The sequence below is a fragment of the Ornithodoros turicata genome, unplaced genomic scaffold (assembly GCF_037126465.1).
Source record: "Ornithodoros turicata isolate Travis unplaced genomic scaffold, ASM3712646v1 ctg00001042.1, whole genome shotgun sequence".
Classification (NCBI taxonomy): Eukaryota; Metazoa; Arthropoda; class Arachnida; order Ixodida; family Argasidae; genus Ornithodoros; species Ornithodoros turicata.
In genome coordinates this window covers 145,301-217,389 of record NW_026999443.1, presented here as the reverse complement: position 1 = coordinate 217,389, position 72,089 = coordinate 145,301, and the positions used below count along the sequence as shown (strand labels likewise).

Below are 72,089 nucleotides of genomic sequence, written 5' to 3'. Positions count from 1 at the left end.
GAAGGGAACAGATGTTCTCATTGGGACAACTTCGTAGCTTTTATATTTAAAAAGTTAATTAACGCTTTTGAGGTAATCAGTCATTTGACGGTCGAGCAACATATGGCCAAGAACGCCCGCCGGCCCAGAGATGATAGAAGTGAAAACAGCATGTCTATATAGTTCTTATATTTTTTTTATGAAAAATCTGTATCGCTTAAAAAAAGGCACCCTGTATACATTAGGTATGTTCCCATTGTGTGAAGTTTCATTTGAGCAAGAGACAGTCACAACGTAATGATGAATCTTTGTTGAGTGAACAGAACAATCAATTTAGTGCTTAATGATTTGTAAAATAATCTTATATCCTGAAATGCAGAAATAAAATAGGTCAGAGTTAAGCACAGCGCCGCACTGACAGGGGTCACGACACCGGCAACTTCCACGCTCACAAGCAGGGACGCCCTGGGTAACATGACGAAAACAGCGCACACATATACACACACAGGACGATGACGTAAACAATGCAGCACCTTGAGTACGTTTTCCGTATGAGTCGCGCTCCAAAGAAACACAACCAGAGATGCTCTAACGCGTTGCAGATTTGTGGCACGTTAAAAGCAGGACTCGAAACCGTTATTTTTTGGGGTTCGGTTCAAGTTACGGTTGAAGGTTATCGGTCCGGTTCGGCGCAACCAAAATAACGGTTTGAACCGATATTAATCTGTTCGAACCGGCTTACGTGTGCTATGCTAATCAGTGTACCACATGTGAGAGTTAACATCACGTTCCGGCGATCGCTTGCTCCTCCTTCCTTCCTCTTACTCCTTCGCCTTTACACTTCATAGGTACAAAGAACCATGCATTTCACAGCAGATCATCCTTTACTGTACCGAAAAGTATTGGGAAATGGCGCACAACATGCCATTGAACTCCAAAAAGCTATCGCCAATTTCTAAAGAGAAAAAGAGAAGTCGCGTTTCTTGATTCGACGGTCGGCGTTTAGCTGGTGCCAGAGCTCGACGCTTTGCACCATGCGCCAACCTCGTGACACGTTTGCCGTGGTCGCTGGTTGTCCGCGTTGCTTGTGGATGTCACTGTGAACTATTAAAATATAAAGAGTGATATTAAACGGTAGGTTAGAGGTAGGTAAGGTAAAATTTACGTCGCCTTCGCACTGCGACGCTGAATGAAAGGAAGTAGCCGAGGCAACAATGCAAAGTGTAGCTGTCGTGTAGCACATCTTTTTTTACACCTCGAGTCAGAAAAACGTACAGGGATGTCGTGAACCTTTTGGAGGTGAGGCTGTAGGAGGTGCATGGACTCACCACTTCTTGGTTTATCAATTTGTTATATCCGCTCTATGTATTCGGTAAGATTCCGAGCGATGCAGGGAGCTTGTGGGCGACAGTCGAGTGGGAAGGCATTTTTAACGTCTGCCGAACCGGTTACTGCATCATATTTTTTCGGTTCAGTTCCGGTTCGTTGAAGGGGAGAGAAAAAATGTTTACGGTTCGGTTCGGGTTCGGTTCGACAAAAAATTACGTTTTTTTTGCGGTTTTCGGTTACGGTTCAGTTCCGGTTTCGACCCCTGGTTAAAAGTACCATGTCGATTTCTTGAAGCTATAACACCGTAAAAGTTATGCGTGTGGGAGTCCCATGCAGGATAAGGCCACCCTTGCATCAGTGTTCCTTCTGTTTACATAGCCTACAGTGAACAAGCACTTGCACAGACGCTCCGAACATGACATCAGGCTCGAAAGTGTATAAAAGACGCTGCTGAGTGCCCCATCAATCGAGAAGCTATCTTGATGGTTGCAGTTCATCACACAGGTCGCACAACAGACGATAAAAAAGCGATGGACGATGCGGATGAAGTTATTATACGCAACCACAATCGACGACCGAATACCGACAAAAGCACAACGATCACGTACAGAGGATACGTACTGCTGCCATTCAAATAACATGGCAAACGCTCTCTATGCACACTTTTTTAGCGACCATATCAACCATATCTCGCAGACCTTGTCATCAACAAATACAGAGGTAGGCCTAACCGCCGATTACCGACACCCTGATCCGCAACCACTTGCAGCAGCGCCAGCGCCGCCTGAACTTTTCTTCCGTTAACAACCTCATAATCAAAAAGCAAATGGGAGCCTTCCTCTTCGCAGTCCTGTCGTCTGCTACTTTCTCCCTCCCCTCAACCATCTCGTGACAATGTGAATAATGCGCATGCCTTGTGGTCCACCCTTTGGACAGCTCTTCATAGCCGGAGAGATCATGTGATCGATTTAAACCAGACGTCACTAAAGCAATGGTTGAAGTCGGCTGGTGAATGCAGGTATTGAAGAACGGTTATTTTTCTGTGTGTACTATGGTTTCCACATGATACTATATTGTCGGCACCGCTATTGTTTTATTGGATAATTAGAAATTTATAATTCAAGCAACTCGAAAAGGAAGATACTTCAAAAAAATAATTGATATGCGAAAATATTGCTTTCTGTAGTCGAAAGTTTATAAAACGGAGCATAATGAAAGCTAAAATAGACAGTACAAATGAGGAAGACGTTGTGAGCGCGCGATATCGTTCTCCTGTCGTCGCTTGGCAGCTTGCGGCAGCTGCTCCGTAGGGTGTCCGGGAAGACCAGCACAGCAGGCAGGCCATGAAAGCAGCGACCTTCCCACTTCTGTTTCTGGCCTGTTGCTTCCTGCTGGGTGGTACCGACGGTGGACGCTCTCAACGACGGCGCCATAGGAGCAAATCCGCGATACAAGGACGTCGAAGAAGGTCCGTCGTCTGGGAAAACCTTGCGGGGGACACGGCTTTGGTACAGGACAAAATGCTCAGTCCCAGTCAGCTTGACGGATACCGTATTGCTGAAGACTGGTTCTTGGATAAAGTGCTCCCGAGGGTTCAAAGAGCGAATCGTCGCCTCTTTGAAAACCGCCTACCAAGCCATTCCGCCGTAAAGCGACAGAGGGAAGAATACTGGGAAGTGGCGCCTAGGCAACCCGCAGGGTGCGTGAAAATTACTACGACTCGGAGGACCACAACCACTACTACCACAACGTGCAAACCAACGACGACAACGTGTAAACCGCCAACTACGACAACGTGCAAACCGCCAACGACCACAACGTGTAAGCCTATACGGACAACGACCTGCAAACCTCCAACCACAACGTGCAAGCCAAAACCGACGACGACGACCTGCAAGGTTCCGACAACGACAACATGCCCTCCTCATATGGTTCCTCGTGAAAGAGCTGAAAACGTGGACTATCCAATATACGTGCGGCATGGTCAACGGTATCTATAAATAGTTGGCTTAGGTTATTCGGTATGGTTAATAAATTGGAGTGGTGTTATGATATGAAAAAGTGTGCAGTGGAATGAACGCTACCGTTGCAAATGGCTCGGTTTTTATCTGTCACAACATCTTTCCTCTTATGCTTCCACCTGGCCACCTGTAAGGTCTGCAGGTCGACGTCAGAAGTAGTTGCAGTAAGACGAATGTGACCATATTCCTTCGTCCCTAAGGCGGGCCACAAGCGAGGTTGGTGGTGGGGTGTTGCAGATCAAATATTTCGCCGGTCCCCAATGCGGTTACGTTTGTTTGATTTACTGGTGAAGCGTGTTCAGCTGAGCACTAAGGGGACAATGTATTTGGTGTGCGGGAGTACCGAGCACAAGTATTGTCCAGAGTGTATTCTGTCATTTGTTTCGTTTCAGTCCGCGCAAGTCAACCCTCAGCAGTTTCCAAATTTCGTGCTGCCGAGAGCTTGCATTAAATACTTTGACCAGAATATTTTGTTTTCTGTGCCCTCATACTTGAACGGAAAATCTCTCCCCGAACGCGCTGAATCTCTGAACTTGCACCTCCATTTCGTCATTATCGTCAGCGTCGTGATGATTGATCAAGACCGTCCTCCTTCCACCGACGCAGTTTGATGAGCAAAGCTTGCGCGGGCTATCTTTCCTTTCCAGGAAGTACTGTCAAAGGGATGGCTTGTTAGCAAACACGTCATAACATTCCATTGGCTAGATTGTGGAAAAATGTGAGCCGGAAGACGGCAGTGAGAGTAGGAAACCCTTCTTTAATTGTCGTTGGGGGTCGTTCCAGCCAAAACCGGGACAAAACACTGTCCCCATGCAGGTTCATGGGACAGCGGAAGCACGATCGCAAAACCGACTTCGAGGTACACTTCAAGGCATGGTATCGGTGGTGGTGGTGGTGGTGATGGAACTGCAGATATCTGGGAGCTCTTAGTGAACGCATTATATTACGTAATGAGTCAGACCGACCGAAGCTCCAGGTGACCAACACCAACAAGCTTTAATCCACAAGTGTCCCGAATCCCAACCCGAGCCAGGAGCCGCGCGCTAATCGCAATCGCATGCACCTAGTCGCCCATCGTCCTCCTTTAAGTTATGCAACATCATCCCGCGCCGGGACTTGGGGCGCGTCAACTTCGAGGCGACAAAGCCTTTGGACGGGTCGGACGATTGATGACCCGTTGGCCAGGCGCAGCGAGCACGTCCGTACGACGCCGTCTCGCCCTCGTATGACGCTTGACACGCGAGCCAACTTCCAAAACGATGGACGGAGATGGTCTTCTTGCACTTGCACGACGTCGCCTTCCCTCAGCTGCGTCTCGGACACTGCTGGTGAGGAGGTTGCGTGCGCTGACCGCAGCTGAAGGAGGTATTCGAGCGTCCAGCGCTTCCAGAACTGCTTCCTTGCCTGATGACACGAAAACTGAGCCGCAGGTCGTTCTGGCGTGATGCATTGGCAGCGAATTCATCAGGCAAAGCCACTGCTCGTTTCTCCAACAGAAAGTGGGATGGGGTAAGTGACTCAAGCTCCCCGGGATCAGCTCCAATATGCGTGAGTGGGCGGGAGTTGACGATGGCTTCTACTTCACAGAGTGTCGTAGTTAACTGCTCAAAGGTGAGGCGCTTTCTCCCAAGGCAGCGTCTTAGGGCTTCCTTTACAGTTCGTATGAGCCGTTCCCACCAGCCTCCCCACCAAGGAGCTCGCTCAACAATGAATAGCCAGGCGATGCGATGCTGGGTGGCAAAGTATAGTACATCTCTTGCGCTAACCAGGGAGAGGAGGGACGAGCATTTGCGAAAGGTGCGAGCGCTGTCGGAAAAGATGAGGGAGGGTACCCCACGCCTAGAGATGAACCGTCGGAAGGCAAGCAGGAAATCAGGCACGCTCATAGAGGAAACAAGTTCGAGGTGGACGGCCCTTGTGACACCGCACGTGAAAAGGGCTACGTACGTCTTGGGAGAAGCCGACCTTGAGATATAGAGCGGTCCCGCGAAATATACGCCGACAACTGTGAACGGATTTGCCGGCGTTATACGCTCCCGAGGTAGAGGTGACACTGGGGCTGTCTCAAGGTGCGCCCTTAGTCTGCGGCAGGTCAAGCATGAGCGAAGGACACGCCTTGTGGTTTGCCGTCCGCGGACAACCCAAAATGTGCTTCGGACCTCGGCGATGGTGTCTTGCACGCCGGCGTGTAGCAAGCGCTGGTGGGCGTCGAGTATGATGAGCTCCGTGAATCGATGCTTAGGCGGTAGGAGGATGGGATGCTTGATCTGGTACGAATCTTGAAGTTGGTGAAGACGACCGCCGACGCGCAGTATTCCGGAGGCGTCGAGAAATGGCTGGAAAACACGTACCGACGAAGATGTCGCAGCAACGCTGCCGTGTCTGATCGCCAAGATGTCGTCCCGAAAGGCTTCGGTTTGGACATGTGAGACCCATATGGTTTCGGCGTGTCGAAGCTCTTCGGACGTAAGTGGACCCGTTGTACACGGTTGGCGGGGCCTACTGTTGCGGACGAACCTAGCGCACCAAGCCGTAACTCGGAGAAGTCGAGAGAGGGTGCTGTAAGCTGAGAGCTCCATCCAGTTCTGCGTGGCCGACAGTGGATGAACGACCACTTCGGTATCGGGAGCTTCCGGTGCAGCGCTCACCGTCGTGCAGGTGTCGTTGACATTTGGGTCTAGAATTGTAGGAGGGCCGATATCGCCTGCGGACAGCCAGGGAGGATCACTAAACCACAGCGGGCTGTTCCGTAGGCACCTGGCGGAGATGCCGCGGGTCACTAGGTCTGCGGGGTTGTCGCGTCCGTTGCAGTGCCGCCATTGTTCCGGTCGTGAAGACGATAAGATTTTTGCCACCATCGACTTGACAAAGGAGGGGCGAGTGTTCGTGTCGCACTGAATCCATTGGAGCGCGATGCTTGAATCCGTCCAGAAGTGAATGGGGGCAACCTTTAAGGCTTCTACCGTCGAGATATGGCGATAAAGACGCGTGGACAGCAGGCATGCCAGCAGTTCGAGACGCGGCAACGAGAGTTCTTTCAATGGAGCTAGGCGGGCTCTTGCTAAAAGCAACCGCGTAGAAGTCGTGCCGTTATTGGGGCGGCTGCGAACGTATACTGTTGTGCCGTAGGCCTTGGGACTAGCGTCAGCGAAGCAATGCACATCAAGCAGGGCCTTGCTCTGCGGAAAGACGCTACGCGACAGGTGCAACGCATCGATGCCTGACAGTTCAGCCTTCCATTTCTCCCAGACCACAAGATCTTCCGTTGCAAACTCAGCGTCCCATGGCAACGACTTGCGCCATAAATTTTGAAACAGGAGCTTGACGGTTACGATGAAGGGTGCGAGATAGCCGAGCGGGTCATAGATGAGCGAGAATGTCTTGAGCACCGTACGTTTCGTAGGAGGATGGGACGCAGATAACGTGAGTGCTCGTTTGACCGAAAAGGTGGGACTATCTGTGTCCCGGTCCCACAACAAGCCCAGCACCTTGATCGTTGCGTTGCCATCGGATGCGTTGTCGTAGGAAACCTCGTCCGACAGAAACCGCTCGCGAAGTGCGGATGAATTTGAAGTCCATTTCCGTATATCCATACCGGCTTCCTGGAGTATGTCAATGGTGTCGCCATACACTTAAAGGGCGTCGGGTTCTGACGTGCATCCCACAACCAAATCGTCGACGTAGAACCCTGTACAAAGCCGTGGAACAGTCATCGGGTATCGAGAGGCCACGGAAGCGAGATGATGCTGTAACGTTGCCGCCAGCAAGAAAGGGCTGGATGTGGCGCCGAAGGGGACCCTGGTCATGCGCCACTCCTCAATCTGCGGGCTCTCATGGGCGGCGACGTCCTGCACCCATAGGAAGCGGAGGAGATCTCTATCATCTGTTCGAATACTGATTTGTAGATACGCCTTTCTTATATCTGCCGTGAGGACGACGGTGCTGCAGCGAAACACTAGTAATAGATGTATGAGGTCGGCGTTCAGCCTTTCATGAGGAGACTGTTTAGAGACGGTTGGCCGGGGCAGTGAGACGAGGCATCGAAGACGACGCGGAGCTTTGTCGTTACGGCGTCTTTCCGGATCACGGCGTGATGGGGCATGTAGTACACGTTGTCGGTTTGGTTCGAAACATCAGCAACCCGTTCGGCATGACCCTCGTCAAAGTATTCCCGAATGACGGAATCGTAATTGAGAAGTAGCTGCGGGGAAGTACGAAAACGCCGCAACTGCGCGACCAGCCGCTGCGCCGCCGTTACCCGGTTGTTTGCTTCGGCTGGAAGTCCAGAGCCCTTAACCATAAGTGGAACCACATAGCGGCCATTACGCTTTTCTACTTGACTTGAGAAGCAAAGTGAGGCGACGGAGTCGTCGTCACCGGCAACGTGGTCGGCAATACCGAGGGCGTCCAGACGGCACATCTCTGACGGGTCAATACTCTCGAAGTGATCCTGATCTTCGTGTGCGAGGAAGAAGACTGACACCAACGATGATATCGTTCCACGGACGGGACCCCCGACGTTCTGTACAATCCATCCGAAGATGGTTTCAACGGCTATGAGGTCGGTAGCGAGGCGTTCGACATTACCGGTGACTACCTTCCAATAGTAGTCTGCTCCCACCAACACTCCAATCTCTACGGTGTGACATGTGTCGGCAAATGGCAAGCCGCGCTATTGCATCACCCTGATTGTCTTGATGCCCAATGGAGGAACAACGACGTGGCAAAGGTCGTCGACGCCAAGAGCCGTTAAGTCGACAACGAAGTCGCTTTCGAAGAGGGATTCGAGGCGCACCGTGACCTGCTCGCAGCGGTAATGCTTGGGATGCGTCGCCGCAAATGAGAATACAGACAAACTCTCTTCACCCTCGACCTCGCACCTCAGCTGCTGCAAAAGGTCACGTCGAATGAACGCCTGCTGGCTTCCGGTGTCGAGGAGGATGCGAATTTGCCTTCTGCCCGCCGGGCCAGACGCCCACACTGTAGCAGTTTGCAGCCGAGCAATTCCCCCAGTATTCTGCAGACTTGAGGCTAGTGATGTCGTAGTTCGGCTGAGGGATTGCGGAGTCGAATTCTGCCTCCCCGATTGAGAAACGGGTGTCTCGCTGGTGCGCTGCGGGGCATCACGCCTCTGGATGTCGCACAGTACAGAAAGGTGCCGGCCGTGGCAATTGGCGCAGGACAACAGCGCTGCCGTTGTGCACAGTCTTGAGGGATGACCAGGTTTCCCGCATCGAAAACATCTGCCTGTTCGAGATATACGCAGCTTCTTGTCGGCGGGGGACAAATAGACTGTACAGGACTGAAGCGGGTGATCGGTGGACCCACACAATGGGCACGAGTCAGACGGTGGGCGAGAACTCGGACGTAGCTGATGATCCATTAGCCCCGAAGAACGCCCGCTCGTCGCTGCTAGGGCTGAGGCAGTCGCCGGGCTAGGGAGAATGCTTGGACTTCGGCTCGGACGCTGGGAGGCCTGACCGGTTGCACGAGTTAAGGCAACTTCTTCCCGCGTCTCGACTTGGACTTTGAGAAAGGAGATAAGAGCCTCGACGTTTTCCGTCGGCGTATCTACTGCGCCACCTCCTCCGCGGTCTCGACGTGAGGCATCGGTAACATCGTCGCCGCCGCGTTCTCGACGTGAGGCATCGGTCGCATCTACCCTTCGTTGACGAAAGAGCACACAAAGATCCTCGGGAAGGCACCGCGTGATGACGCGTTCAAGGATAACGGCGTAGTGCTCCCTGGGAACGTCCAACGCCGCCAACGCAGACGTGCGAAAGGAGACCTCGTCAAGTAGATACCTTAACTGGGACACCTGTCCAGAACAAGTCACCGGACGAAGAGCTAGTAGCGCGTCGATGTGCTCGGACGTCAATAAACCTGGCCGGCCGTACCTGTGCTTGAGGGCCGCGATGGCGGTGGGGTAATTGTCCCCATTGATGCGTATGCCTTCGATAGTGCGCCTCGCGTCGTCGACGAGGTAGGACGCTAGATACTTGAACTTCTCGACAGCGGCTAGCGCCTGGTTGGAATGAATTGACACGTCGAAATGCTCCCAAAATTGTTGCCATTCCTGAAGTTTGCCGGAGAACTTTGGGATCTGGAGTTTCGGAAGTGCGACAGACTTCGAGGCATCAGAGCGCTGCTGGACAACGGGCGCCGAAGTCGGGATGTGTCGCAGCGACCGACGTGCTCGTGCGATGGCCTCTTCGAGGTTCTGTTCGTATTCCAATGCGCCGCTGAGTTCTGCGTCCAATTCGTCTTCTGGGGTTGCCTCCAAGATGGAGCGATCAAGGTCGTAGAGAGCTTGTCGTTTCGTGATGAGATATTCGAGGACAGCTTCGACGTCTTCGCCCGATGGATTGGGCTGAGCCAACAGGTCGGTCAGGCGAACCATGGTCCTTGTTAAGAAACCACGGGTTCCACCTCGGGTTCGTTTAAGGCGTTCCATGGCTGGCTGCTGGAGCTTTCGGAGTAACCTGGCTTCGATGTGGAGGGCGGGGGTTCCCGGGTTTCGGCACCAAATTGTATTACGTAATGAGTCAGACCGACCGAAGCTCCAGGTGACCAACACCAACAAGCTTTAATCCACAAGTCCCCGAATCCCAACCCGAGCCAGGAGCCGCGCGCTAATCGCAATCGCATGCACCTAGTCGCCCATCGTCCTCCTTTAAGTTACGCAACACATTAGGGACAAGTAAGTAAGCTTGGCTCTGGTACGTAACATTCGCTTCCCTAAATTAACTTCGTCATGCTCGACATATCCATCAGTTCGACTTCTGAAGAATCAACCACATGTTAGAAAGTGATCAATATAATATTTGTTCTATACTTCGGTGAACATTACTTTATCTTCTGAAAGAGCCAGTTTTTTCAGCATTTATACGTATTTCGCTAATGTCTTTTCAGCAACGCACGACACCCAAATCCACCAGTATCTTAATTACGTTTTGAAGTGTTTCATACTGTACCCTAATTACTTTCATTTCCAAGTATGTGTACTGTATTTTAATTACGTTCTGCCTTGAGTATTTAGTATCGTATTTTAAAATTTTTATTTTTATTTTTATTATTAAAATTTTTATTTTTGTACATTTTTACTGTAACTTGTACTCCTCTGAATTTGGTCATTGGTGACTTGGCTATTTTCTGACTACTTTGCGGGTACTTCACCGCGCTACATTCCTGAGATTCCTGCATACCTATATCGAGATAGTTTACTTCATCGTGGCACTACATCAAAGTAATTTGAGTACATTTACGCGTAAGGTGTTTCAGCCTGTGGAAAACAGGACAACACAGAGCATGGAGTGATGATGTTTATTGCCACTAAGAAACAGGAATGAATGAACCTGACGTGGGTCACGTGATGGGGAAGATAGGGGAATGTGACGTATATCGCGTGGGATGAGATCTTATCTTCTTCGTTGAAAGCATTGGCTCTATCTGGCAGTCAAGTTGTTGAATACGCATTCTCCAGTTTCGTAGACGGTCCGTCCTTTCTTTGAAGTATTTAAAGTCATGACGTTCTTCTGCAGTTCTTCGTCGTTCTAGATCTTTCATTAACGCCGTACGCTCGTACAAGGCTGCTTTGATTGATCAGTTGAATGCCGTCGATTTCATTCGTTCAGACTGCTGTCAGCGCCCGCTGCAGTCCTCTCAGTTAGGCCTGCACAGTCCCCCAGGGACGTTCAAAGGAAGGTTTGGTATATCCCGGGTTTCGGCACCACCTTGTAGAGGAGAGTACAACGGAGGAACAGAGGTGACAATGTTTAATGGAAGGTCCAGAGAACAATAGTGAGTTTTAGTGTACCGTTGATAATGTTATCGTGCCTATCGGAACCAATCGCAGTGGTGCGTGACTCAGAACCTTATCCATTGATTGGTTCAGGTTGATACGGTCCGACGCCAGCCACGTTATCAACGGTCTGCTAAACGTCTCTAATGTGTGAAGGACGAGGTGGCGTCGTTGTCCTCATCAGGAAAGGTTTAACACAGCCTATTTGTGTGGCGACAGGCTGCACGTAATGGCAAAAGGGCAAGGGTGCAGGCCAGCTGGTACATGGTGAAAAAATTTTGGAACCCGAGAAAGGGACAGAGGAGGGACGACACGACACGTTCTCGAGGGAACGTGCCGCAGGGAAGGTCTACTGATAATTTCGATCACGTGTGGTTCTTTGTCACGTGTGCCAATCACGTGTGTTCTTCCATAAATGTCCTTTAGACGTCCAGAGTATGCATAGGCATGGATATTTGATATGTCTAGTAGATATCCATATATCGAAACTGCGCTGAAAGGACGTATTATAGATCAACATCGAATGCTTGACCAAATCATGTTGCTGGTATGTTGTATGGATGTCTAGGCTGGATTTTGTACCATCTAAAGGATGTACCTCTGAACCAAAGGAATCTCCACTGGATGTCCTGGCATATAACCTGGCAGTGTATACCTGGTAGCTCATGCAACCCCATATAAAGTACGCCTCTTCAATGGGTCAGGACTCCACTAGTGCGACAAGTACCGCGAACTTGGATTACGTTGTACTTTTATAAAATTCCAAGATAGAGGATGAGGAGGTTTTAGAGAGAGCCTATTAACTGAAATGGTTGAGGTATCTTGTCTTAAATAGTAATCTCTAGTCTGCATCGTAGTACAGCATCTTCATTATCACATACCGACGTAACCTCAAGGAATTGTTGGCCGCGTTTCAGATTCAAATTATTATCATGTGATACCTGCGAAAAGCTTAAAAGATGAAACAGAGCCGGTCCCAGGCACATTTCAAAATGAGTCAAAGGGAAAGTATCAGAAGGATCAGCATCGAAAAGAGGCGGGAGATTATCGGACTCTCCCAGGCTGGAGTGTCCCAGCGCGCCATTGCTCAGCGAATCGGCTGTTGTCTATCTTCGGTCAACCACATCATTCAAGCATAGAGAGACGAAAATCGAATTGGAGATGCTCCCCGAAGCGGTAGGCCATCGTCGAAGATGACAGGGCCATTATAGGAGCCACTTGCGCGGATCCTTTTTTCACGGCGGTGGATATAAAGCGGGAACTCGACCTAAGCGTGTCTGCAAATACTCTAAGGCGACGACTCAAGTTTCTGGGTCTGGAGTCTGGCGTTGCCGTGCAGAAGCCGCTGCTCACTGCGGATCACACGGTAGCTAGATTACAGTTCACCATTCGACACCAGCACTGGGACGTTGCAGAATGGGGAAACGTCGTGTTTAGTGACGAAGCGGCGTTCAGCACTCTATGGTCACAAACAAGACGGGTGTGGCGGCCCCCGAAGTCCAGGTATATAATCTCTCATTGCTCTCACAGAGAACTTAGCCCCTTTTTGTAACACTGTCTATTTTGTCACAAAGGTACATGCCCCAGTACCTGTACCGGGTACTATCAAGTGGCCGCCAGACCGTTACCGTATGGGGCTGCCTGTCCTACCAGGGGCTCGGGCCACTTATACGCCTTGATGGGCGCTTCAACACTGCGCTCTACAGTGAAGTCATCGAGAGCTCCCTGCTGCCGTACGTGCTTGGCGGACCGTTCCCCGACGGCTGTTTTCTTTATCAGCACGACGGCAGCTCTATTCACATGCCCAAGAAAACCCAAGTCCCCCTGCAGAACTTGTGCATTCAGCAGCTCCCCTGGCCTGCGAAAAGCCCGGATTTAAACCTAATAGAAAATATCTGGGGCATCCTCAAGTACCGCATGATGAGTCAGCGCAGACGCATCAGAAGCAAGGAGACACTGTGGGAAACCGTATTAGCGGAATGGACAGCTCTCCGGAGTGATATCGGCCTCATTCGCCGCCTCTACGAGTCTCTGCCACGACGGACGGCTGCAGTCATTGCGGCAGAAGGCGCCGTAACAAAATATTAGGCCGTTGTAAACTGGGTAGCCCTCGCTTTGCCGTTTTTCTGTTCCCTTTTTTCTTTTTCTTTTTTTCTGTTCGGAAATTAAGTGCACTCAATTTGCTTTTCATTTTATATATCATTCTCATTCTTTTCATTTTGCAATAAAAGCTGATTGTGAACTGAAAGTCACTCTGGATTATCAATCCTTCTTATCATATCTACAGCATAGAGCTCCCTAGCATCTGCAACATGTTTCCTTGCGAGACAGATGAATAGCACTAAATTTTCCCAACACACTCAATACCAAAACTGCCGCAGTACGTCGTTTCCAGCACGGCGGCCTACCGCCGACCGCTACCCCGGCTACCCCTACCGCTACCGGCTACCCCGGCTACCCCTCCGAACGAGTGAGCTCTCCCGCTTCCGACCGCCGCTAGTGTGTCGTCCCGAGGAAAAAATACGCCGCTCGCGTGTTCCGTAAACTTTTGCTCTAACCTGTACATTAGATATCGGTAACTTTAGTATACTGCACGTTCTATGGACCTCCACCTGTTCCAACGTACTCAGTGTACGGATGATGGATATCGACCGGACATTACTTTTGGACTGAGCTATTTGGATTTTCCTGGTACGTCGAAAAGATGTTTGTGGTTTATTGGGCGACCACTGGGAAGTAAGAAGACCAGTTTCGCCCGACGCCTCTCGGAGAAACCATGCTCCCTACCCTAATTCCTCGAACCTTTCGTGGCCGCGCTGAGGCGCACGCGTGCCATGGTAGGTAGAGTAGTACAGTGACTCTAAAGGCGCAGATATAGTCCGACATTTTTGGCGTCGCAGCCAGCGACAGCCGAAGTCGGACACGTCACGTCAAGCCAGCCAGGAAATATGCGTTTATAGTCAGACGCGCGTCAGCAACGGCCGGCGGCCGTGGCGCATGCGCAAGGTCGCAGAAGCTGTCTGCTACCTTTCCCGCGGTTTTCGACAGTTGCGGCCTTTCGCGCGTATTGCGTGTTTTCGTAATAATTTGCTCTTGAAATGGCGTGGACGTACCCAGCGCGGCAAAAAATCACTACAGCATTGTTGCTGCGTCGTCTACGACGGAGACGGAAGCGGACTATGTACATCCGAGAGATATTCGACAAGCGGCCTTACATTGGGCAGTACCACAACCTCGTACAGGAGCTGCGGCAAGTGGATCCAGAATACCATTTCAAGTATTTCAGGTAATAATTGAAAGCATGCTTTCATAATAATAACAACAATAACAATAATACTACTAATAATAATAATTATAACAATAATAAGAATTTATTTTTGATCAGGCGCTCATAAACAACCCTAATATGTTGTTATGCATATTAATATGAATAAGTCCCTGCCTGTGGTTACCCTTATTTACTGCTTTAAAGGATTTGCTAGCTGCTCCTGTTTGAACGCATGTAAAGACCCTCCCTTCCCTGCTGGGGAGTCGTTTTCCTGTGCATTAGTGGTAATTGCCGATTCCTGGGCACATGGTAGGTGCCAAGAACAATCTTCTTTAACGCAGCCAGTGTGTGTTCTTTATGCAGGGCATGCAGGGCAGGGATGACCAAGGCATCATTCGACCGTTTGTTGGGCCTGGTGTACTACAGGCTGTTGCATCCTCCGAATCATAGAAGACCCATATCTCCTGCGGAGAGACTAGCAGTCACATTGAGGTAAGCCCTTAACGATATTCACCCGAGAAGCCGTTTTGAGTTAAATGGCTTGGATTAAGGCGACTTCTGGAAACTCATATCGTATTTCATTCATGTTCTCGTCATCCTTGCGATTAAATCTTTTCGGATTCATATTACACCAGGAGCTATGGCCCGTCTTCTCTAATTCAACACTCGAAATACGCACAAGAACACATAACTGTGAAATAACCCAACAATGATGAACTTACATGAAATAAGGAGAAAATTCAGACTGGTTCTGTGCTTGTTCATTAATTTGCGTTTCGTTCTTTCTCGTGCCAGCCCTGGTGTTGTATGGACAACGTTTTTAGCGGTTTTCATACTCATTAACTTTTACAGATTCCTGGCAACCGGCAGTTCCATGCAGGACACCGCCATCAATTACTGTATGCACGTTTCAACCGTGTCCAACATATTGAGCGAGACCCTTGCGGCAATATGGGACTGCCTCTCACCACTCGTGTTAAAACCACCAACAACAGCCAAGTGGGAGAAAATCCGGCAAGTGTACAGCTCTAGGTGGAACTTTCCGAATGTCATTGGAAGTATAGATGGCAAACATTTTGCTATTCGGTGTCCGGACAGAAGCGTCTCTGACTTCTTTAATTACAAAGGGTTCTATTCTATTGTACTGCTTGCAGTGGCTGATGCAGAATACCGCTTTATCCTAGTTGATGTTGGGGCTCAAGGGCGAGTATCAGATGGTGCGTGTTTCAATGAAAGTGTATCAAGGAACACTTTGAACGTGGAACGCTTGGACTACCTTCATCAGCCTGTCGGTGGCCTGTTTGTATGGTAGGTGACGCAGCATTCCCCTTGCGACCGTACTTAATGCGGCCATACCCTGGGAGGAACCTAAGCGAAACAAAAAAAGTATTCAACTACCGGTTGTCGAGAGCAAGACGGTGCATTGAGAACGCATTTGGGATCTTGGTGTCAAGGTGGCGCTCATTTCTGTCTGCTGTCACCGGAACGCCGGACTTCCTTACTGACATGGTGAAGGCAGGCGTCTGCCTACACAATTTCTTGATGTTGGACGCTGCATACTGTCCAGAAGGCTATGCTGATACTGTGTGTGGGGAGAATGTGCAAGAAGGCCTTTGGAGGCAAACAGTAACACAAGTAGGATGTGAGGGTTCGTCTGGAGCAAACCGCCCAACTTCAGTGGCCATGGCAATCAGAGATGAAATTGCTGGTTATTTCATGTCTCCTGAAGGTTCCCTACCATGGCAGCTAAGGGTTGTTAGGAGAAGTTGAAAAGTGGTCTGTGCTTCCTTGGTACTCTGCACAAAACATGTGATACAGAACTGTGATAGATAAAACGACTTTTTGTCAGAACTATTTTATTACCTTACACACTGAACCTCAAACAATGCTGTGTTGTATGCTCAAAGTTTGTGTTAGTACAGGCATCTGTACACCTTCTTTGTTTTTCAGTTTTCTGAAATAAACTACTAGGCACTTATATTTTTTCCGATAATCTACAGCGTTTTGTTTTACGGCTTGCGTGTCAGCAAGAAGGCAACAAGTTGTCTAACTGTGGGATGCATTATTATGAAGCAGACAAAAACTGCATATCACATTTAGTTTGCTGGTACTTTCGTTATTGCTTGTCACTTGCGTAGACACTGAATGTTTTTTTCTTGCATATCAGAAGGGCTTTACAAAAATTAAATGCTGTACGCTAGACTAGAAACGAGACTAGATATACTGACTAGGTATATAATTCTACACAAGAAAATAACACAAATAGTACATTTGTAGTCATTTGTACAAATAGTAGTAGTCAAAAATAATTCAGGTATATCAAGTATATCAAGTTCAGGTACATCAAGACAAAACACTTTGTTCAGGAAGTGCATATCACATTTGGTTCATTGGCTCTTCTGTTATTGCTTGGTGCTTGTGTAGACACTGACTGCTTTGTTCTTGCATATCAGAAGGGCTTTACAAAAATAAAATGTTGGCTGAATTAGAAAAGAGACTAGATATGCCGTTTTTTTTAAATATTCATTACAAAATTTTATTTCAAGAAAAACTAGTTGCGCAAAATAGATGGCGTTTCAGCAGGTGGTTTATAAGGCCAGACAGACATCCTGTAGGACAGCGCATGCATGTGCTGGATGACTAATTAGCTAAAATTCATTAATTAACTGATATTAGTAAGATTTTTTCTGGGAAATGTGGGATAGCAGAATTGCAGCCAGTCATTATTGAAACCCATTGTCCTTATTAAACAGCCTGAGAAGCAACCATACTTCGAGATATAAATTGCCAAATTTCTCTATGCAAATTAGCCGAAACCAGAACTGAGCAGTATTCAAGCACAGAAACAGCTACAGGCAATCACGGGGAGAGGGCACATGCCTTGGAGCAATGGAGCTGGTTGGAGTAGATGCAAATCTGAGATCCCTCTCCTACCCAGATAAGGTGAAGGGTGCGTGGTTGTTGCGCTCGAAAAGCGAATAGTTGTAGTTTCGGCTCATTTGCATAGCGAAATATAACATTTTACGTTGCTTCCTGAGTTGTTTAAAGGACGGTGGCTCTGAATAATGATTGGATCCAATCCTGCCATCTCGGATTTCCCCCTCCCCCCAAAAAGAAACATCTAATTATGAAGTTAATGAATTTTAGTTAATTAGTAGTACAGTAGATGCAAACACTGTCCTACAGGATATTTCCATGGCCGTATAACCCACCTGCTAAAACGGCATCTATTTTGCTCTGCCACCTTTTAAGAAAAATTCTGTAACGAATAAAAAACACCTGTATAATCCTACACAAGAAAATAATAAACACAAGACTAACTGCTTCAGGGTTATAAAAAAACTACAAGCCTTGTTGTCATTTCTACAAAAACAGGTAGTCAAAAATAATTCATTTAACAAGAACACTATAGGTCATACTCCGAAAGTAGCAATATCATTTTTGCTTTGCATTCTGCCGCGGTTGGCTTCGACAGCCTGTCCAAAGTCATCCCTACACATAGGGCGAATGCCTCATTCTCCGACATCCTTTTTTCTAGGTGTTTCAGCAGGTCTTGTTCAAAAGTGTCTGATTTTTTTCGCTTGTTCACTCTGTTTTCTGGCAGCTGACCTGACTGGACCGGTGTCTGTTCTCCTCTGTCCGTTGCCATCGTGACGGTTGGTATAAGGGAATCCCCCTGGGTAGACGTTGTGCAGGATGATGTTGATGATCTCGACACCATAGACTCGAAAATGCTTTCTGCAGTGCCGCTGGAATCGTCGTTTCCAGGATTCTCTTCGAGTGTAGATGAGCCATCCAGGTTGCATGTTGTCCTCCAGAAAAACAAACAATTTGTCATGTAGCTGCAATGTCAATGAATCACGACGATACTCTTGTCTGTGTCCTGTGTAGCAAGCATTGTTTATACGTAATGACTGGTGTGCATTCAAGGAAACAAAAATATCACTTGGAAGTAGTGGTCTGGTCATGTTTGCAAAACGATTTGTACCAAGAAAGTGGCAGCAGCAAAATGCAAACTAGACGCGTGAACGTAGTCGACAGAAGCGTCATTGGAAACTCGTCACGGAACGCTATACGGAACATACCTGCACTCAGCACCTCAACAGACGAAACTACTTACTTTCTCGGACGTCCACAGTCTTTATAAAAGGCCATAGCCTCGAAAAATTCCCAGGCACGCCTGGCAACAAACGCATTTCCACTTCGTTTCATCACCTCCATTGCCTTGATCTCTCTGGAGTACCGATATCTTAGGCGCTTCCACAGCTTATGACATTCTTCAACTAAACAGAGGGAAAGCCAAAAGACAGGACAAGATGTGATTAATAGTGCCGCGAGAGACAAACGCCACTCGAAAGAACGCACAAGGTGGTCCGAACAACTTACCTGTGGCGGGTCCACATTGTTGTCTTATTATTTCCCAGGCGTTTCTCTTTCTTTGTGAATCCCTATAGTCCATCCTCTTCGTGTCAAACACACATGAATGTTGTCGTACACCCTCCAGTAGACGCTCTACCACAATATCTGATGGCCCAAGCCGCTCAACTCTCACTTCCGTGCCCGAACTGTAGTCCGCCATTTTGATAAAGCGCGGTGCATTCTGGCCTGACTGCTCGAGCGCGGCCGGTGAAAAATAGGAGATGCTGTATTCTGAGCGGGCGACGTTCTAGCGCGTTGAATTCCGCCGGCCGCGCTAGTGGCTGAACTATAAAAGGTGTGATTTTCCCTGGCGTAACGCAACTGTGCTGCGCGCGGACGCACAGCACAGTTACGTCGGACTATATCTGCGCCTTAATGGTAGGCTACATTCCGCAGCCTCTCGCCTTGACAACGTGCTTGTCAAATTCTATTCCAGCGGTATCTACACACGCAGGAAATTTAATAAATGGACGCGATATTTGCATGTCCAGCAAAGTTTACTTTTACAGCGACAGCTGTTATGGGCTGTATCTCGTGAAGATCCTGTTCTGTACGTGGCATAGGCCTGATGCGCTCAAGTTTGCGAGGCTACGCGAGCGCCCTGTCTCCCCTGGCGCGAGATGAAGTGAAACAATAATGGCACCGTCCCCGCGGTGTTCAGCTCAAGAGCCAACGCGTAACCGACTGAGCTATCCAGGCCAAGACCGAGGCCGCTATAAAGAAGAAACGAGAAAAGGCAGCGAGCTACAGATTGCTGGTTTCCGAGAGTCATGTTGGCTGTGATGTCGTCAGCGGTAGGAGAGCGGTGTTGTGCACTTTGGTGGCTGCAGTTTCTTTGCATTGCGTCTCTAGCGCAAACAGCTAGGTACCAAACAACGCCAATTTTGGTATACTTGTGAGCAATGTGACTGGTAGAAACTCATACGGAGGAAAATTTTGTGCTTTTCGGTGGAAAACTGATCAACAAAGCGAATAGCAGCAAGAAGACAAGGATAGGGTAGAAGTAGGCAGGACGACTGCAGAGAAGTAGACAGGACGACTGCAGTACTTCTACCCTGTCCTTGTCTTCTTGCTGCTATTCGTCATCATGAACCTATACCAACTACCCCGGATTGTTCCTATTGTGCAACAAAGCGAGTCGCTACGCGGGCCGAAGTTGTTCTGTATACGTGGCGCGGTTATATCATTGTTCACTCCATTTATGTGTGAATACTGATTAGCCAACCAGGCTGTTTCATAGCTGTCGGTGACTACAAAAAATTCATTCGTAAAACGAATTGTGACGAACACGGGCACCCTGCCTAAGCCATGTACCGTATTTTCACGCGTATTAGCCGCGGTTTATGCGCGATTTTTTTTCGCGGACGCTCTGCGGCTTATCCGCGGGTGCGGCTTATCTGATGGCTATTTTTCCCTGGTATTTTCCCCATACCCCGGGTCGAACGAAAGGGCCGACAGTGCCTCATGTTTTTCGGAGCAGGACCGCCCTGCTAGTGCACGAACAATACCGAACAGGGGCGGGTCCACATTCGAGTGGACTGACCTTCCGAATACATTCCCCCACGCAGCTTTAACAAAAGAGGTGACAGTGATTAATGTCTCCTGGAACACCACTAACTCGTCCATCCACGAAAAACACGCAACAAGGGCACAATCCGATCTTAGTAGAACACTAGAACTGACCTCCTTTGTTATACGTTATGCCGACACCCGAATGTGGACCACAGGGTTTATGGCCTTCCCTACGGTCTCCTTTGTCGGCAGACCCACAGGTAGGGTTCAATACACCTGACATCGGGATAAAACGTGGTCAGCTAAGCGTCAGTTGTCATTTGACCAGAGCATCAGCATTCGTGGACACGGGCACGGCAGTTAGAGGTGAGGCATGGCTCCAACGCGGAGGCACAACTACGACAGCGGCTTCAAACTAAATGTCGTCGACGTCGCGGACCAGTACGGGAATAGGGCAGCTGGCAGGGAGTACGGCGTCGACGAGCGTTCTCTATTGATTTTGTTTGTGCATCACTGGTTTAGCGCACAAAGCAGTCGCGTCGTATTACCCGCGGCTTATCTGCGAGTGCGGCTTATCTGCAAAAACATTTTGAAAATGTGTCTAAAAACGAGTCGTGCGGCTTATCTGCGGTGCGGCTAATACGCGTGAAAATACGGTACTCTTCCCCAACAATATCACACTGACGACAGTATCAGCAACAGTTTCGAGACGTGCCTCATCCGTAATTTTTGCATTTTCATTGTTGTTCTTTCTCTTTTTTTCTTCCGTAATAAAACATCGTTTATTCTACGTTTGAGTTGCATTTGCTCTTGTCTTGGGATACGGGCACATTCTTTCTCCCTATCGTCTGCTGGGGACACGAGATAGTGTAAAACCTAAAAAAAGAAAGAAGTTACTGTTGGACACCGATCTGGCGACCTCGATCTAAACCTCATCTCCCCTCACAGAGGCAGTCATGGTAAGAGCATCTTTAATAATCGAAAATAGACTTCTAGTACGTTGATATCCCCAGATAACATCATGGCTGCAAAATAGTTATTGTGGGTAGGCATCGAGGCTGACAAAAGATTACAAATGTAGGCAGGAACTTATATTGTCAATATACAGGGTGTCCCAGCTAAATGCGAACATATTTTTAAAAATATATATATGTATATATCACTCTTTCCGATATGAAACGAATTGCAATATAGCATACGCTGAAGGGCACTCCTTAGGAAAGCATTAGTAAACTCCTAAGGGAATGTCTAAATGAACTTTCAATAATTAATCATAAAAGCTACGAAGTTGTCCCAATGAGAACGTCTGGTCCCTTCGGTCACCTGATACCGGAGCCGTTTCCGGAAAAAAAAATCCGTTCAATTGATCATCCGCAAAAAATTCGTGAACGAACGCCATTTTTTCTTTGTTTTGTTCATTGCACATCTTCGGAGATGCGTCTTTCCTTCACGGGCAATGTGACAGGATAACAATGATATGCACGGGGCAAGAAGCGACAATTCAATGTAATTAAACTGATAAGTCAACTATAAGTGGCTATATGCTTGTTCCTCAGAGATTTCTTTTCTTTTTCTTTTTTTTTTGCATATTGCCAAGGATTTTCCAGCAAATTTTCCTGTTTCCTAGCGCATTTCCACCAAAGCAGAAGCGCACGCAAAAGCGAGGGAGCAGCGACACGTCAGACTGGCGGTGCCTTGTTTGCAAAGGACGGTGGAGCAAAATAGCACCAGGTTCAGTGTGGTTTTATTGCACGTCACGTGAGCTGTGGGCCCAAGGGGGTTCTGTAGGGGCCCACGGCTTAACTTTGTATGCTTGGATTGGAAAACCTAATTTGTATAGTTCATTACCACGGCGTGTCTCAACTTGCCACACACGGTGTCTGGTCTTGCACCGAGGGTTGGGGCAAGATGAGACAATCTGCATTTTTGAATTTCTTGACCTGTGTTTATTTTAGACTGAATATGTCCGTCCTGCATTTGCGGGTCACAAGCTCTACACCCCTGAGAATGTGTCTATGGCTAGTTCATTCAAAAACACTCGAAAAATAAAAATTTGACTTTCAATTGCAAATTTTTGTCTCATCTTGCCCCACTTTACCCTACATCTCCGCGAGCAGAAGATGTAGTCCGTACATTGATTTTGGGCCTTCCGAGAACGCGGCGCATAATCGGATACGTGGAAGATAAGTCACTTGTTTTCGTGCCGCGAATATTTACTGCGGTTTCTTCATAACACGCACTCATTCTCCGTTGTTACATCGTCAGCGACACTCAATTTCCGAGAGTGTAATGGACGATCGCGTAATATATTAGGGAGTTTTAGTTCCCACTACGATAACACGCCGATCGATACGATTTCCGAGAAACAGATACGACTCAACAGTCGGTGGGAATGATTCGCAAAGCGCTTGTCTGCAGTTTTAGTTTGCAGACGAAAAGTCACCGAGAACGACCCACCCATACGGAAAATCAAGCGGGACGCCATCTGTTCGCACAAATCTTGACTTCGTTCACTAGTATCAGTAGTAGGAGGTGGTGCCGAGGCTACATGGGTGAGAAACTACAGGGTCCCTGCCCTGAGCCCTGCGCGTATTTTTCCACGCGCGGAGCGTGTGCGGAGGGTTGTCCACGTGATTATCGGCTGGGGAGGGCTGCGTGCGCGCTTACCCTCTGACATTTTTCAGCCTGGGCAGACTTCTTGGGCCGACTTCACATATTTTTCCGATACAGCAGGTGAGCGGTTTACATGCAGAGACGTGCAAAGAAGGGTCATACACAAAAAAAGGACAAGTGAAAATATATTTATTAATGCCATTCAAGTTGAGATATATTTATTAAAGCCAATAGTGCTGGGAATTATGATACCAATCAGGTGAAGGAGAAAAACCCAGCCGAAAAACCTTCACCACCTGTAACAGGGCGGTGCTCGGGTGGAGGGTTGCTGTGGTGGGCGGAGCGTGACCGGAGGGTTGCGTGCGCGCTTACCATTCACCCTGGGCTGACTTCTTCCACCATTTTCCTACTTGGGTCGAATTCCTTCCCGCGACAGGTGGGCGGTGCTCGGGTGGAGGGCTGCTGTGGTGGGCGGAGCGTGACCGGAGGGCTGTGTACGCGCTTACCATTCACCCTAGGCGGACTTCTTTCACAATTTTCCTACTTGGGCCGAATTCCTTTCCGCGACAGGTGGGCGGTGCTCGGGTGGAGGGCTGCTGTGGTGGGCGGAGCGTGACCGGAGGGCTGTGTGCGCGCTTACCCTTCACCCTGGGCTGAGTTCTTCCACAATTTTCCTACTTGGGCCGACTTCCTACCCGCGACAGGTGGGCGGCGCTCGAGTGGAGGGCTGCTGTTGTGGGCGTCGCGTGGCCGGAGGGCTGCGTGCGCGTTTATCATTCAGCCTGGGCCGCCGACTTTCGTCATTTTTCAGCCTGGGTCGACTTGAATCGTAATTTTTCCAGCTACAACAGGTGTGCAGTAGGCTGTTTACATGCAAAGGATAGCCATACGCAAAAGTACAAGTGAAAATATATTTATTAAAGTCATTAGGAATTATGTTATGACTCTGCGTGAATGGGAAAAACTTATTACAGGTATGATACATTAGCATTGAATAGGTATCACAAATCAATCACAATATTTTTATTAACAGTAATCACAAGTTTTCAATGAATCAGAAGTGATAACACACCTAATCAAAGAAGATATTCTTAATCAATATGATTATAAACAAAATTACAAATTGTATTATAAAAAGTCTAATATTCCTATACGTGAGAACCATCTTTGCAATAGCGGGAAGTTCTGATAGTTGTATGTAATTAACTGTGAACAGCAGAGACACTGGAAGACTATGGGACATGAACACAAGACGAAATAAAATCTATACCACTACAAAGAAGATATTCCACTTCACCACATAGCACGATCCTAGCCAACAAACAGAACAAGGAACGACACGAACACAAGAGGAAATAAAATCTATACCACTACAGAGAAGACATTCCACTTCACCACATAGCACCCTCCCAGCCAACAAACGGAACAAAGAACGACACGAACACAAGAGGAAATAAAATCTATACCAGTACGAAGAAGATACTCCTAATCAAAACAACACAGTAATCTATCATTCAGAAAATCAAACCCATCAGAAAATTAATATTCCTATACGTGAGAACCATCAACGCAATAGTGGGAATATCTGGCATAACATTTCGAGCACAATAGAGAATCTCAATTTCATATTCCAACATTACTCAACTTTTAATTTCTTATTAAGTGAACAGCATAGACGTAAGGAAAAACGAGAAACAACACAATCGACAGCTACAATTAATAGACAGCCAAAACCTGCACACATCCAACACATAGAGAAATAATAGCTAATCAATCTATCAAAGGCGAAATAGCACAGACTTAACGATGAAGAACAGAGGAACACGCGGCGACACGTAAACAACAACAAAGGAAAATAATATATCATTGAACCATCATAAAATCAACCAATATACAATTTTCATTCTAACAAACACTACGAACCTTAATGGAGGTATCCAAGACGTAGGAAATATGCATTGTTTTCACTCTTTTCCTCAAAGCCGGGAGACTTTATGTCTCTATCTATATGGCCAAAGCACTGCGCATGCTTTATCACTCAAAGGGTTGGGGGCTATATTCCTTCGTACAGCAAACAGAACGCTCTAGAGGTCAGATAAGAGAGAGTTCAAAGGCGATATATTTTATTGTGCAGCGCAAATAGATGTCGATATCACTCGCGGGGGTCACTATCTTTTCGCATCCTTTCCCTGAAATGGAAATCTTTCGTCAAAGTGGTTGTCAAGTCAGCTAAGTTTGTAGAGATGCGGTATTGTTATTGAAGATGTAGAGAAAGTCCAAATTATTAATTGGTAGCAACGATACTCAATCAAAAACGAGAAACAAATTTAATTACGTCAATTTTTGTAATATCTTGCAACAGAAATTTCTAATGAACCACACAGAAATATCAAATGTGAAATGCAACTCAGAGTTATGAGGCATTCCCATCTTAGAGGTACTTACTTATGTCAATCGAGTGAACAATTGAAACAAATACAAGACAATAATTATTTCAGGCAGTAAGTTCACACCTCTTAGAATATCAGTCGAGTGAATACTTGAAACAAAATCAAAACAATAATTCTCATGACAGGTGGAGATTATGGCATTCTAAACCAGATAATAAAATTTTAATCAATAAAATATACATAGATATGCTTTTAATTAAGTGTAGACGAGCACTTGATAACAGAAGAGACATTTGCTCTACATTGAAAGATGGACATATTTTGTACTCGCTGCCATAAATCATGGGAAGATGTGATAAAAAACTGCTTCGAAAAGGAAGAGCAGCGAAACGATTCCATTATCGCTGCCTTTCAATACGTCCTAGACATGGTCGTATTCGGAGATATGGTACAAATTACAGAACTGAAGGTGCAAGAATTTATATGCCAAATCTACAATACTCATAAAAATATCTGCTCGTCAACGTCGCAAGGGCCATTGGGATTGATGGCGGAGTTTTTGAGGTTTGCTAACGAAGAATTGAAATACACTCGACCAGATGTAATTGTAATCATTGCAATGGGCATTGCATTCATCAAGAAAGCACTCAGATCAAATTATCATATACAAGCGGTCTATATCGCACGATACACTTTGACGAGCACTCTTTCACGATGTCAGAGAAGTTATTCGAATGGATTGATATTTTCTGTATACACTATAACATAATGCGAATTCTTTATGTCGTGGATATTAAAAGTTACGAATATTTTTCGAACGAAAATTTACTTAAGACTCGCAGAAAGGGTCACCCGCGTCGACGAACCCGTTTCAAAAGCAACACGCTCGCGTGCGGTACCGCGTTAACGCGTCGGGCACAGAATCGCGTTCGGTTTCCAGTACGGCATTAGGGAAACGCGACACGGCGTGTTGCCGAAACGTCTTCGACGACGCGGGTGACCCTTTCTTCGACCCTTTCTTAAGTAAATTTTCGTTCGAAAAATATTCGTAACTTTTAATATCCACGACATAAAGAATTCGCATTATGTTATAGTGTATACAGAAAATATCAATCCATTCGAATAACTTCTCTGACATCGTGAAAGAGTGCTCGTCAAAGTGAGCGACCTAAAGCTTGCGTATTGAAATTGAAATTACACATTCTACAGCACTGATCATAAATCGCAATACCTATTCAAATTGTAATTAAACTCTTACTGATGTTTGGTAGTCACCACTTCTTCTGAATGTGAACCGATAAATTTTAGCAATTAATCCACAATCAAATATTTTGTATAGTATGTGTGAGTATATGCACAACTTTTTAATCTATATCTTTAGAAAAATGCAAGAAATAGCGTGCATTTTTGACTTTGAAATATTTAAGAAGAAAATGATCTTTAGTGTGGAATTTGCGTGTTACAACGTTATGAGCTAAAGACTTATAAAATTAAAGTATGGCCTTTCCATTTGTAGTGCCCGGATGCTATGACACTAAAATAGTGTGATAGTTTTTCTGTATGGTTACAGGGAAATCTCGAGTATATTTTGTGAATTGGATCTACGTTTATGTATGACCTGCGCTGATCTGGTTATTATCCCGCCGCAATCAGTTATCTTCCCTTATTTCCCGTTTTGCGCTATCTTGGACGGCATATTTTTCCTATCCAGTGATACAAACGGACAACTGTGTTGACAAAAATATTTATATTTGTTCCGCACTCCAATCGGTTGCCTTGTCAAAGACGCCTTTTCTTCTTCTTTTACTATGTCTGGGCTAGTGCAACTGATTGAGAAATATACATGCACTGTGGAATTTAATTCATGAAATATGATAAGTTTTCACATGAGATTAGTGATCCTTTTTGTAATCATAGACTGATGTATCATGTCTCTAAATTTCAATGACCGATCCTTCTCCGGCAATTCTATCCTAAGGTGATGAACTTGTACAGAGAGTAGTCGAGTAAAACCTATTTGGTGGTCGGGTCTCATTCCATATGAGAATTCTTACACAAATTGTGGAATATTCGTTTCCTTAGCGATCACTGTTCTCAGTCTAGCCATGCTAAATGTAAGGTGTTTTTCATTGTGATGCGAAGAATTCATTATAATGATGACAAAGATTACATTTATTGTTTCAGTTATACAATTGTTTATTTCGATAAATTACAGTTCTATTTCAAACTCTGAAGTTTACGTTTGTTGTCTTCGCTGATGAATTCCGAAGACATTAAATAGTTTATTCTGATTATTGAGCGCTTGAATCCAGCATTGATTAACGCAGGCGCTATGTTGTCGCCGTGTTTGTATTGCTTCAACAACTTGCACTTTGTCGCGATGAACTTGCACAGTCTCTTATTGATGTTTCCTTTCTTTGTATGAAGATTCTTGAATGGCGTACAAGAGAGTATTAGATGAAAATCGTCCGGTGGTCCACCGCAATTGATATGTTTGTTGAGTTTAAATAAATGATGATACATCAGACCGTGCACAACAATATTGAACTTCTCTTGATTCGACATCACTGACTGGTAGAATAATTGCATTTGCCGTGGTAGTGGAAGATATCACCATGATAAGATTTTATGTACTTTCCATCTCAGATATGTGTAATTTCAACAAATCCGTAATGAATCGTGCGATATAGACCGCTTGTATATGATAATTTGATCTGAGTGCTTTCTTGATGAATGCAATGCCCATTGCAATGATTACAATTACATCTGGTCTAGTGTATTTCAATTCTTCGTTAGCAAACCTCAAAAACTCCGCCATCAATCCCAATGGCCCTTGCGACGTTGACGAGCAGATATTTTTATGAGTATTGTAGATTCGGCATATAAATTCTTGCACCTCGAGTTCTGCAATTTGTACCATATCTCCGAATACGACCGTGTCTAGGACGTATTGAAAGGCAGCAATAATGGAATTGTTTCGCTGCTCTTCCTTCTCGATCTCCTTTTTTATCACATCTTCCCATGATTTATGGCAGCGAGTACAAAATATGTCCATCTTTCAATGTAGAGCAAATGTCTCTTCTGTTTTCAAGTGCACGTCTACACTTAATTGAAAGCATATCTATGTTTATTTTATTGATTAAAATTTTATTATCTGGTTTAGAATGCCATAATCTCCACCTGTCGTGAGAATAATTGTTTTGATTTTGTTTCAAGTATCCACTCGACTGATATTCTATGAGTTGTGAACTTACTGCCCGAAATAATTATTGTCTTTCTTCTTGTGTTCGTGTCGTTCGTGTTCTGTTTGTTGGCTAGGAGCGTGCTATGTGGTGAAGTGGAATATCTTCTTTGTAGTGGTATAGATTTTATTTCGTCTTGTGTTCGTGTCCCATAGTCTTCCAGTGTCTCTGCTGTTCACAGTTAATTACATACAACTATCAGAACTTCCCGCTATTGCAAAGATGATTCTCACGTATACGAATATTAGACTTTTTATAATACAAGTTATAATTTTGTTTATAATCACGTTGATTAAGAATATCTTCTTTGATTAAGTGTGGTGATCGTTTTGATATGGTGTAGCTATTATTTCTCTACAATTCGGTTAGAATCTATATTAATGCTATGTGTTGATTCAAATTATTGCCTTATGTCTGTGCCATTCACTTCAATAGAAATTAAATTTGTGTCACATTGGAATATTAGCTATTGTGCTCGAAATTACTTACACTTATCAGATTCTAACATCTCAGACTTTTTATAATTTTGATTGTAATCGTATTGATTAAGAATATCTTAAATGCGCTATCACTTCTGATTCATTGAAAACTTCCACTAATAAAAAATATTGTGTTTGATTTGTGAAACCTATTCAATGCTATTGTATCATACCTTTAATAAGTATTGTTACGTGTATTGTGTTCCTTCTATTTCAGATTTTTGGCTAAGTTTTTCCCATTGACACATAGTCATAACATAATTCCTAATCACTTTAATAAATATATTTTCACTTGTACTTTTGTGTATGGCTATTCTTTGCATGTAAACAGCCTACTGCACACCTGTTGTAGCTGGAAAAATTACGATTCAAGTCGACTCAGGCTGAAAAATGGCGAAAGTCGGCGGCCCAGGCTGAATTGTAAGCGCGCACGCAGCCCTCCGGCCACGCGACGCCCACCTGTCGCGTGAGGAAGTCGGCCCAAGAAGGAAAATTGTGAAAGAAGTCAGCCTAGGGTGAAGGGTAAGCGCGCACGCAGCCCTCCGGTCACGCTCAGCCCACCACAGCAGTCCTCCACCCGAGCACCACCCACCTGTCGTGGGAAGGAAGTCGGCCCAAGTAAGAAAATTGTGAAAGAAGTCAGCCCACTGTGAAGGGTAAGCGTGCACGCAGCCCTCCGGTCACGCTCCGCCCACCACAGCAGCCCTCCCCCGAGCACCGCCCACCTGTCGCGGGAAGGAAGTCAGCCCAAGTAGGAAAATGGTGAAAGAATACAGCCCGGGGTGAAGGGTAAGCGCGCACTCAGCCCTCCGGTCACGCTCCGCCCTGTTACAGGTGGTGAAGGTTTTTCGGCTGGGTTTTTCTCCTTCACCTGATTGGTATCATAATTCCCAGCACTATTGGCTTTAATAAATATATCTCAACTTGAATGGCATTAATAAATATATTTTCACTTGTCCTTTTTTTGTGTATGACCCTTCTTTGCATGTCTCTGCATGTAAACCGCTCACCTGCTGTATCGGAAAAATATGTGAAGTCGGCCCAAGAAGTCTGCCCAGGCTGAAAAATGTGAGAGGATAAGCGCGCACGCAGCCCTCCCCCATCGATAATCACGTGGACAACCCTCCGCACACGCATCGCGCAGGGAAAAATACGCGCAGGGCTCAGAGCAGGGATCCTGTAGGTTCTCACCCATGTAGCCTCGGCACCACCTCCTACTACTAGTATCCAGTTACATTATGCGCATGAAACGCGTGTTACAAGCATTTGTATCAATGCATGGTTGTGGAAGACGTCATGTTGCTAAATGTTTCTTTGCGCATTTATGCGCCGGCAACAGCTTTTGGTCAAAAATACTCCGCGAAACAATGTACATCTTCACTTAGGCTTAGGCGTCCAGACGGGGGAGACTATCCTTGACTTTGCTGACCAAGAGCGAGGGAGGCTCCGCCCCCAAATGGCGCGCCAATAGGAGGACTCGGGAGGCGGAGCGCTGCGGCCTGTGCTCTTGCCTGATAGATGGCGCATCGGTAGCGCTCGGCTCGGGATATGGGAGCCGCTGTCGTCTGCTTCTTCCGGTAGAGCTACGACCTTGAAGCCTCTGCTCTCGCGTAAGAGATGGCGCAACATTGGCGCTCGGTACGGGCACGTGTGGTCACCATAACTTTGAGCCTCGACCTTGAGACTGGCCGGTAACCTAAATTCCGATGACGCGGTGATAGCAAACCATAGTGCGTAGTTTTGACGATTATGCTTCATGAATATGTCATTACATTGCCAAATTTGTGGCCAGTTCGACGTTTCGCTCCGCTGTTTTGCGTAAACATTGTCTCAGATCATGAAAAATGAAAGAAATATTTGTTCTACTCCTCGCACCGAAATAAATCATTTAAAATAATTGTACTGTGTGCTTCTTTTTTCTTTTTGTAAGTAGTTACAGAACTATATAAAAAGGAAAGAAATGTTGCTGCTTATTCTACTCCTCACACTGAACTAAATCCTTTGAAATAATTATACTCTGTTTCTTTTTTTCCCTTTTTGCAAGTAGTTACGGAAGAAAATAATTGTACTGTGTGTGTGTGTGTCTTTTTTTCCTTTTTGTCAGTAGTTACGGAAGAAAATAATTGTACTGTGTGTGTGTGTCTTTTTTTCCTTTTTGTCAGTAGTTATGGAAGAAAATAATTGTACACTGTGTGTGTGTTTCCTTTTTGTAAGGGTTCCGGGACATTTGATCGAACGTCGTTTGGTCGAAAGCTGTTTGATCGAACGCGGGACATTTGGTCGGCTTGGAGCGTTGATGAAACAAAAAAGAAGAAAACAACGAAAGAAATCTTCAGTTCTAAATGCTGTTATCCCAAGGAATATTTCGCTCTGTGTCATCCGCTCGCCCATAAACACATTCCTCATCCTAATCCACTTTTTCGCATCCAGAAGGCGATCCGATGATGTGCCTTTTTTTTTCCCGCTATTTATTTGCATTTGCTGAAACTGCGTTTGCAGGAGTTTGAAAGTAAAATTAGACGTTTACCTCCACTCTCATGTCCTCGTGGCTGATACTGTCTCAGCGTATTGCTAAAACTACGCCCAAACATTTCATTTGGTAAAATGCTCCGCAAACTGGGACAATTTTTTCCTACGCCCACGCTAACGTGAGACATGTGGTTCGCTGCGTTTTTCCAACATATCTGCAGGAAATATGCAGAAGGTATCAGGGCCTTGGGGAATTGCTTCTTAATCTTGTCACGTTGTCTGTGTGTTCTATTTCATGACCGCTTCCGTTTCGGTCAAACGGTGTTCGATTAAATGGCTTTCGTCCAAATGTTCCGCGACAGCTTTCGACCAAACGACGTTCGATCCCGGAATCCCTTACAAAAACGAAACAGTTTCTTCCGTAACTACTTACAAAACGAAAAAGACACACACAGTGCACAATTATTTCAAATGATTTATTTCAGTGCAAAAAGTAGAGCAATCAGCAACATTTCTTTCCTTTTTACGTACTTCTGTACTTACAAAAACGAAACACACACACACACAGTACAATTATTTTCTTCGGTAACTACTTACAAAAAAGGAAACAGGAAAAAAAGAAACAGCGTATAATTATTTCAAAGGATTTAGTTCAGTGTGAGGAGTAGAACAAGCAGCAACATTTCTTTCCTTTTTACATACTTCCGTACTACTTACAAAAAGAAAGAAAGAAACACACAGTACAATTATTTCAATGATTTATTTCAGTGCGAGGAGTAGAACAAATATTTCTTTCATTTTTCATGAGCTGAGACAATGTTTACGCAAAAGAGCGGAGCGAAACGTCGAACTGGCCACAAATTTGGTAATGTAATGACATATCCATGAAGCATAATCGTCAAAACTACGCACTATGGTTCGCTATCGCCGCGTCATCGGAATGTATGTTACCGGCCAGTCTCAAGGTCGAGGCTCAAAGTTATGGTGACCACACGTGCCCTTAGGAGCGCCAATTATTTATTTTAAATGATTTATTTCAGTGCGAGGAGTAGAACAAATAATTCTTTCATTTTTCATGAGCTGAGACAATGTTTACGCAAAAGAGCGGAGCGAAACGTCGAACTGGCCACAAATTTGGTAATGTAATGACATATCCATGAAGCATAATCGTCAAAACTACGCACTATGGTTTGCTATCGCCGCGTCATCGGAATGTATGTTACCGGCCAGTCTCAAGGTCGAGGCTCAAAGTTATGGTGACCACACGTGCCCTTAGGAGCGCCAATTATTTATTTTAAATGATTTATTTCAGTGCGAGGAGTAGAACAAATAATTCTTTCATTTTTTCATGAGCTGAGACAATGTTTACGCAAAAGAGCGGAGCGAAACGTCGAACTGGCCACAAATTTGGTAATGTAATGACATATCCATGAGGCATAATCGTCAAAACTACGCACTATGGTTCGCTATCGCCGCGTCATCGGAATGTATGTTACCGGCCAGTCTCAAGGTCGAGGCTCAAAGTTATGGTGACCACACGTGCCCTTAGGAGCGCCAATTATTTATTTTAAATGATTTATTTCAGTGCGAGGAGTAGAACAAATAATTCTTTCATTTTTCATGAGCTGAGACAATGTTTACGCAAAAGAGCGGAGCGAAACGTCGAACTGGCCACAAATTTGGTAATGTAATGACATATCCATGAAGCATAATCGTCAAAACTACGCACTATGGTTTGCTATCACCGCGTCATCGGAATGTATGTTACCGGCCAGTCTCAAGGTCGAGGCTCAAAGTTATGGTGACCACACGTGCCCTTAGGAGCGCCAATTATTTATTTTAAATGATTTATTTCAGTGCGAGGAGTAGAACAAATAATTCTTTCATTTTTCATGAGCTGAGACAATGTTTACGCAAAAGAGCGGAGCGAAACGTCGAACTGGCCACAAATTTGGTAATGTAATGACATATCCATGAAGCATAATCGTCAAAACTACGCACTATGGTTTGCTATCACCGCGTCATCGGAATGTATGTTACCGGCCAGTCTCAAGGTCGAGGCTCAAAGTTATGGTGACCACACGTGCCCTTACGGAGCGGCAATGTTGCGCCATCTCTTACGCGAGAGCAGAGGCTTCAAGGTCGTAGCTCTACCGGAAGAAGCAGACGACAGCGGCTCACATATCCCGAGCCGAGCGCTACCGATGCGCCATCTATTAGGCAAGAGCAGAGGCCGCAACGCTCCGCCTCCCGAGTCCTCCTATTGGCGCGTCATTTGGGGGCGGAGCCTCCCTCGCTTTTGGTCAGCAAAGTCAAGGATAGTCACGGGGGAAGCCACACAAGCTGCGAAGTCCGCACACTACGCCTCGTCAACAGTCCACTGTCCTTTCTTCAGAACATCCGCTACTGTACTCGTGGTTGTCGCCCAGCCATGATTTCGGGAAGTTACAGACCAAAATCGTTCGCAGCGCACGCCGCGAGCGAACGATATTGTTTCTGTTGTTGTCAGCCATCTTGTTTGTAAGTGAACGCTCTGCGCATGATCCAGCAGAGTGGAAGCACGAAAGTTCGCACGAAAGAAGTCCGATAAATTCGGAATGAGTGTGATTCCGATATTTTTTGTAGCCGATAGAGATCTCCGACTCAGTATACGCATGCGCACTTTGCGGAAAGCTGAGTCGGAAAGTTATTGGAGGAGCAGAAGCGGCCAACTAAAACTCCCTAGTTTTGGTCGGATCTGTCGGACCGCTCGCGCCAATGACAGACAACTTAAAATTTGTGGGTGGGGCTGACCTGCGGCTCTTCACTTGTCTCCGAGTATAGAGGCAAACACTGATCGCATGAGCTACGTGATGTAACAATTAAGAGTCCGCCAATCACTACCGTGCTTTCAGCGTCGGTAGCTATGAATACGGGCCGCCATCAAACGCATGGGTAGCCATTGCAAGCCACAGGAAGCCTGTGCTTCAAAATCGTCTTCGGCGATTGGCTGACTTTATATGTCTACCTGTGAAGGGGTTAGAGAAGGCAACAGTGGTTAGCGTGCTGGTCATATCGCGTCGAGACTGGGAGGTACACTCTTAGAAAAAAGGGAGTATGTGAAACTCCCTTGGGGGTGTTTACGCTACTCCCCTTGCTAAGGGTGTTCCCTCGACTCCCCTTCCTGAGGGTGTTCCCCTGACACCCTTCCTGCAGGTGTTCCCTTGACTGTCCTATATCCAAGCACATTGCAGAGAACACTAAGCACGCTGTTTTCCACTCTGTCATTAAGTGATGTTACTTCATTGGTCTTTTTTTTTTTGTCTACTGATCTCCTTTGCACCATATTACAAAAAAGAAAAAATACTGCCCTCACCCCAAAGCACGAACAGATGCAGTGGCCCTACGTCTTTGTATTGCTCAAGAATCTAGGTAGTCCCACAGAACTACCCAAGCGGAACATCCCCTAGAAACCCCGTCATTGGGATTGCAGTATCATACGACTCAAAATTTTACAACTCTCTCCGAGAGTACAAAGGAGGGAAACACTTTCGTAACGGTGACGGACATACCGCCTCATCAACTCGAAGTGCATCTGCAGTAACTTCAAAGCACCTAGCGTTACAGAACAGATATCCCTTTCTATCGAACATTGCGTTTCTTACTTGACCTGCCGCTTCCCTTGTCATTAGAGAGTATTTCTACGGACATTTTCCCTCGAATGAAACGACCGATCCAAGTGTTAATTACAATTATAACAAGAAAGACCGCATTGTAGAGGCGGAATCTTTATGAGCACAAGAAAACAAGATGTAGGCACCCGCATGCTTGGAAAGTTGTAGTAGCTGTTCGGCACTTTCCAAGGATATCCGATACCAACGCCTTTTTTGTACAGCCAGGCCTTGCGAAAAGTAAATGTCTTCTGCAGGGATACAACTACTCTGTCAATTTCAGACATAGGCTTGTTCATCTATTCTTTCATTAGTTGCAGGTGTGTCTCGATAATTTTAACAAATGAATAAAAGTACGGGGCATCACTGTTGCATAGTCTGGAAGGACCTCGTCATAAACATTGGGGAATGAGGCTAACACTCCTCCATGAACGGAGTGCACACAACACCCCTCATTAAATACGATCATGGAAGTTGCTGCAGCGCCCTCTCCGTTCGCGAGAGTGTCCCAGAACCATTTGATTCCCTTTTGACTCCCTTTTTGCTAAGAGTGTACCCGGGTCCGAATCCTGGTGCCGACTGTGCTGTCTGGGGTTTTTCCTTGGTTTTCCTCAGACGCTTTCAGACATATGTCGGCACAGTTCCCTTAGAAGTCGTTCCAGGACGCACATTCCCCCAGAGCGTCAGTCGTGACGTTGCCCACCTGTGTGAGGCCGACAACGGCGAGCCCTTTCACCATCACCAGTGAGTGAAGGCATTAAGCAAGCTTGCTGTATCTCGGTGGCGTTGGCATTAGGCTAGTAATGTTTCGTTTTTTACCCCCATCTGGCGTGAAATACTTAAGGACACAGGAAATCCACGACACTATAGCATTGTTGTTTTTTCATGTCGTGTACTAGAAAGATTTGACATAAAGATTTAAATCCTCATTTCACGCCCCTAGACGGCGTATCTAAGTAGTTGACGGCTGAATGGCACTGCCAGCTGATTGACGAGGCATTCCTCCGAATTTGGTATCTACAGCAACCCTGAGATCCATTCACTGTACATCAAAAAGAGATCCACGTCGTGCACTAGCATAATCTCCGCACAGCATCCGTAGGCTGTAAACAAAACAATCCCAATGGAAGCATTGCAGGAAGAGTCCCTGATTGCATTAGCAGCACGGCAAATGAGGGCCCTGTCCTTTAACTGAGGCTATAGTGACCGCTACCGGCCGTTCCCTTGTCTGCATTGCCCTCCATATAATCTGATAAAAATACGTAACTTGTGGGTTCCCATGCTTCCACGTGAACCCATATTTGAGTCTTGTGAGCCAGATGAGCTTTAGGTTGCTAGGTCTCAAGACTTCCTGCGCCCTCTTATTCTACAAGACGATCAGTGCGTGTCAGCTTTCCCTGTTGTCGCATTCTACTCATTCCACGCATTAATTACTATGTGTAACATATGTTCTACGCAACAGCATACAATAGCAACCTTTCGAAGCATTATCAGGTTACGAGCTGTTGACCAAGTATAATGTTCAGTAAGCTCCAACATAACCCGAACGCATTGGAAATGAACTGTTGGCTTTCGCACCGTATATTTATATTTTTATGAAGCCTACAAGTATGCTCACTCTTGCAAGTCCCAGAACCTGGAAAGGAATTCGAGAGCTCGTCGAACGGCACGAATTAGCGGGATCGCCTGCGAACCTGCGTTTCGCGGAAGGTTCGTGACATTCACTAGCTACGTGTTGCCTGTTTACCGAACGGGATCCCAGGCGCTAGACGGCGGAGTGCTGCTCGGGTTTCTCGCGTCCTGGCATGACTTTGTAGAGGAACAACATCAACTTCAACTGTATTTGCAGATGGCCCGATGTTTGTCTCTGACCGCCTGTAGAAAACTCAAGAACGTTTAATCACGAACGCATGCAGAGGTGAAGCCATTAAATGCGTGATAACCATGCGTCAGTTTTAAAAGGTCATGGCATCTAAATGCAGTGGATCCCTAGTCACTGTGGCATTGCAGGCAAGGAGGCTGTGGACGCTGCTGCACGCCGGGCTCCTCAACTCAGGCGCGTCCAACTGATGCTCATTTATTTCACCAAGGGTAACACGGTGCGAATGCCGAACGAGCTCAAGCAACAAATGTGCAGCACCTCCTGGCTAACAGGATCTGCTCGGGATTCGCTTCTGTACAAGGTCGATCGAGAGTTACGCTTTTGAGTGCCACTACGGTGAGTGCCACCTTCCTTCACGCGACAAACAACGACTGTCCTACATAGGCTATGGCTCAATGTACCGTACAGCGCACGTCTTCTCTTCAAACTGGGAAAGCGAGACTCTACGAACTGTACTGACTGTGGCGTTGAAAAGGACGTTGAACACATCCTATTCAGGTGTTGGAAATACGTTGATGCTCGAAGGGTTTTAGAGGCGAGCCTCTGTCGTGTGGGCTCCCGAGCATTCAACGTCGCAAAACTGACGACAAGGCGCTGAGGGTACTTGAATATTTTCTGCGTACAACCGGGCTTATGAACATTCTATGACTCCCTGAATGTCTGCTGTGTGCCCCCAGCGATTCCGACATTTTAGACTCACTTGGTCGAAACTTTTGAACTACATGTTGAACTCCATCATTTTAACTCTCTCATCCGCTTGTACTTTATGGGTGTAGGCATGCTGTGGTAGCCAGTTCGACTTAGTCGTAACTCACATCCCTATTTTTTTTTTCTTTATCACATCACCATCACCAATAAATGCGTTCTGAATGACACACATCTGCTAGATTTTTTTTAACCAAAATAGCGCCCGCCTATTATTGGCTAGGGCCTTCCAATTACTAACATTGCGAATCACACGCGGTTCGAATTTGCAGGGATTCGGAGAGAATCGAACTTTGGGCGACCACGTGCTGGAGGAAGCAGATCTAAAACATTTTCTCGGTGCGTGCTACAGTCGTACTTCGATCGCCCGAGGCGATGAGCGACAAGGTAAAGAATTCACCCTCAATGTTAGTCTCATTCAAACTCCAAGGCATAGGCATGACCGATAAGCGAAGTGTCTACCACAAGTCACTTCTCGACCACGTCAGTCATGACGTTATGTCGACCAGACACCGTTTCTCTGGACGTGGCGTTTTAGAAACGTGTGCTTACAAATCCCCCGTTCATCACTAAGAGGTTTGGTATGTCGAAAAATTTGTGGTTCAAAACCAATCTAGAACAACATTTGCACCTAGAAAAATTATAAAATCAGAAATTTAGAAACTAGAAATAAGTATATTTCTAGTTTTGAATGATTCCGTACAGCATAACAAACGTCACGTATCCAAGGCTGCACAATTACCGAGCTATGACTCCTTTCCAACAAGAGAAGAGAAAGACGAGCTCGGTCATCGGCCTTGTGTTGACGTCCGCCAGTCCAAGGTGGCGGAGGGCACCAGCGCGCCGGGGGAACCGCCGAGCCATGACTTCGGTCGCGGTATTCCTGGCGTTGGGGATGCTCGCTTTCACAGTCCTCGCCGACGGCGCCATGTTCAGGCTGAGATACCGCAAACGGGACCGAAGAGGAATCAGCTGGGAAGATGTGTCATCAGAGGACGAAGACGATGACTCTGGTACGGAAGACAAGAGGATAAATGAACTCAACAGGTTCTTGTCCAGGATGGAAGAAGAACGTCGACTTCAGAAGGTTGAGAATGCTGACGTTCACACCTCCGTGACTTCGAAAAATTTAACACTGCATACCACAGAAACCACTACGCCAGTGACATCTAGCACTCCTCGCAGCACTTTCAGCACGGTAACGACAGCGGTGCCGACGAAACCGACGAGCCGTAAGGCCGAAGCGAAAGGCTGTGGAGCTCCACGGGAGCTGGCAAAATCTCGTAGGCGGGATGACACCGATGGCAATTCACAGTTTGTGAAAGGCAGTGACATTAGATTAAGCAAGGGTAGCGTCTATGCAACGCATAGTGACAACTGTCAGAAAATGTGTGTGGTGCAGGCCTCAGTTGTGATATGGATTCTGTGCATGATTATAATAATACTCCTGATCTTGCTGGCCAGGGCTTATACGGTGCCCCGCTATGCTCACGTAGAGACACCGCCAACACCCTCTATGGACCCTGTTTGGGAAGAAGACATTGGACGTTACATTTCGAGATAAATTCTTTCCGCACGACCGATGCCAAATTGTGTAATATGTCAGTAATGCTGGATGCGTCACTCGTTTCAGAGCCATTTCTAAAATACTAAGCACTGTGCATTGCACCAGATGAAGTCTGTTAAATACCAGCCCAACGAACTCCGTGTAATATTGTGCCGTGTCCCTTCTTAATACCATGAAAATCGGAAAATTACGGTGACGCGGGAAAATAAAATTCTATTACCACTGCTCCCTAACATCTGTGTTGGGTAACGTGTGACGACGCGTAGGAGTTATTAGTGAGTTTTAGTATACGGTTGATAAGGTTATCGTGCCTATCGGAACCAATCGCAGTTGTGCGTGACTCAGAATCTTATCCACTGATTGGTTCCGGTTGATACGGTTCGACGCAAGTCACCTTATCAACGGTCTGCTAAAACTCTCTATTTTCACTCACCTCTTTACGGGCATTTCAGGCCAGGTAGACTACACAAACGCGCTGGAAAGGGCAGGGCTTCAAGGGTGACATTTCCAGTCTGAGCTGCGTATCGCATGTGTGTGTGCGTATGCTAGAAAGAAGGAGAAAAAACACGTAAATGAACGTTCTTCACGCGTTGGTTTGTGTCTGACAGATACCACAAAATCGTTCATACAATCTCCTAAGAGTACACAGAATACTTAATCTGTAGGTCTTTTTTTCGTTTTCTTTTTTCTTATAGAGGCTCAGCTCATTACAGATGTCCAAAGTTTTTCAAACACATACCAGGGAAGCCTATAGAAGAGCCTGTCTGCAGCCCCTGCTGTTCGTGTAAGATTTACTTCGAGCTGAGTCGTCGCGCATTCGAGATTGATTTGGCAATGCTATTGAAGCCAAGAAAATCCTCAGCCGCACGAAAGTATGCTTCAGCGAGTCATTCTAAAATGGTAGCAAAAGAGGGAAAAAAAAGGCCTGCTGCCGAGAACCAACGATAATATGGAGCATCGTGCTCTAGCACATCTATGTGTGTACGTCAATAATTGAAGGATAAGCCTCAGGCTGGGAGTCGGAATAATATTTGTCACATAGGCGGTTCTTCTTTTGGGATTGTCCTTTTTGCCATAAATAATAATAACACATCTTCATGAATAAGGGTTAAGTGTACAACACATACTACGCATCTGTGTAGAGGCTGTTGAAATATAGATCAAACTGAAATATAGAAAATACAATATGGAGAAGTTAACTCTTTCGCAGGATTAGCTTGTGGAAAGCACAGAACGACTCTCGTGTCCAATCTGTTAAAAAATAATTATCTGTTCCACGAGACAAGCGTCAAGGGCTCTTAGGATGATAGATGCTGGCACAATGGGAAGCGATCACGTGCCAATGTTCACTCTCACTCCCGCTCCAGTTAAAGCGGATTTCCCTGGCGAAAAGTGTTACATATAGGAAGATCTTTAAATGAAAGGCGGAGAAGTCAGTATGAAACATCACAAGTTCAGAGACCGTAGAAATATTCAGAGCTGAGAATCGTTCGATTCCTCTCTGTCTCCGCGCTTTGTCCCAATGCTACACTGTTAAAAAAAACGATAGTTTCAAAACTGCAACGAATGCTGCCAGTCAGTAATGGCAACCAAGTTCCCGTACTCTTTCGTTACTGCTTCGACGCTGAACGGAAGTTGTACGGCACGTAGCCGTCCCTGGGCAGAACAGTATTTGTCTGTTAGCAAATGCAATGGCTCGCGTTCAATAAATGCTGTAAACGTCTTTTTATTAGCGATGTATTAATTTTCACGAATTTCGCAACCGCTAAAATGTCGGGAAAAATTGTACTCATGAACATAGCTTGACATCGATCCCGCGGAAGGAAACAGACCTCGAATCGCGAAATTAAATACTCGTTTTCACGGAAACCTGGTGCGTTCCCGGGATGCTGTGCCACTGGGACCTATTCGCGATCGCGCCAGGTGAAATATCATCCTTAACCTCTGGATAAAGGTGAGACGAATTCGCCGGCGACAGTTTTCCGGTTGCACAGCGGATACTCAGCAACACCGTTCCGGACAAATAAATGAGGAAGAGTGATCGGGCTGCCCTATGTCAATCGACACACGTCCCCATGCGCCACACAATGAGAGGAGAGAGTAACGTTAATAACAACTAATTTAATTAACGCAACAATTTCTATCTAGAATTACGAGAACACTATCAACACCATGATGCCATTTGTACAAAGGGAAACCAGACAACGCTCAGATCGAAATAATACGGGTCGGTTAGAGTCCTGGTACGTAGGAAGGAAATGGAATGAATGTCTTAGCTGACTGGTAATTGATGATGGCAGTCTTCAGGGGGTCCTCTTGATGTGACTGGCAGACAAAGTCCCAACCAATGATCACCACACACACTTCACTTCACCAAACGATATTGTCGAACCATCGCAGAGGGAATAACTGTTTTCAAATAGAATTTTGGGGAGCAGGTGCTGACACGTCCGACTCTGGTTACATGTTTGACCGACTGCCTCGAAACAGGGGTCCTCAAGAGTTGAAAGATGGAAGTCACTGAAAAGGTTAGCAGCTGTAGGACTCGAACCCACATCTTCTGGATTGCAGCTGGCTAACCTTTTCAGTGACTTCCATCTTTCATCGTTAATTTCGTAGACACTTGAGGCTTTGTATGTATTTGTCCTTTCTATGTGTTCTAGCCTCAGAATATCAGTTCTCTCATGTTCCTCAAGAGTTTTATTCGGCGTCGCACGGCTTTAGCGTCTTTGTCGCCGACGCCGCACACATCTGGTACCTAACATACACTTGGTACAACGCACTTTAATTGATCACAGAAGTGGAGTGGCACAACTGGTAAACAACAAAGGGGGTGGAATCCCCTGGGGCCCACGGCAGACATTGGCTCATAACTAGTTATGTGTGCTGTCCAAAGGGACGCCGCCACATGTGTTTTCATACAGCTATGAGATTTCGGCAATCTCTGTTATACAGATAGAGGCCCATCAAGACCCCGTGATAGGTGGCAACGGTATATGCCATCAGTACGACTGGGACCAATTTACCCCGTCCAAGTGCCTGTCCCATCCAGACTTAGGATAATACTTCTATTGTACGCAACCCTTCTCCGAGCAAACGGAACCAAGTGTAGGCGACAATTTTAGCCGCTATGGCTCTGGCGACGTGGGTCCGGCTCGCAGGGTGTCATTAGAACTTGAGAGAAATGCCGCCGAAAAAGGACAAAACTGCCCGATTCCGCTACACCACCCCCTGCTTAAGAATATTGATAACTTCCAATATTCAAGAACCTAGGATGAAGGGCATGTTTTGTCCGCTGCACGGGATACATATAACTCTCATAGCTCAGCTATACCACACTGCAATATGCAGAAACAGTGATACACATGTGGTTAATATACAGGAATACGCAAAGGTGCGCAGCACTCCACACCACTAACACCAATGGCGTAATTTACAAGATATCGTACCCATACAGTGATACGTTTACATGCAATCGTTACATTAGCTATAACAGTATATATCAGGGTTGCGGAATGGGATCACCCATTCCATTCCAATTCCATTCCGAGGAATGAAGATTTGTGATAATTCCATTCCTTTCAATTCCTCGGAATGAAAAGGTAGGTATGGTCATTTCCCACTTCTGGAATGGCTTCGCAACCCCATTCCATTCCTTTAATTCCACCAATAAAAGAATTAGGACCGGTAACCGTACTAGCTAGCCCAGCAGTGCTATAGAGGAGATTTATAAATTATTATTATTATTTACATTACCCAGCACGGAAAAAGCACAAAGACAAGGTTATTTCGCCCTCCTCCTCCTCCTCATTGGCATCATCATTACAGGAGTTTCCCACTAAGGTAACTGGTGCAAGTGATGTGGGGTTGCGGGCCTCACACTAGTGGAGCCAAAATCTCCATATAATTTTTTTTCTTGAAACCAAACCAAACCAAACCATCGCCCTTGACCGTGTGGCACCCAGGCCATTACATTCCAATTCTATTCCGCCTGCGAAAAAATGCCTAATTCCATCCCTGCACAGTTTCCGCCGCTCCATTCCAATTCCATTCTGGGCTCTGATAAATCTGGAATGATTGCGGAATCATTCCAACCCCGGAGTGGCAACACCGCAACCCTGGTATATATAACAGTAACAGGATACAACCACCTAACATGATTATTTTTTCTCTCTCTCTCTTCCTGCAACTATTTAGTTGAGTCGGCTCATGTAGTCCGCTCCTACATGCTCCTGATATGCTCGACCCGGAAGCCATATTCTTGAAGAGCCAGGGCCCCATGAAGAACTCTCATGTTGATGAACTTTGCCTCATTTCGGTATTTCAGAGGTTGATTGTCGGTTTGGAGTACAAAGTGAGCACCGTATAGGAACACATGAAATCCTTTTATCGCCCACGCAATTGCATTGTTCTCGCGGGCATAACTTTCGGCTGGCGTACTCAATGGGGGGTCGTCCATTTTCCCCTCCTCGCAAACGCACACACCTAGTCCAACATCAGAGGCGTCTGTTCTAAGTACAAAGGGCTTAGAGAAGTCGGAAGCCCTGAGGATGGGGGGGGGGGGGGGGTTCGGACAACGCGCGCTTAGGAGCGTCGAAGGCCGCCTGACGGGTCTGCGTCCACAGGACTACATTAGCTGATCTTTTCTTAATAAGGTCGGCCAATTGTGCGGCGACTGCTGTGTAATTCGCCATGAAGTCACGGTAGTAACCCGCAAGGCCCAAAAAGAAGCGCACGTACTTTTTAATCTTTGGTCTCGGCGTGTCCTGGATCCTCTGAAGTATGGCGTATTGTGGCGTCAGGATTCCTATTCCTATGTTGTGACCTAGGAAAGGAAGCTCGCGAAATGCAATTTCGCGATTTGTGGGTCCTATTGTCAGCCCAGCTTTCTCGATTCGATGCAATATCGTCTGCAAGGCGGCAACATGTTCTTCCCACGTCGTGGTTGCTATGAGCAAATCGTCGTTGTAATGGTACACGTTCGGAATGTCTCGCAGGATGTGGCACGTCAGCAAATACTGCAGGAGCCGTCTTAATCCCGAAAGGCATATTCTTGAAATTGATAGTGGCCATTTGCAGCCAAGAATGCGGCGGTGAATTCCTTCGATTCCTCACTCAGAGGCACCTGCCAGTAGCCCTTGGTCATGTCCATTTTGGAGAAGTACGTTTGCTGTTCTACTTCCGACATCAAGGAGTTGGTTCTTGGGATGGGTTCAGCATCGGCTACTAAATACCGGTTAAGTTGTCTGAAGTCGATGCAGAGTCTGTTGGATTCATCCGGTTTCCTGACTGTGATGGCAGGGGCGTTGTAGGGAAACTTCGATTTCTCAATGACACCAAGTCGTAGAATCTCCTTTACCTCGTCTTCAATGACCTGACGCACCGCGAATGGCAGGGGGTATTGTTTTACGTTAGTAGGCCGGTTGGTGTTCATTTGCAGATGACATTCGATTTCTCTCGTTTCCCCCGTATCACGTTATGCAAATACTTTTCTGCTCCCCAGTTAGGGTCTGAGCAACTTCAATATCCTTGTGGGTTTCCTTGGGCTTGTCGTTGAACTCCGGAATGTCGACGTGGTCGCTGGATTCGTCGAGTTCGAGTACAGTTATGGCTACTGGCGTTGATGTCGCTTCGGGAGCCGTCCTTCTCTCTTCATACTTCTTGAGCAGGTTTATGTGGAAAAGTTTCTTCCTGTGGCCCAAATCGACGAGGTAGTCGACCGCCCCTCGTTTTTCAGCGATGGGAAAAGGCCCTTTCCATTGCACCGTGAGCTTGCTTGCCTCTGTCGGTCGCAAGAGAAGTATCTTATCCCCCTGTCTGAGCCGTCGATCCTGGGACCGTGCGTTGAAGTATCGAGAGTATTGCTCCCAGACTCGCTCGAGTTCTTTGTGCGCAATCTTGCACGCGTCTTCTGGGCAGTGATGGCCAATAGCTAACTATACATGTAGTTAACCTACTAGTTAAACTACCTGATTGTACTTAAGAAGTAGTTATCAACTAGTTGCAGAAATTTAGTGGAAACTACTAGTTAAACTACTATTTCGAGTAGTTAACTACAGTAGTTAGGTTACTGCAGGCGCCAACTACTTCCGATTTTGCCGCAAGCTTTACGGCACGATTGCGCTTCTGACCTTGAGCTACTTCTTTGATGAGAACGTAGGTGCAGAGCAATTGTGCCGTGCATGTGTCCTAAATCTTCACTTTTAATGCTTGTCTAGTGAAGCCTCATTTGTTGTGAAATAATTCTGGAACTCCCTTAACGGAGGCGCAGAAAGAATCCCACCGCAAGCTTTGTATTTGACGATCTAGCGGCCTGCGTAATACATTGGTTACTGTCCTGGGGTGTACATAACCGCATAGGATGGCTACGTGATCGATCATCGTGGCTGCGCGAAAATATTTTACGGTGACCAGTGCCGCAATCGGCAGCCACCACATTATGTGTGCGTGGCGCATTGATCTGTGACGAAGGAGCCTGAGTGTAAATCTCGTACATGGTCCGTCGTATGTTGTACGTACCTTTATAGCGCAAGCTTTCACTCCATAGAAAATATATCCGCAACAGGCGCATAATATACAAGGGACAGGCGGCGGATTTTACGACATTATCTGAAATAGGCGACGTAGGCACAAGAGTATATTTTAAATATCATTATCACTGCCTGTGATTCATATTTAGGTGTCCAACAACACTACAAGAGATTGGTGTTGATGGACAACGTTAAGTATTTATAGATGTAGTTAAAATACATTGCAGTAGTTAAAGAAGTAGCTTTAACTACTCCCCTGAAAAGTAGTTGAACTACTAGTTAAACTACTCCATTGCAAAGTAGTTAGTCGTTATAGTTAAACTACTCTAGAAGTAGTTAGTGGCCATCACTGCTTCTAGGGGGTTCCGCATATCGAAAACTTACTGATATGTACTCTTCAGTCCAGACTCTATTTCCTTTTCGACCCATAATTCCCTCAGGATGGCTAGGGGTCCTCTGACGTTGCGTCAATAGAGAAGCCCGAAGGGAGAGAAGCCTAAGCTCTCCTGTGGAACCTCCCTGTACGCAAAAAGTAACGGGGCAAGATACCGATCCCAATCACGGGGTCGTTCGGCATACATTCTTTTCAGCATCGTCTATAGTGCTCCGTTGAATTTTTCCACTAATTCGTTTGTCTTAGCATGGTGAGGTGTCGTCGTGAGCTGCCGTATTGACAATAGCATGGCTACTTCTTTCATCAAGTCGGATGTGAAATTCGTTCCGCGGTCGCTGAGACCTTCCTGAGCCCTACTCGCCTGAAGATATTCACCAGCGCTTCGGCGACCCGTTCGGTTTCAACACTCGACAATGCTACCGCCTCAGGGAATCGCGTTGCGTAATCCATGAGGGTCAGGATGAACTTATTCCCACGTGACGACGGTGGTTGCAATGGACCGATTATATCGATGCTACCCGTTTGAATGGCGTGTCTATCACGGGCATCTTCTGCAGTGGGGCCCTAGCTGTCTTACCCCTTGGAGTAGTGCTCTGGCAAATATCACAAAGGGCCACGAAGAGCCTGGTGTCGGCTTGAAGTCCTGGCCAGTAGAACTCGCTCAGAATTCGGTCCTACGTCTTTCCGCTTCCGAGGTGTCCGGTCATCATTCCGCTATGAGGCAGTTCGAGCACTACATGTCCGTGCTTTTTAGGTACCACGAGTTGCAGCATATCTTTTCCGCCTTCGTTACTCGTACGTTGTCGGTGGAGTTTGTCGTCACCCAGCACGTAGCATGTGCTTCCGCTCCCCTTCTTTCTTCCTTTCTTCATTACGGCAACTTCCGCGAAACATTTTTGCAGGGTTGCGTTTTCTTTTTGATTCCCGACAAAATCTTCCGGATTGAATCTCTTTGCTAATTCGGGGACCTTCAGTCTGCGAAAAACCATGTCCCTTTCCCTGGCTTGTTGTCTTGTGACGACCGCATGAGTTTCAAAACTACCCTTTTCTTCGATCGAACACTGCGACTCGTTTGTGTCTTTACATCGGTGCGATCGTCGTCATTGGCATGACCAAGTTCGGCGGAAATGGGTGCAGCTCTGGGAATGCTTTCGATTTCCGCGACCGGCTTCGTCACAACCGTGTCCCAATCGGGATCGGGATTTTCGGCGCTCCGTCCCCCTTCAACGTTACTTAAGACCAGGTCGTACATATGCCCTTGCGCCATAAAACCCTCAGTTACACACACACACAGGTCGTACGTGGGGTTATCCATGCACCGGGCTTTAATTCGACCCGTGAAATACGGAGTTCGCACGAAAATGTCAGCTTCGGGGAGAATTTTTATGGTTTGATCAATGAGGAATACCGGGTGTACGGCTCCTGTTAGCTCTTCGCTGCTCACCAAATCTTTTCTTACAATCATCGTATTGCAGCCGGTGTCTCTGAGAACTTGGATATTTCTTTCGCCGTTTTTGCCTTCGGAGACTGGCAACTTGTTTACTCCATATGGGCTCTTACTCCCTGACACGGCCATCTGTACCACGGGAATCTTCGTGCCGCCTTTTAATTCCACAAAACTTTTTTGTAGGCACAAGGAAACTGACTCCTGAGACAATCCCTTATCGGCTGATTTCGCCTGTTCATCGGTCCGAGCTCTGCAGTTCCAGGCGGTGTCTCCCATCCTACCGCACCTTTTGCACTTCGATGGTGGCGGTCTCGCCGTGGCGCTTCCGTAGTCTTGCGGTCGGTGTCCGATCCGGTGTTACATATGTAGCATCGCGGTCGGTCCCTTTTGCTGAGGAAGCCTCGTTTATGACTGGGCTCAATTCTTCTCTCGACATTGCTCCTGCCTTCCTGCTCTTGATTTCTTTCCGAAATTTGTTAAGTTGTGAGCTGCTACGTATTGCTCCGTTCGCGTTACGACCTCCTTTAAATCTTCTCCCTTTCGTTTGCGCATAGAGAGGGTTAACTTCTCTTGGCTGCGGGGGAACAGCTGCTCCTTTAGAAGTAATCGCTTCACTTCGTTGTATTCCTTTTTAGTGCTGGAGGGTCCCATCCATCTCTCCCAATAATTTTCTAGGCGGGCGATGTATTGGGACATCGTCTCGCCATCTTTCGGCGAAGCATCACGGAATTTCTCGCGGAATCCGTCTTCGGTCTATCTAAACTGGTGCAGAAGGGCCTGTTTTATTTTGCCGTAGTCAACGCAGCCTGCCGGAGGCATCCTACCGTTGACTGCCAATGCCTGGCCTGTCAAACAGATACCAAGCGCACTAGCCCACTGGTGTCTGGCCCATCTTTGGCACTCGGCTTCCTTTTCAAACCTAACAAGGTAAGCGTCTAGATCGTCTTTGCGATCATCCAAGAGTGGCAGAAACTTATGGGGACTCAGCCCATGAAACTTTATGGAATCTATGTGGGGGATTTCCGTTCCTCCACGATTACCATTTTCTGCCATTACCAGCTCTTTTTCCTTATCAAGCTACATCATTTTCCTCTCGAAATTTTTCTTCGCGGCTTCGAGCTCTATAGAGCTCCTTTCGTCTCCATTTCGTCTCCAAAGCCACAGAGAGGTTGAGACGACTATAGTCGTCTCAAGCTCTCTGTGGCTTCGGCTTCCTCCTTTCTTCTTACGCGCTCGGCAGCTCGGTCTTCACGCGCTCTGTCGCGTTCTACCTTGACCCACTCCTGAAGCTCCCTCCCTTCAAAGGCTAGGTTTTTGCCCATAGCAATTAACTTTTCTGTTAGGTTGGTTTCCATTTGGAAATCCTATTCGCCTCGGACGTCAGTACCAACAAGTGTACTAACCACCCTTCCTCTCCGTCTCAATGTGGGAATTTCAATGCAGAAATTTTTATATGTCACGGGAACCTGGTGTGTTCCCGGGAGCGCATTTCCAAACCCGCTCCTGCACAACAGATCGGCCGCCACCGCCTCCAGTTAGCGCGGCCGCGGCGGCAGAAAACTCTGAACGTGGCGGCCGCTGTGCTATGTTGCTTTGTTTCACTGTTTGTGATCGAAGCGTGTGCACGTTTAATGAGTGAAAAGTAAATGATAGACGTGTTTAGGTGTCTTTGGATGACGATAAGCAATGTACAAGTTCTTCGAACATTTATGTGCCTTGCTTTTGAGAACGTGAGACCATGGATAGTCATCGTTTTCAGTGAAAGTGACGATGTTCACTATGATAGTCAACGACGATAGTCAACGATGCCTTCACTCTATTTTGCCACTATAGTAGCTTTTTATTATCTCAGTCTGATGGGACAACACGCATGGTAGTATCGCATAACTACGGCTTTGGTTTTATCCGATAAGCTCTGAAAACACTCACCAGTAATTTTTAAAATGTAGTTTTGTAATATTGAGACTAATCTGATCCACAGCGCCAAACTTGTCATGCCAAATGTCATGCATTGGCTTGTTGTAAAGGGCCACAAAGGGACCGTGATGAATTTGTACAGCATTATGGCTTTCAGCAAATTGTCCTGCCAGGGAGCTTCAGGACATCTAATAAGAGTAGGCCATTGTTGCACTAGCTAGCGTTAATATAAAAGTTTGTCCAGTGTCCGATGCTAATATTAGACATTTACAATCAAATAGAAGTACAGGTCTCAGATTACCAACACTAACGTCTAACTTGTCTAGTACATACTTCACTTCAGTGTAACTGGGTATTTTACATATTGTGCTGCCAACGTGCAATGTCAATGTCCAAACGAAAAAGTTGCAAAGTTGCATCACAAGAGTGTGGTCCACACGCTCACTTTTTTGTTTAATATTTGCTTCTGACTTATCTGACGAACTTCAGCAATTGCGACCGTTTGCCCCGCTTCCCGGAACCTCTGAACAAGTGGATTTTCTAACGTCAGCGACTGTCATGTAACCAAATTATTGTGTTTTGTGTATATCAGGGCACTAAAGGTAATCTGCAGGCTGTTCGAAACGTATCCGTACATACTGTTTACGTCACTACGTACAGACTTCAGTACATGCACTATGTCTTGCTGTTTTTGCAGGTACGCCATGACCACGTCATAATTCGACGACGGTTTATTTCTTTAATAATTAAATTCCAACGTTCCTCATCAACAAATCCACGGAGAGTGGTCACTCACTATGAATAATTGCAGTAAAGAACGTTACGACGCGATTGACAAGGGTTATTTCTCATATTGCTACTCAATCCATCGAAGGTGCTTAATCACAACAAAGGTTTAACCTAAATTCGGTTTTTCACTGTTCGCGTTACGTTTCTCAAAATAATTTGAACGACTATGGGCATTCATGCCAAACCGGAGACACGAAGCAGCAGCACAACGTCACTTTCACTGAAAACATTGACTATCCGTGGTCTCACGTTCTCAAAAGCGAGGCACATAAATGTTCGAAGAACTTGTACATTGCTTATCGTCATCCAAAGACACCTAAACACATCTATCATTTACTTCTCACTTATTAGCCGTCCAGTAACACGCACCGAACCTCGGAACGTTCGGGCATAGCCTCCTATATTTGATAATGCCTGCTCATTCGCCCCGGAGCGCCGGTTCAACATCCTCCCCTATCCTAGGGTTCTCCTCAATGTAAATGCTATGGAGCGCTCGCACAATAGGCCGATTTCACCGCCACTACTGCGCATGCGCGCAGTTTGTGTGTGCTCTCTCGGCAAAACTTTTCGGACGCCATTTTGGTAGTTCTTTGATTAGAAGTAAACATTTCACCTGGTCGTTGTGTTTTTCGCGTTTATACTTTTTTGAAGTGCATCGCACCTAGGAAAGCAGCTTTGTTGTGCGCTTTAGCCGCTTGCCAGCCTCGAGTGCGGACTGAAGGAAGAAGACATCGCTCAGCTGTTGATAGGTATGTGCTCTGAAGTTCAACCATTTGATTAAGATGGGTGTGCAAAAGGAACAAATTACGCGGAATGGAAACGTATATTGAAGAGGGTATTGCGCGTTGCAAACTGTAATTTTTGTGATGGTTTGCTGCATGTCACGCCGGCATGTCCATGGTCCTCCACTTCACTATCGTTCAGCAGTTTATTCCAAATATGCAAGCTCCTAACTTTTTATATAGGATAACGCCATCCGGAACTGCATAGGAACTTGCTCAAAGTATTACAATTCAAATTTGCGAAGTGTTATTCAGGCCGATTAGTGGATGTGACATCTCAGTGAAGTGACACCATAGCGAAGAAACTTCGTTGCTCCCCACGGGGGTTTGTATGAAGCTAAGTCCATTTAGAATCAAGAGGAGGACAACCAAAAAGTTTTATGTAAGCAGCGAAATACTTCCTGCTACAACATGCGCGGGGCAGACACAACTCCTGGGGGTTGGAGGTGCATTAGCTGGGTTCTTAACTGTTCTTAATATTTTTCAGCAACTGAGGATGGCTTCAGGATCTTCCGGACCCCTTCAAGAGAAAGGAAATACGGGCAGGTGGACATCATCTACACGGAGCCTGAATCCTTTCTTTGGGAAGCAGCATATATACGAGTAAGACATTAAGACACGTGGCAACATAAATATTTTATTACAAAAATTTATTTCCAATCTTTTAAGCACAGATATACAATGACAGGCATAACTCTTTGCCTTGTCTCTAACACAATGCCAACAGCTCATAACAGCATTGCAATGAACACATTAAATACAAGAATCAGTTGCCAGGGGTCATGTTACTTATTTTCCTGAGTGGAGGGTTTTTACAACAGTACGGTGATATACTTTCCTGCAGGTACATTGAAAAACATGGAGCAAAGAAGCACAGAGATGGAGGCTTGAGACTGTTCACATCTGGCCACATTAAGCACCTGCAGTTCTTAGAAGACCCCTCAAATGCGAATACGGTGGTCCGGGCCGATGTATTAGCAACAATGCAGACATCAACTGTGTACAAAGTCAAGCTGGAACTTAAGAAAGCATCCGGAAAAATTTGTTCTGGATACTGTGAGTGCAAGTCAGGCAGTGGTGGTGTATGTAAGCATGTCTGCTGCTGCTTGTATGCTTTGGTCAACATAACGACGCATGAGGTGCAGCATGTACCTGAAGTCAAATCCTGTACAGAAGGGGCAAGGCAGTGGTATAAGCCACGGGATCCCAAGGTGGTGTCACGGACAATATGTGGATTGGATTTTGTGAAAGACACGACCAAGAGACTTAGCTCCGCACCTGAGCATTACGCAAAAAAGCGGAAGTATTCATGTCTGCAGGATGACAGGAAGATTATGTCCTCTGAACAGTTATTGGGCCTCCAGCTTCGCTGCAAACAGATAGGAATGGATTGCCTTGCTGATATTCTGGAAAACAACGGTTGCACTCCAGAGCCACCAGCAAGTCTCGCAGAAAATGAATCATTCCCGCCTACATGGCTAGAGCTTTTTAAGACATCAGGAATGCTATCCACCTACAGCCTGGAAGAAATAGCTGAGATAGAGCTTATCACTCGCGGACAGAGCCAGTGCAGTATGTGGTCAAGATACAGAATTGGCATGATAACGTCTTCCATGGCACACAGGGCATATACGTGGATGAATGCAGCAGACCGCAAGCCGCGGCCACATAATGCTGGTCCTCTTGTACGTGCAGTTTTAACGAAACAGACTTTTCAATCCGCTGCCATGAAGAGGGGCCTGGACATGGAACCCAAAGCAAAGGAAGCCTATCTGATTGAACACAGAAGCAACCACAGGAATTTACGCATTGTGGAACGTGGACTTTGTGTACTGTCTGGCTGCCCATTTATAGGTGCAAGCCCAGACGGAATTGTTGAGTGTGAATGTTGTGAAAAAAAAGATCTTGGAGGTGAAGTGCCCAGTGAATGTCCAACGGCTTCTACAGCAACATCTAACGGATGAAGAACTGAAAATGACTAGTCCCTTTTACACACAAATGCAGCTGCAAATGGGAGCAACACATGTGAACTCTGGGGTTTTATTGATTTATGACAGTGGACGTTCAGTGGAGGTTAAAGTGAAATTCAACAAATGTTATTATATCGATGTTGTCAAATTGTTGAGGGCATTCTACACAGACTATGTTGCCCCATGCATACATACTGTGTGATGCAATAGTTTCCAATGCAAAAAACCTTGGATGACAATAAAAATGTGTGCACACAGCATCTACGTGCCACTGCAACATTTTATTGGCATGACGTCCTTTTGCTAAGCAGTGGTTTGTCTGCAAAATTCACTAATCTTGCACAAACTTGCCACACTTTGTTGACCTCCTGTGACATGCTATTTGGAAATACCTGAGACAATATCTTAAAGGTCTTCACTCTGCCTATTACACGCTCAATGTGGATACGTAGGCTTGCGATTCTCCGTGTCTCAGCTTCTTCTGATAGAGAGAGCTGTTTCTTTCCCTTTAAGAACGGTGGCCTGTTCAGTGTTAGCCCTTCCTCTTCACATTCTTTGTCTATTAAAAAGCCACGATCAGCCATAATGCCTCTGCCTCTTTCGAACTTTTTGAGTACACCCGACTCAAGAGTTCTTTGTCAGACTTCCTACCAGGTACTAAGTCAGAAACAAATGTCACGAAGCCATTCGGGCTGCAAACAATAAGGCCCTTTGCAGTATTGGCCTTTTTATACAAAGAGTAGGTCTCACTTTGTACCCTACACGAAGATGGCTTCTCGATGAAAATCTCCGTGCAGTCTAGAATCCCATCGACTGTATTATATCCCTTCTCTTGGAAGATAGCTGGACGATACTTGTCACACAGCTCCGATGACATCCATATTGGAATCTGAAATAGTTTAGCTGCATCACTGTTGGGGAAACAAAGCTACTCTGGTCAATAAGCATTTAAGTTGCTTCAGCAAACTCGTTTGGTAATTTCCAATTTGCTCAAATTTTAAATCACCGTTGGTAAAACCAGCCCACATGACAAATAATGAGACTATATAGGCCGCACTATGCAAGCTCGAGGAAGTTGAGCCATAAGCACTGTTAGACTAGTATGACTTTCAAACCAGTCTTGCACGCTTACCTGGGTCAGCCTGTTGTAAAGGAAGTCTATCCATGTGGTCCATATGCGTGACACTGTGGCTTCTGATATTTCGTACCTGCATAAACATTATAATCATGACACGAGTGCACTGATAATAATCTGGCATCTGTTAAAAACACTCAGCACAGTGATGGAACAGTGTGATTTGCCAACCACCATTTCATATGGAGCAGCCCTGGCGAAAATGTCTGTTTTCGCACAGTATGAGGTGGGGCGCACTGGTTCACCAGAAAGCAGAAAAAAAACACTAGTAAAGCTACACTCTTAAATCTGAACTTCACCGCATAGCATGCTTTTATCCAACCATCATCTCGTATGACATCGTAGTGAATGATGGGAGGCGCACGCCTTTTCTGTGACAATTATGAACAGCATAAGTGTCATAAAAAAGACGTACGCCTCCCGTTTTCAACAAATCAGGGCAGATAACGATATCATTCGAGATGATGGTTGGCTAGGAGCGTGCTATACGGTGAAGTTCATTTTTAAGAGTGTATGCTGTAACATCACGTGCACCCCACCTATTATGCAGCACATCAACGATGGCACAGATGGCGCAGTGGTTCCATCATTGTCAACAGCAACATGCCCCTTCACACTGTATTTTGTTAGGGTAAAATGTTGCTGTTGACAAGAATTGTGGAACATGTGTTGGTATTGAAAGGTAGAAATTAGGCAGAATGGAGATTACCTAACTTGTCTTCGTGGTCATGCTAGGAGAGTCACTCAAATTAACAAACCTACCTTCGAGCAAGATCGGCGCCATCTAATCCATGACGAAGCCTCACCAGCGTCATAACGAACTGGTCCTCTAGAGGTACAACGAATCTTCTTTCATCTTCTCCAAGTCCTGTCCGCTTCATTTGCCAGAACTGAAGATGCCTTATGTCAGGTTCCAGGATAGAGAAGAAGTTTTCCAGCATGGCTGCAGATGCAAATCCGGTGTGATACTGAAGTTCCTTGCTGTTTGCCACAAGGGCATTGTATGATAAGGAGCGTCTACTGCCATTCTCCCCCACTTGTTGAACAATGTCATATGCAGCCCGGAGCTGCGCTTGCAGCCACCGGTTGTGTTCACGTTCACGTGCCAGTTCCAAGTCCTTGCGAGAGACTTCGCCCTCCTTCCTGTAACATTCAACCTGCAGTTTTGCCACTTCTTCCTCCTGGGCTTTCACGCGGTCCTCCAGTTCCTTTTCCCTTTCTGTGAGGCACTCAATTGTGCATTTCTGTTGCTTTAGCACTTTGGTGGGGTCGTCCTTTGCTTCTGCTGGTAGCCCATAGGTATGATCGTTGTTCCTGGCAGCACTGTCACTCAACTCAGATTCCAAGTCATCAACTGGCAGTGGTGACTGTGTGAACTGTGGAGGGACTTCCTTGGTGCTCATTTCTTGCTCCTCTCTCCCTGCAGTAAGCTGATCCTCCTGGCGAGAAGTAAATACAAGTTCAGTCCTCTAGTGATGCACACGTGTGAGCAAAAATCAGCACATAGCATGGAAAGTAAACACACCGATTTGTCTGGCTGCACCTTTCGCAACCTTGTAGGTCTGGCAGTGGGAGCGTCTGAGGGCTTCAGGGGAAAGATCGTTGGCGTGTGATTCATGTAAGTCTTTTTGGCTCCTTCGAAGTGGAGGCTGCAGACTCTGTGGCCAGAGGTTGGGGCAAATTCTGAAAATCTAAAAAGAAACAATCTACGTCATAGTTTGCATTGGCCATACCAAAGCTCTTCTCTGCCTAAGTACGAGCTTAATGAATATCCGCGACCTTATAGGACTTTTATATCCTCATTTATTAAGGAATGGGCATTTTCTTCAGGAAGGGCTGGCCTATCAGGATTTGCTCCTGGCACTGGAGTTCACAAAGGCAGAAATGAAAAAAGAAAAGCTGGGACGATATGACACCTCTACACATTCATATGGCCCAAGGGTTAATCCCACTCCTGCGTCGACAAGCTCGACACGGTGTACGGCATAAATCAAAGGACAACAATGTCACAAAAGCGTAATGACATGGTTCTTAAACGTCAGACGGTATTTTCGGAGATTCAACTTTTGATATCCACATGCTCGACAGACAAGACAAACAGGAAAGCACAAAGCTGCGAGAGATTAAACACAATGCAACTTACCTGCCGTTTTTTCCTCTGCGGCCAATGCGACGTATCCACTCTTTTCGCCTCGCCTTGTTCTTTGGGAACGGGTAAAATCCTATTCCCTTGCTTCTCGTACTATTTGTGAAGCAGCCCGGTACACAACACGTGAAGCCCCCCATAAAAGATGAAGACAGAACCGGAGATACAATAAAAAGACCACGCGACGCGCCAACGAAGCTTCGAAAACGTTCGAAAACGACGCAAACGAAGATGACTACAGGTACCGGCATGCCTTTCGGCGCTGCGCGCCTGCCGATGACCTGTGGAAACTCACGGTGAAATCGGCTTATTAGTAGTAATATGCGTGGACGACTGCCACTGCTGGGATGGATGATTGGGAAATCTGTTAATATTAACTCATATATTTTTTTAAGACATTCGACTGCTCGGGATATTGATTCTGAGCTGCGCAAAAAGCTAACTGAAAAGTGAAGAACCCAACGCTGCCGGCGCTCTTGGTGTCATATGTGTATTTTTCATCACATTATGTAAAATTGCAGTTGCGTCCTGCGTTGAACTGTATGCGCAAATACGTGGCCTACAGGTTTGACATCTGATGTTGCATGCGTACATGTGTACACATTATTGTAACGAACTACTCCAGGAATTACGAAAGGATGTTGTAACTCCTCTTTGATTTATTTCTTTCAAGATATATACCAAAACTGATCGTTTCAAAGAAGCAGCCTGCTCGCTGTCGTGCCCGCTTGTACCAGCATCTTCCGCTACGTCGAGGTGGAGTTTTCGTGCGCAGGACAAAAAAGAAGAAAAAAAAAAGCGTGTGATCAAAGTACCGCGGTTGCTCATCACTCAGGACTATTTGGCTAGATCATTTTAAATCTCCCAAAGCAACTGTTCTGTTCACAAGACCTAACTTCATGGAACGGCTTCAACATGCAAATGCGCTTCTCTGCCAGATGATGTGCGATGCGAACGATAGCGCACATGTTCGTGGCAAAGCTTTCTTGGCTACGCGTTCCTGGCCACGAGGCACACATAAAGCACACATACGTGAGCCTGCATTATTTTATTTTCTTCTTCTACTTGTTGCTTTCCACCGCCCTGAGATTACTGATTTATTTTTATTTAAAATGCTTCCTGGCATAGTAAGCGTTACGAGGAAGATAATTAATACATTGGAAAACAAATACATTGCCTGAAAATCTACATTCGAGTGATGCTAGCAAAGAGGAGGAACCTGAAGCATCCCCTTAAAGCAGCTGTGGAGCATGCTACTGATGTATTAAATGAGCGGGAAGTATTAAAATGCTATGTTCCTGGACATCACCGGCGGTTTCTGGAAGTGTTGCTTACCAAGTTTTTCCGCCCACTGTTCACAAATTTTGCTCTAGGAATAGCTGACAAGAATGACATGGCAAAATTTTTCGTCTCAAAGCCACTCTCACGGAAGGCACTAAAACTATGAAGAAATACGATAACAAGCGGGCAGAGTATAACCCCAATATATATAACCGAATAAATATTTTGTCTGTGTTTTGTTTGTTCATATTTTTGACAGTCATTTCTGCGTCGCACATTCTGTGCGTATAATCTACGCCGCTGCACTATGATGATCTGTGCATTGGTGAAGAACAGGTCTCGGGGCATCTATATTATAAAATCTGTCATCATCAGCCCTTTTCACTCCCTAGTCACACTACAACATGTTCACGTAATCTCCCTACTTCATAACGTCAGCTACAATTCGACGTAAAACATCTTGCTGCCGAAAATGCATATTTTTTGCGGCTCCGACGTTTGCGCCTTCCACCACTGAACACCCTCGAAAATATGTTAGCGCTTATTTATTTATTTTTTTTTCTATTATGAACTTCTCAACTAATTATCGTAAGCCCTAGTTCGCGTTGCAGGATTAAAATGTCGATAATATGCCGCATAAAATCAGTTTCGCGATGCAACATCACACGTAAAAAAAAAACATGGCAATCGCAGCGCAGTATCCTAGGGAGGCAGCGCCTCTTGCGGTGGGCGCCGGAAACGCATTGGACAGGCGGTGCACTTTGATCTCGGCGCCGTTGAACAGGCATTCTCAAATATAGGAGGATATGGCTCGGAACACGCATGTAGCAGCCGCCATGACATTTGAGGGTTTTCTGCCGGCGCCGGAATACGCAGTACACTGCCGCCGGCGCGCTAACTGGAGGCGGCGGTGGCGATCTGTTGTACAGGAGCGGGTTTGGAAATACGCTCCCCGGGATGCTGTACCACTGGGACCTACTCGCGATCGCACCAGGTAAAATATAATCCGTCCTTAATCTCTTCATAAACGTGAGATGAATTCACCGGCGAAAGTTTTCCAGCTGCACAGCGGATACTAAGCAACACCGTTCCGGACACATAAATGAAGAAACGTGGTCGGGCTGCCCTATGTCAATCGACGCACGTCCCCATGCGCCACACAATGAGAGGTGAGATGCTGGTAACGTTAACACCAACTAATTTGATTAACGCAAAAATTTCTATCGAGAATTACGAGAACACTATCTACAACATGATAACATTTGTACAAAGGGAAAACAGACAACGGTAAGATAAAAAATAGGTTGGTTAGAGTCCTGGTACATGGGAAGGAAATGGAATCAACGTCGTGATTGGTAACTGATGATGGCAGTCTTCAGAGGGTCCTCTCGACGTGGCTGGCAGACAAAGTCCCAACCGATGATCACCACACACACTTCACTTCACCAGACTATATTGACGAACCATCGCGGAGGGAATAACTGTTTTCAAATAGAATGTTGGGGAGCAGGTGGTGAGAAGTCCGACTTCTAGATACATGTTTGACCGACAGGGGCCCTCAACAGTTTTATTCGGCGTCGCACGGCTTTAGCGACTTTGTTTGTCGCCGACGCCGCACACATCTGGTACCTAACACACACTTGGGGCAATGCACTTTAATTGATCACAGAAGTGGAGGGGCACAACTGGTAAACAACAGAGGAGGAGGCAACCCCTGGGGCCCACCGCAGACATTGGCTCTTAACTAATTGTAGGGTGTCCAAAGCGACGCCGTCACATGTGTACTTCATACAGCTATGAGATTTCGGCAATCTTTGTCACACAGATAGGGGCCCATCAAAACCAGTGACAGGTGGCGACGGCAAATCCTATTCAGTAACGGCTGGGACCAAATTACCCCGTGTAAGTGCTTGTCCCATCCAGACTGAGAATAATACTTCTATTGTACAGAACCATTCTCCGAGCAAACGGAACCATGCTTAGGTGACAATTTTAGCCACTTTGGCTCTGGCAACGTGGGTCTGGCTCCCAGAGTGTCATTAGAACCTGATAGAAATGCCGCCGAAAACGGACAAAATTTCCCGATTCCGCTACACTCGTGAATAACTTCCCAAAGTCCGAGTCGCGAAAATTAATACCTTGCGAATAAAAAAGGTTTACAGTATATCCCTACGGATTCGGTGCATTCGAGACAAATCGCTTATCTACCAGTATGTCCGTGAATATATTCGTAGATAACAATACTCGCGCTGTTCCATCTCATGGCGGCAAGGCATCGAGAAGTATACACCGATACGACCCGGAGCAGTACGTATCCATAAAATAAATTTTCAGGGTATGTGTGTTCACGAAAGACATAATTGGCAATAATATTTTCTTGTCAAGTGAAAATTTTGTGAGTTGCACATCACTGTGGCAGTGGTGCACAAAGAAAAAGCAGTTTCCCGCCTGAAGGTCTGCTATGGTTCAACTCAGCCGAAAAAAGAAAGGAGAAATGAAGGCAACTATTGGAATTGGAATTCATGTATATGTAAAGCGAACCAGTCCACATTTGTGTCGCAAATGAAGGTACATGAGTAACCTGTTAATGTGCAACACGTGGAAACAACTTCCAGAAGCTTTTTTTATAACTAGCATGGCAACTTTGTTTATTCTTCACATAGGCTCTGTGTCATGATAGAGTATCCGTTTCATCTTAAGCTATCTGTACCCTCCTTGGAAACATGAATTGAATATGCCTCTGACAAAGGCCCGTAAAACCTTTTTGACAGCATAGAACCTCCAGTAAACTTTCAGAATCAAGTCTTCCCTTCTGCATTGTGGTCCTGCATGGGTACAACACAAACTGAAAACTTCAGCGTTGCGTGTTCTACTGGATTGCATTTCAATGTATGATAAGTCTTTACAGTAGCTTTTACAGTAGTTTTTACTACAACTTTAATGTGACATGATGAATGGGGAGTTTCATCGCCACGGGCGATAATTTACCAATTTGCTGGTGGTGATGCGGGGAATGAAATAATGAGCCCCTTCACACTAAGGATCGATGTCCTATGGTATCCAGAAAGGTCAAGAGCGCTTTGAGGCCAGAGCGTTGGTGGGCTGCATGTGGACAGGGACCAAACAATTTTGTGAGATAGAGGGAGGGAAAGTCCAGCTCGTTAAGGGGTCCGGAGAGTACGGTTCGGGAAGGTTGGTAGTGTGGGCAATGGAAAAGAATGTGCTCTAGATCTTCTACAGCACCGCAGTGACAGCATTGGGGAGAGGCAATTTGTGTCAAGCGCCAACGCCACTGCGCTCTAAAAGCCACATCGAGGCGCATTCGATGACCATTATGCGGCACCTTGGCGAGAGGTATGACGAGGCATGAGGAAAGGGAGCGCTGGATCAACTCTGCCCAGCTTAGCTGGGGGGAGAATGTCAGCGGTCCATTGGTGGGAAGCCAGGGGAGTCACGAGGCGTCGAAGTACAGAACGACGATATCCTCTCAGCCGCGCAATACGCCTCCGCCTCCGAGAGAACTGCTTCTGCGACGCTGTCGACCTGTTCATTCCCTACCGACTGGAGAACCACCCTGTGCTCTGCTTCGTAGACAAGGTTGTAAGCCATTAACACAATCATCACCAACGGTACAGATCAGCCTCGGATGCCAGAATTGTTTCAATTGCTTGCACCGCAGATGTAGAGTCAGTGAACACGACCCATTCCCGCGGGTAAAATCAAAGATGTGCTGCAGAAAGAAAAGCATGGCATATTGTTCCGCAGCTGAGGATGAGGTTTGATGCGAAAGGTGACGTCCTTCCACTGCGCCTTCGGACGGGATGACGAATGCCGAGGCTGACTTGCCATTTCGAGATTCGCCATCGGTATATGCTGCGGCAGAGGTAGAATACTTCGCGTGTACCAAAACATAAAAATGGGCTCGAAGGTCCTGAGGGGGAACTTGATCTCTTCGTTCCAGGAGGTCCAGAAGACGTACGAAGGTGGGAGGCACAGGCAGAGACCTGTGGGCGTCCGGTGGTGTGACGTGCTTACCTACGAAGCCAGTGAGAGCCTGGAGTGTCCTCTGCGCTACTCGATCGAAATCACTTTGAGGACAGTATCGAATCTTCCTGAGGAGTGGGTGACGAGATATGTGCGCATGGAACCGTAGGAACTGCCGAGCCGTTTCATGCTCACGGAAAACCTCCAGCGGGAGTACACCAGCATCAGCCAGGGCTTGCCGTGTTTCAGCAATTCTGGGAACTCCAAGGCAGCGACGAAGGCTTCGGGCAAACAGGGTCCGAAGGGTGTTTAATGACGTTGTGGAAATCCTGTGCAAGATTGGAAGGCTGTAAAGCATACTCGCCCTCACCAAAGCCGCGTGAACGGCTACAAGAGAGCGCTGATGACAACCCCATCCTAAGCCACAAAAATGTTGAATTGCAGGAACCCATCGCTGGACTTTGGTATCAAGGTGCATAATGTGGCAAGCCCAGCGCGGGACCGCATCGTAGGCGCGCTTGATATCTAGGAAAACTGATACAAATCCGCCGGTGTGCACGAGCATGTTGAACTGGAGAAACGAGGTCGAGAACTGAATTCAAGGAGCTTGAGTGGCGACGAAAACCTGCCATTTCGTGAGGGAACGCACATTGCTTCTCGAGCCACTAGTCGAGACGATGCAAAACCATTCTCTCCATCAGTTTTCCCACACTGCTTGTCAGGTTCACAGGGCGAAAAGAGGACAGAGCATTTGGGGGTTTGCCTTCTTTCAGGGTAGGAACAACTAATGCCTCCTTCGATGTAGATGCTAGGGATCCCTGTTGCCAAGACGTATTATAAAGATGAAGGACAGCTTTGAGAGACCGCCCGTCAAGGTTCCGCAGTGCGGCATAGGTGATTTTATCTGGTCCCGTGGACATACACAAGTTTCCACACTGTCCTTAGCTCGATTTGAGCGAAGTCGCGGTCCATAACCTCCGGTGGACGGGGCCAGTCTTGGTGAACTTCGGCCGTCATGCTTTGGACGAAACTGCTGTGTACCGCAGTCGTCAAGGCAGCCGCCGGTGTCTTTAGTAAGAAATCTGTCGCTAGCGTGCGTGCGTGTGTGTGTGTGTGGGGGGGACGTTATCGAAGTAGCTTGCCGTTGATGGCCCAGTCAAGTGGGCATCGTCACGACTATAGCCAAAAAAAGAAAAAAAGAGGGAGAACAGAGTTGACGATTTCAAAGTGAGGCACAGGCAGGATGAACGATACTGATGGAACGGAGGTGCAGTGTAGATGAGAGGTGCACTAGAGTGGTCGTTCCGCGAGGCCCGTTTCTTGAAGAAAAAGCACGAGGTTGCGAGTTTTTGAAAGTGGTTCTGCATACGAACCTTCTGGGAAGTGGACGTCAGTATCCCAGACCCGACGTGGGGAAGGTGAGTTTCCCGCATAGTACGGTATGCGCGGCATTCTGTAAGGATATGTTCGACAGTCTCCGGATGATTACAGTGACCGCAACTGGAATCATCCCTGGGGCCGATCTTGAACAGTTGCGAGTTCATGAACGCAGATCCTGTGCGTAACCGATGGAGCATTGTTTGCACGACACGGGGAAGATCTTTCGTGGGAAGAGAGGGTCGATGATTCTGCATGATGTCCTGTATGCCAGGATGACACACTTCAACTAGCTGTTTGACGGCCATGTGCCTGTCGGTGTCGGCTGAACTCGTAAGGATGGGCTGCAGGTGAGTTGTGCTGAGGATGCTAGCTGGTCCGCTCGTTCGTTGCCTCTGATGCCGACATGGGACGAGATCCACTGAAGAGTAAGATCACCTCCGATTAGCTTATGCTGGGCACACGACCTCCTTATACAGCGGGCTAGGATGCTACCACACATGGGTTCATCACGTTACAGAGGGCACTTCTGGAGTCCGTAAGTAAAATGGCGTTAGCTATTCCAGTGACTTGGACCGCAGCAGCTGCGTGTAACAAGGCCAGGAGTTCGGCCGTCGTAGATGAGATCGGGTAACGAGCTCAGTTCCCTTTCCAGGACATGTTCATTGATGGGATGTACTACGCACTGGTAGCGCTCTTCGCACGGTTGTCAATGGAGCCATCCGTGAACACCAGAGTATGCGTGTGGTAGACATCGCTTATCAGGTTCTCAGTCGCCATTCTGGCAACAGTCATCAGAACAAGAATTTAGATGCCATTGCTGCTGACATTATTGACTTTGAGACACTTGTCTGTGAATGAGAACTAACTTAATGAGAGACATGTCTCGAATACAACACAACTTTCATAATCCAAGGACCAATTGCAATCACTCCCGGTGGATCCTGCGTAGGTATGATGATTTGCGGATTCACATGCGCTCGCGACATCTCATACTTCTCCTATGCTTGGCAAGCACTCGCTATATAGGAATTTGTTCCACCTATATCTATAGAATATGTAACTAAGAATTAAAAAAATGCATAATCCGCACTACTCATGATTTTCACATAGTACTACGCAACCCCGGACATAGGTCTACGTCTATGACAGAATGGCGTAGACGCAAGCGAGCTGGTGGACGAAATTCATTATGAAAAAAGCCTGAGCGTGGTGCACGAAGAAGATACAAAGGCCGAACAGCTCAAGTTTATAAGCTTGCAGAATCACACAGCTATCAGCTTGAATTTGAATTTAAAAAAGATAATAAGATTTAAAAAACATATATCATTCAGGTACGCTCCGATGTTCTTTGTGCTGTTCGCAGAGGCGTCGGAAGTCCTTCACGGCAGGGGGGCGAGCCCTCCCTAGTGAAAAGACCCCTCAGGTCTAATGTGTTATGGGACTGAGAGGTCCTCTCCAGCTGATGGACCTCTCAGGCTGAGAGGACCTCTCAGATTGACAGGACCTCTCAGAAGCTAATGCCCAGATCTGACATCGGAACATCGATGTTCAATTTCGCCGTCTACGCTGCACCTGTCGTCGGAGCGGTAAAATCATACAGTGCTATGATACACCAGAGATAGATACAGACAAGTACATGTCACAAAACTTCACATATATTGAGTTCCTTCGATTGTACGGATATACTCAAGGCATGCACACTGCTATCAGATTATCTAACAGTTATATCAAATGTCTTGCAGAATTGTGAATATCTAGTATTTGTTGAAGGATCGCTCGCAAGAAACTACACGAAACGGTAAATAGCAGCAACAGAAACTATACCACTTACATGTCTATGAAAGCATACAGCCATCATCAACACGTACTGTCGTATTCCACAAGGTGTCAACTCATGGGACACATATTCGCAATGTCCGTACAGCGGCGATGAAAAATATTCTTGAGGAACTCTGCTTCTCGGTGATCAAGTTCGTCTGTTTTACGTATACTTGGGGACTCGCGATGCACCGTCTAATTTCCCTTGCTTGCGGAAGACGCCAACTAACTGGCGAGATTAGGTTCTCACCACGTTGGGTTCTTACCACCTGTCGCTTCGTACGAGATCCATCTGTAAGAAAAATACCATTTCAAAATGTCAGTGTAAGTCAGTGTGTAGGCATCAAAATATATAACATACCGTTTGGCACAAAGCGCCGTTGGTAACCTAACATGGTTGGTAATCTTCCTATCCGCGCTCATCATGCGTGTCTCCGAACAGTGGTAAAAGCGTAAAGTGAACAGGAATGCCTGTCACTCACAAAAGCATATTTGACACGTCGTCTACATACCTCAAAAACAGTTAGAATCCTGAAGACAAAACGCAAATTACTTGAGATCCGCGGCCAACGTCCTCACACTTCAACGTTTCAAAACAGACTGATTGAACCGCTGGCGACTGGCCGAAACGCTTCCACTTACGTGCAGTGCAATAATGCACGGATATCAAGAACAATAGCTCCAAGGGGGAACGGCAATACAAGGTTATCATGGCACGTGTTCCTTGGAGGAATAATGCACAAACATGTGAAATCGTGCGAACTATTTTCCAAAGCGGACGAGGTAGCATGTCCCGCGGCGCGGAAAACATGTAGCAACTTGCTCTGGGATGTGTTGCACGACGCACTGTCGCCAAAGCAGTCTGAGAAGTCCCCCCAAACCCCTCAGGGCTACATGAATGATTCTACAACGTCTTCCAGATTTTCTCTAAAAGGTCCTCTCAGACCCCTCTGTGCTGCCTCAAAGGTCCTAACAGACCTTTCAAGATTTCTTGAAAGGTCAAAGGTCCTCTCAGACCTCTCAGGAAATTTTGAGAGGCCTCTTACACACATTTTCGATACCTAACCCAACTTAACCAAACCCAACCCAACCTAACCTAACCTGGACGAAAGCACTACGGTGCATGTAGTTCTACATAGATTCAGAAGTGTGGCAAATACAAAAATGGGAGCTATTAAGGCGCTCATCCTGTCGTCGGTACGATTTTTTAACTTATCTACATGAATGTACATCTGCAGCGTAAAATCTGAGTTGTCTGTGAAACGTTTTTGGCACGAAATTCCCGCTTCACCGTGCTTGTTTTCGTCGCCGTTCGCGGTGTTTGTTTTTGGGTGGCAGTAAGGTGTCATGGCGACTCCCGTGGTAAAAAGCAAACCAATCAGAGTCGGGGAACTGTGGTTTACAGGTCGAGCCTCTTTTTGGGACTCCTCCAAATGGCCAGACCGGCTCTGTCGTGGAGCATAGGGTTGCCACCTGTCCGGATTTCACCCGAATAGCTCGGAAATTCAAGCCTTGCGTTCGGTGTCGTGATGAAGGTGTAATCCGGACAATGTTCGGAAATTGGCCAAGTAGGGGTGAAAACCCTACGACTTCACGTGGGCTATGTAAAGTTTTTCCTATGTAAAAGATTCCGAACTACTGACCTTAGAGGTGGTGCATTGAAGCCAGCTATCGAGGGTGGTTCGTCGTTCCGAAGCGTTTGGTACCTGGTCCCCAGGGGTTCACGGTCTAAATCATACACGTGTATTTGCTTTCAAGATCTGGCTCTGACGACTTTTGCAGTCCCATCTTCTTTAAGATAGCGTACTCTCAATATCAGTCGGTAGTGGAAACCTCGATGAAAATTGTGAAAAAGAACTACCACTGCAGCAGAGGCGCTACATAACAAAGATTTTTTCCTTTCTGCACTTGTAAAAGTGCAATTTGACTTCTACATAACCCAGAGAAGTTCTAGGTAATGCGATAACCGCAGCTTTGAATTATGTAAGCTCTCGGCTCATTTCGAGGATATTTTTATTAAGAAATCCCTCATTTCCGGGTTGTCGCCCAGCACCGTAAGAGGCACGCGGGCCATGCGGCACTTGCGAAAAGTGTGTGTGTGTGGAGGGGGGGGCTGCCCCCCCTTCCGACGCCCATGGGTGTTCGTGCGCTTTATAACAGTCATGCCCAAGAATTATGGACAAAACGTAAGGCAGGCTTCACCTGAAACGGATCCCATAGAGCCTGTGTATTCTGGAACGGAAAGCGCGTGCTACATATTCTGCTCGCAGCGCTTTGCATTCGTTGCGTAGGGAACGATTTGCATTCGTTCTCTAATGCCATCTTGCCTCTGCCAGGACAAAACTTTTGAGCAATTTTTTGGGCATGAATAAAAGCCTGAACCACGTAGTACGTGGTAAAGGCTTTTATTTTTCCCGTTCCTCGGGCTGTACGTTCTCAGATATTGCACGGAGACAGGTGGAAGATCGTGCACAGCGCATGTAATCACATTCTTCACCTGACGAGTCTACTGTGAAACTTTTCCTCCCCGTACCACCTGAGGAGAAAGGCGGCGCTAGTGTCGCGCTGCCAAACTCGAGGCGAACGTCCCTATGGCAGCAGTTTTCTACCACTAACCGAAACAAGATAACTGCACGAGTACAGAGCCCAATCATAACGCCACGACCGTTCATGAAGCTGGGTCGTATATTTATTTTTACTTTTTTTCTCGGTTGCCACACGGGCTGCATGACTACTCCAAGCGGTCCGGCACTTCAGCACCCCTGATATAAAGCAATTAACGTGGCTCTGGGGAATGTAGCTACATTGAAGTAGTTCGCCCCTCAAATTACCGCTCTGCTTCCGTACAAAGGGATGTTCCAAATGTCGTCCCAAAGTTCTGGGAAAGGTTTCAACGAAAGAACCACTCTTGCCCATGGTTTTACAATTACAAAATGCGTCAAATATCTTGTTGCACTAAACAGTGACAGCTGATGTCAAGGCACCAGCAGTGGGATTCTTCTAGTATGTATAGACATCATAAGAGAAGTCCTAATGAATAGAACTGTGTGGCTGTGGATGTAAACAACACGAAGAAGCGCATCCACATTTCTCTTTTCGTTTTTCTTTTTTTTTCAGAAGTGTAGGTAATAATGAATTTGATTCCTATCATGGAGATACACGGCTGACCAAAGATAATGCTTAGAGTTCTAAAATCATGTCAGCATTAGTTTGCTGTAATTTGTGCTTGCCTGTTCGTGGCAAGGAACAGTGCTCATGAGAGGCCATATCTAAATTTTAAATATTCATGCGAATTTACGGTGACCATGCTAGCACGCATACGGCGTGAGGGCAGTATACCACTGCCCCCACGCTGTATCCAGGAGGAGGGTTCTCAGTGTTCTCTCCACAGTGGGTACACCGCTCCTCCCCCCTATGCTGAACGGCGGTTTTCTGTGGCAATATCAGTGGAATATGCGGTAATCTGAGAACGTTTCATAGGTACAGCAGCGCTACTCTCTGTTCTAATGTTCGGATAAAATATAGAAGCATAGATTTTGTTACATTTTTTTACCCTAAACCAACCATATGGATTATGGGTAAAACGAGTAGAAAAAAGAGAAAAAGAAAATGTGTAGAAATTTCATCATAATCAACAACTATTGTGTCTTTTGCTAGTATGCGCGCAGTTTTTCCTATATTTTAGCCACAGCCTGAAACGAAAATGGACATAACATTGATGACAATCATTCAGCATACTAAATGAAATACGTTAAAAGTCACCTACGCAAATATGCTAAACAACTGGAACGGGTTGTGATATTCTGAAAGCCCACATCGAAAATGCACCTTCATTCTCCCAGTTCGGTACACCCTGTGAAACAAAAAAATGCAGATAATTCAACCCGAAACACACATGGGCGCTGCCATGTTGTTTTTTTCTTTGCAATAAACCTATATCACCCCCCCCCCCCCCAATGTTTTATGACGTGGACGTGCTCGTCCGGGTGATGTGACGTGTGCGCGCCTTCGTATTTGTCAGTGGATTACATGACATTTTGTGGCTTCACGTCTCTGTGCTTGAAGATGGCAGGGTTCCGCGACGAGTGTAAACGATGCGGAAGCGCATTGGTAAACCAGGCCCAGTGTGAGGTTGTGACTGTAATTCGACGTTTGTGTTTTACGAGTTAGGAAAGTTTGGATCAACTCGTGCTCGCGTTCGCCCCTTTACAGCAGTTGCCGTGTAGGGACAAGTATCCGAGGAAATAGACTGACGTGTTGACAGCCGTTCCAGCAACAAAAAGCTGACATCGTGTTATTTTCAGAAGAAAAAAACGAGCTGTGTATATGATAAACCGCATAACGCTACGGGACAAGTTTCACGTACGATTTATCTATGTGTAATGCCTATGATATTATGGAACGAGAAGCGACGAAAAACTAAATACAAATCACATTTTAAGCCATTTTGTGGGATTATATGCAAGTTTTCTTCGAATCGCATACTCCCATATCATGCTGCGTCGTGTAGCATGCTACAAACTGCTCCGCTCATCATGTCTAACATGTGCATTTTGTTTTTAATGAACACCGTACCACAAACACATGCACGGTAAAGCTTCAAAAGCTATGTGGTTGCGCACCATACAGATACAAGTGAAATTCCGGGGCACATATTGCCGCATAGAAATGTTGTCCTGGGGGTCTGAAGCGTGATGGCATAGCATCAAATCAGCGGGTGCACTTTTTGTTTCATGGAAAACAACAATATCATCGTGCATCAATTACATCCTGCTGTATAGTGATATTTGAACTCACAACTCATCTCATGGAGTGTAAAAGTAATACAGGCAATCAGTGATCTATCCAGACACTCTACACCAACACCTTCCCAAAATCTGGGAGGCACTCCCTAAAATTTTGTGAGATTACGCAATATTTCGTCGAAGGGCATAAAAGTACATGGGGGTACCCTGCATGTTGTGACGTCACCCCCACCCCCACCCGTGCGGAGTCTGACACACCCCCAGAGACGCAATTCAGAGTAAACCACTGCAATTTACATTGTGTCGTCATGGGTAAAATCAGTGTTCAGCTTGTGCAGTAATTCTGTTCATAGAAATGTCCACCGTGTAGAACATATGCCATATATGTAATATACAACGATGTCTGCAGAATTCTCGACTGTTCCTTACTTTTACAGTTAGAGGGACGGGTTACCAAATGATTCGCCAAAGCCCCCCCCCCCCCCCTTTCGGGTCTATGCAACTCTAAGTCCTCGGTGCAGTTATGTTTTAGCATAAGCATCGTACACGAAATAAAATTATATATGCTTGGACATCCATTATGTAGTGGACTTCTGGATCGTACGCGTGGCTGCATTCGAAATCATATTGCCACGAATCATCTTCGCGAAACTTCCAGGGCAGGCACGAAACGGTACATCTCATCCCGGCGCATGCTGAAGAAGCAGCAAGAAGCTTCCAGACACATCGCCTGCTCTCTGGCAAACGCACGTGCTGTTTCTATACCTTTCGGCGCGACGCTTAAATGCTTGTGCGCTCCAAGCTGGAGCATTCATTCTTTGGACTCAGTTGTGTTCAGAGAGCTATCACTCTTGTGTTTTTGCTAACAAAGGGGACTACCTCCATAGGTAGCTCTCCTGCTTGATGACAATACACACTCTTGTGTTTTTGCTAACATGTAGTTTAATAAACCATTTGCTGTTTATTCGACGACTCGCCGGCCCATTTCGCTTCGTGACATTTTTGGTGGAGATGCAGGGTAATACCTGCTCAACGGCCTGGAAGAACAGAAACGACTGAGTGGAAGACAGCGTGGTCAACCTTCGGAATTCAGGCCATTGGGACCCCCAACCCGCAAGAAGATGAATAAGACAGCCACAATCGGCACCGCGGCACGGCAACAGCTGGGCGCATTCGCGGCCCGCCCAACCTGCACCACTCAGCTACCAGCCACGCGCACGAGGAACTCGCAAGACAGACGTACGGCGAACGTCAGACTTGAGGCCGCTCTGCTACCACTGTGAAGAAGCCACCCGGGTATACCGCCGTTTCCAATACCGACGACTGGGTCTACCCGGATTTTCACCTGACGCCTCCTGCCTTCAGCGCGTAGTCCCCCCGCCGCAACTAAAGACTCTCTACGGCAGCAGCATGCTTCTGCTGACTCACGACGCGACCAGTCTCCGAGCTCGACGAACAGCAATACAGACCGCCACGACGCTCAAAACCTTACCAGTGACCTGCAAATACTCATCGACGACCACGAGACAACTGCATTAATCGATAACGGCGCCGACGACAACGTTAAAGACGACGACGTTGGCTACGAGGCTTCGCAGGGTGCAAACGAAATGCGATGAGCCGACACAGGTTCTGGCATCGGGACGATGCCATCTCTACGGAGGGGGCAATGCCACGAATCATCTTCGCGAAACTTCCAGGGCAGGCACGAAACGGTACATCTCATCCCGGCGCATGCTGAAGAAGAAGCTTCCAGACACGAGCGAGAAGAACCAGAGCGAGAAGCTACTGAAGCGGTACTTTGGTCCCTACAAAGTACTTCGACGCATTGGAGAACTGGATTACGAAGTGGTACCTGAGGGCAGCGTTCCCTCTCAACGACCCCCGAGGACTGAAATAGTTCACGTCGTTCGACTCAAGCCGTACTACAGCAGGTAGCGCTGAACACTGACTGGAAGGAGACAACATGACAAAAAAAGAAAAAGAAACGGCATCGAGGCGATGCCACGTCTACGGAGGGGGCAATGCCACGAATCATCATCGAGAAACTTCCAGTGCAGGCACGAAACGGTACATCTCATCCCGGCGCATGCTGAAGAAAAAGCAAGAAGCTTCCAGACAGATCGCCTGCTCTCTGGCAAACGCACGTGCTGTTTCTAGACTTTTCGGCGCGACGCTTAAATGCTTGTGCGCTCCAAGCTGGAGCATTCATTCTTTGGACTCAGTTGTGTTCAGAGAGCTATCACTCTTGTGTTTTCGCCAACAAGTAGTTTAATAAACCATTTGCTGTTTATTCGACGACTCGCCGGCCCATTTCGCTTCGTGACAATATGTTATGCATATGCTGTACATTCCTATTCATACATATCCTTCCCCATGCACATGAATAGCAGGAATAATATGTGAGATGGTAAAAAAATATGCTAGACTGTACCCTTATGGAGC

General features: G+C 46.5%; 4 protein-coding genes across 4 annotated transcripts; 1 reads left to right on the top strand and 3 right to left on the bottom strand.

Annotated features, from left to right (window-relative positions):
* Positions 1-4,633: 4,633 nt before the first annotated feature.
* On the bottom strand, positions 4,634-6,922 carry LOC135376122 (uncharacterized). Its single transcript, XM_064608706.1, has one exon. It carries the CDS (start codon positions 6,920-6,922, stop codon positions 4,634-4,636), a length of 2,289 nt encoding a protein of 762 aa, XP_064464776.1.
* Positions 6,923-7,311: 389 nt separating this feature from the next.
* Positions 7,312-7,749, bottom strand: LOC135376120 (uncharacterized). Its single transcript, XM_064608705.1, has one exon. It carries the CDS (start codon positions 7,747-7,749, stop codon positions 7,312-7,314), a length of 438 nt encoding a protein of 145 aa, XP_064464775.1.
* Positions 7,750-8,001: 252 nt separating this feature from the next.
* On the bottom strand, positions 8,002-9,729 carry LOC135376119 (uncharacterized). Its single transcript, XM_064608704.1, has one exon. It carries the CDS (start codon positions 9,727-9,729, stop codon positions 8,002-8,004), a length of 1,728 nt encoding a protein of 575 aa, XP_064464774.1.
* Positions 9,730-14,228: 4,499 nt separating this feature from the next.
* On the top strand, positions 14,229-37,379 carry LOC135376118 (putative nuclease HARBI1). Its single transcript, XM_064608703.1, has 5 exons — positions 14,229-14,416; positions 14,771-14,890; positions 15,251-15,706; positions 15,853-16,040; positions 37,183-37,379. Exons 1-5 carry the CDS (start codon positions 14,229-14,231, stop codon positions 37,377-37,379), a joined length of 1,149 nt encoding a protein of 382 aa, XP_064464773.1.
* The last annotated feature ends 34,710 nt before the right edge of the window (positions 37,380-72,089 follow it).

What these genes read in the sequence shown, in the direction of transcription:
- LOC135376122 (XM_064608706.1), bottom strand. Translation starts at nt 6,922, where the DNA reads ATGGATATACGGAAATGGACTTCAAATTCATCCGCACTTCGCGAGCGG.
- LOC135376120 (XM_064608705.1), bottom strand. Translation starts at nt 7,749, where the DNA reads ATGTGCCGTCTGGACGCCCTCGGTATTGCCGACCACGTTGCCGGTGAC.
- LOC135376119 (XM_064608704.1), bottom strand. Translation starts at nt 9,729, where the DNA reads ATGGTTCGCCTGACCGACCTGTTGGCTCAGCCCAATCCATCGGGCGAA.
- LOC135376118 (XM_064608703.1), top strand. Translation starts at nt 14,229, where the DNA reads ATGGCGTGGACGTACCCAGCGCGGCAAAAAATCACTACAGCATTGTTG. An exon ending in AGACTAGCAGTCACATTGAG is followed by an intron (nt 14,891 to 15,250) that starts GTAAGCCCTTAA and finishes TAACTTTTACAG; the next exon opens with ATTCCTGGCAACCGGCAGTT. An exon ending in GTCGGTGGCCTGTTTGTATG is followed by an intron (nt 15,707 to 15,852) that starts GTAGGTGACGCA and finishes CTTGGTGTCAAG; the next exon opens with GTGGCGCTCATTTCTGTCTG.